The 63,333-nt window shown below is 53.7% G+C and overlaps 2 protein-coding genes across 3 annotated transcripts in view; both read right to left on the reverse strand.

The window, feature by feature from the left end:
- Positions 1-6,566: 6,566 nt before the first annotated feature.
- Positions 6,567-35,116, reverse strand: PPM1F (protein phosphatase, Mg2+/Mn2+ dependent 1F). Its single transcript, XM_004386224.2, has 7 exons — positions 34,868-35,116; positions 29,993-30,141; positions 20,785-20,987; positions 20,076-20,264; positions 17,878-18,021; positions 9,730-9,823; positions 6,567-6,960 (listed from the first exon to the last, which is right to left on the reverse strand). Exons 1-7 carry the CDS (start codon positions 35,071-35,073, stop codon positions 6,608-6,610), a joined length of 1,338 nt encoding a protein of 445 aa, XP_004386281.1. The 5' UTR covers positions 35,074-35,116; the 3' UTR covers positions 6,567-6,607.
- A 6,594-nt stretch (positions 35,117-41,710) lies between these two features.
- Positions 41,711-63,333, reverse strand: part of TOP3B (DNA topoisomerase III beta) — a 39,427-nt gene continuing 17,804 nt past the window's right edge. The window contains exons 2-18 of one of the 2 annotated variants that reach the window (XM_023740544.1): positions 62,714-62,896; positions 61,153-61,284; positions 59,289-59,395; positions 58,068-58,142; positions 56,107-56,303; positions 54,571-54,727; positions 52,776-52,889; positions 51,060-51,150; positions 49,355-49,509; positions 49,125-49,230; positions 48,437-48,583; positions 48,166-48,339; positions 45,961-46,089; positions 45,303-45,452; positions 44,676-44,776; positions 43,968-44,169; positions 41,711-42,270 (exon numbers count right to left, since the gene is read on the reverse strand). In XM_023740544.1, the coding sequence (XP_023596312.1) occupies positions 41,789-42,270; positions 43,968-44,169; positions 44,676-44,776; positions 45,303-45,452; positions 45,961-46,089; positions 48,166-48,339; positions 48,437-48,583; positions 49,125-49,230; positions 49,355-49,509; positions 51,060-51,150; positions 52,776-52,889; positions 54,571-54,727; positions 56,107-56,303; positions 58,068-58,142; positions 59,289-59,395; positions 61,153-61,284; positions 62,714-62,783 (2,589 nt within the window). In that variant the 5' untranslated portion in view covers positions 62,784-62,896 and the 3' untranslated portion in view covers positions 41,711-41,788. Of the gene's footprint in view, positions 42,271-43,967; positions 44,170-44,675; positions 44,777-45,302; positions 45,453-45,960; positions 46,090-48,165; positions 48,340-48,436; positions 48,584-49,124; positions 49,231-49,354; positions 49,510-51,059; positions 51,151-52,775; positions 52,890-54,570; positions 54,728-56,106; positions 56,304-58,067; positions 58,143-59,288; positions 59,396-61,152; positions 61,285-62,713; positions 63,183-63,333 lie in introns of those variants that run through there. The other variant, XM_004386199.2, reaches the window with a different exon arrangement.

Here is a 63,333-nt window from a genome sequence, read left to right on the forward strand (position 1 = left end):
AGAGGAGAAACAATAAGACTAAGCTCAGATTATTCGGCAGAAACCAAGCAGGCAAGAAGGCAGTGGGATGACATATATAAAATCTTGAAAGAAAACAATAGTCAGCCAAGAATAATATATCCTGCAAAACTCTCATTCAAATTTGATGGTGAAATTAGGTCATTTCCAGATAAACAGAAACTAAGTCAAACCAATCTTACAAGAATTATTAAAGGGAGTTCTTAGATCTGAGGACAAACAGCTTCAGCCCTCCGGCAGGACCTAGGACGCAGGATCGTATGAGCCAGATACCAATCTAGGAAATGAACTCTCGAGGACTATCCCAAACCAAAAGAAATACAACAGGGAATCAGAGCAGTCAATCAATGGATGACAACAACATCAAAACAATGAAAGAGGGAATAAACGGCATAGGTATAGAAACTTCTAATGGACAGGAAGGCAAGGCGATACCAAGTAAGGGTAGACTGCTTCAAACTTAGAAAGATAAGGGTAAAATTTATGGTAACCACAAAGAAAGTTAATAAACATACTCATAAAAAAAACAGGAAAAACATAAAGTCTCAGCAAAAACAAAACTACAAAAAATCGGCCACTGAAAACCCTATGCAGTATAGTTCTACTGACACACATGAGGTCGCCATGAGTTGGAGTTGACTCAGCGAAAACTGGTTAGTTTTAGTTAGTTACATTCAATTAACTTTGTCAACTAGAAAAATTCAGGTAACAATAACTGTCTATATAATGCTTTGAGGCACACTACATCAGGCTGGATTGCGCATATTTTTCACAAAAGTGTGTATATCATGGTCAGTCTGTTCTGTTTCTTTCTGAGAAGATAACAAGACTCCAGGGCTACAAGAGACCAGAACTTGTGCAGATGAGGCCTGGGGAAAGGACCCACCTGGGTGTCCTGAAGTCTGCTTGGGTGAAGGGTGAGCTGGTGGGCGATGGAGGAGATCTCCTCCCCGGGCCAGACTGACCAGACAGTGGTCTAGGGAATGCTTGCTCTCAGCTGCACTGATACTGGCCCCTACCCCTTCTACCCGGGGCTGGAGCAATCCCCAGGGTTGCTTGAGGAGGCAGCGCTCACTCCCTTTGGGAGCCCAGATGCCTATAACTTGGACCCCAAAGTCCCAGGAAGTGAACTTGATCAGTTGTATGGTTGGTCCCACTCCCGCCGAGGCCTTTCCCTTCACTGGTCCAGAACCTGGCAGTAGCTGGCCAGCCAGGAAACGGAGCTGCGGTCCTGGGGTCCCCTGCTCTCCCTCTGATGGAACTCGGAGGAGGCAGGGAGAAAGTGGGCAAGATGTAGTCACCTCCAGCTGGACTTCTGCCTCAGCCTCTCTGGCTCTGCCCAGCCTTTGGATTCTGCTTTCTGGCACCCTTGCCCAGGCTGAGGGCCACCCACTGCCATCCTGACCACCTGGTCTGACAGGTGAGTGCCCCGCTCCTCCAGTGACCCTGATAGAGGTAACAGTGGGAAGGCTGGGGAAAGCTGAGTCACCATCTGGCTGTATCAGGAAGATTCAGACACGTGGCAATTCATTAGGGATCAAGACAGCATATACTTAAAAAGGAGGTGTCCTGGGCAGACTGCTAGGAGCTTCTGGGGAGGCGAGGAAGGGGGATGCCAGGGGAGGGCAGACAGATGGACGTGGATGTAACAGGCCCAGAGTGAGCCCCACACTTTCCCGAGCCTGTGCCCCTTCAAAGAAATGGGAGGCAGCGCGATCAAGGGCAAAGGACCGGCCCGGGCAGTGCCCTCAATGGGGCAATTTCACGTGACGCCTATTTCCGGTTACCTTGCTTGGCCTAGGGGCAGGGGAGGGGGGAGGCTGAGAGGAGTTGAGCAGACGAGCCCGGGCCCACAAGTGGGAGTAGATAGCGGCATGGGGCTCACAGGCCTTTCTGATGTTTTCCGTGTCCCCTGCAGCACGGCGGTCAGCGAGGGTCTCCCACCTCTGCTCCAGACAGGAGCCCAGGGACAGAAGACCAGAAGGCAGATGCTGGGGGTTGCAGCTTGGACAGGCGCTACTTTCCAGCCTAGGCCTGTGACTAGGGACAGCAGGGGGCCTGCAGTCCCAGGGTGCTATGTCCCACGTTCTTACTCCCACCTTGTTGTGGAGTTGTCGAGCTTGTTCACCTGCTTTGGGTGCTGCTGCCTTTGTCACCTCCAGTCCCAGTGCCCGGAGTTTGCTGGAGGACTGGCAGCCTCCGCAGTCGTTGGAAGAGATGCCAAAGCGTCCACACCTTCCACGGCACCTAGAGGCTCGGGGGCGGTTCAAGAGCCCCACTCACAGCATGCACTGAGGAAGGGGCCTGGGTCTGCAGGTCATTGGTTGGGGACCACAGGCAGGTGGGTGGGCCCTGGGGGGAACTCCCTTAAAGCCCAGCTGATGTGATAGCCTGAGGCACTGTCCAGTGGCTGGCTAGCTGCTGTGAGCACCACCCGTCTGGCCAACTGGGGACACAAAGGACCTGCACCTAGGCCCTTTTAGCTGGAGTGGGAGGCCTGGCCAGGTAGAAGGCAGGCCACCCTCTCCAAGGCCCCGGACTCTCCCTCCCTCTCACCAGAGCCCCGGCCACCCTGCTGCCACTTTACCCACCACTGCTCACTGCCAGGTATCACTCTCCCCTCTGCTGCTGAGCCTAATCTCCCTTCGCCTTTTGTAAGAGCACTTTACACATGCTCACTGTATGAAATTTTGAATTTAAGAAAAGCCTAAGTGGGGAAAAATCACCCATAATCCCACCCTCAGAAATGATCATCGGTGACATCTTGTCCGATTTGCTTCTGGACTGTCTCTCCTGAGCTCCAATCTGAACCGAGTTCCCCACCTGCCCCAAGTCAGAGGAGAGCGCCCTCTCCCCAGGCCCTGCTCCAGGCTGCCGGCCCATGTGGACAGCCAGGTTGGCCCTGAACACACTGGCTAAGCAAATGGCGGTGGTGGGGGCCAGCGATGCAAGCTTGTGCTTTTGTTTGTGGGGGACTGTCTCTGCAGGTGTTGTTGTAGAGGAGGCTGGGAGGGTCCCCATCCTCGGTGGGAAGTGCCTGGAGGGGGCCCTGGGTGTTCAGGGGCCTTGCCCCTTTCCAGCTGCCCCCTCCTGCCTCAAGGGCTGGTGGGCTCTGCGCCCCAGGGTGGTGGCTGGCTCCTGCATCAAGGCCTGCAAAAGGCACCCTCCAGAGTTCAGGCTGCACCTGTGCAAGGCACCCTGTTGTGAGCCGGTCCCAGCAGCCTAGCATCTTCATACACCCCGGGAGAGCAGAGGGCCCAGCACATGCAGCTAAGAGAAGGCAGGATTCGGTGGCGGCGTTTCTGAATTTGGTTTATTAACACTCAGCACAGTGGGCCCCCTGGGAGGTGGCTGCCTATCTCCTGCAGATCAACCTGTCCCTGAGAACAGGGGAACACAGCTTGGAGGAAACCCACCAAGATGGCACAGTGCGGCCACCGTGGGCACAGACTGGCAAAGCTCGGCATGTCTGGCAAAGCTAGGAGCAGGGGGAGGGGAAGAGGAGGGTGCTGTGGAGGAGCCGTGAAAAGTCTGGGACCCCCACCCCCACAGCCCTACTTTGGCTTCAGAGACCAAATCAAACCCAAAGTAGAGCTGATTCTGCACAGGCCCATTTGCTTCCACTCGGCTCCCAGTAGCCAGGATACCCCATGCACTGCCAGGAGCAAGAACTGGGGCCACATGCTTTGAGACTGCTCTTCAAGGCGGACAAGGCCTCGGGGAGCCCCCCCTACACTATTCTGCCTCCTTTGAGACGTCCTCATTTCCTAGTCCTAGGCTGTGAGGAAGGGCTGGGTCAGGGTCTACATCTGACTCCAGCCTCCTAGAGGTTAGGAAGCTTAACCAAAACAGCTTTCCAGTGGAGCCCTGCCCCAAAGGCACCCCACAGGCCTCCCCCTCCTGGTCCTTCGACCTCATTCTTGCCTCACCTCTTAGGGGCTGCCTGCACCTCCCAGCCCTGCAGCCTCCGCTCTCTGGAATTGGCTGTACTTGTAAGAACAGGGCCCAATTTCTCTAGCTTTTGTATTCCATATAAGGCGCTGGCATCTGTAGCTTCTCCAACCCACCTAACCTTAAGAACAGACACTAATAATACTTAATCATCCCTCCCTGCTTGGGGTTGGGGAGGGGACGCCCCCAGGCTCTGCCCCAGTGGCCTCTGCACCTCCAGAACTCCAGGAAGTGGAGCTGCTGCAGACTCTGTGACCTCCACGACTTATAAACGGGAAACTGAGGTGAGGCCTAGAGAAGTGCACCCACGGATCAGCCTATACAGTAAAGATATCCATGGCCTGCAGGGCCTGAACTACAGGAAGAGGAAGTGGTCCTGAAAACACCTGAAGGCTTGCACCCACCCCCAGGTTGAAATGGGAGAGGCCAGTCCCTGCAGAGGGAGAACAAGGCCCACCCCCACCATGAGGCAAGGGCAGCAACCGCGCCTGGTCCAGCCCTATGCTGTGAAGGGACGTGGAGCCCTGGCTTCTGGCCCCCAGAAGGCAGTGGGGCCAAGTTAGGCCAAGCAGTGCCTTGCTGGTCCTGGTGGCCGGGCATTCTCTGAACTAACTGGGTCTGTGCTGACAGTGCTGTTATCATGAGCCCTTGAGCAAGGCATTCAGCGGTCAGTCCCACTCCATCAGCTTGACAGGAACGGGGAGTGAATGCCCCTCACCTGGCAGGAGGGGCTCTCAAACACCTTGTTCTCCCTCCCGGAAGCTGGGAGAAGGCCCCCACCTCGGCTGTCTCCTCTCCAGGGTTACCTCAGGAACAGCTGGGACCAGTATCCCTGCACAGCCGGCCTTGGCCCCACCGTCTGGGAATACACTCCAAATGCCTCCAAAGGTGTTCAAGCCTCTCCCCACAACACTTTCAAAGCATCAGCTAAGTTACTCTCTGCACATCCCAGCCCTACCCATGCCCAAATCCTCTCCCAGAGCCACCTGTCCCTCTGGTAGCCTCTGATGCCTCCCTGGAGCCCTCACACAGCCACTTGCTTACTGCATGTGTGTCCTATCCGCTGCGCTCTGTGCGCTCCCCGAGTCACCTGGGCCTTGTAGGATCCTAGGGTGCCCTAGGAGACGTGGAGTTTCCTCACAGCTGATGAAAAAGGTAGAAGCTACAAAAATGCCGAGGGCATGTCCTGTGCTGGTCAGCTACGGGGCAGAGCAAGGCAGGAGGGCTGCCAGCCCCCAGGGAGAAATGAGGGTCTACAGCCCAGGGGGTCCAGACAAGGACTGGGAACCAGAAGCCACTGGAGCTGCTGGGACCCCCAGCTGCATCTGTGCCACCACGACACAGAGCCAAAGGCCCACAGGCTGGACCCTGGCTCGCCAGAGGGTCCTAAGCTATGTTTCCCAATGAAACCAACTGCAGTAATACAAGAAATTCTGAAACATTACAGTCAAAACAGTCAAATAGCAGTGGGAGAAAACTAGAGCAGCTCCCCTCACAGAACTCGGTCCTTCTGCCCGGGATCCAGCCAAGGACTTGAGCAGTAAAGCCAAGAGAGTTTGGAGGGCTGCCGTCATCCGTGCTCCCTGCCTCCTGTGACAGGGCAAATGCTCCTGCCAGCCACTCAGGACTGCACTTGCAGGCATCTGGTCTCCCGGCTAACCATTGTGGTGTATCCCAAAGAGGCAGAAGGAACTCTGCTGTAAAGAATCCTGGCTAAAAAAAACACGCACTACAACAGGAATCCTGCTGCTGTAAAAACCTAACCATGCTGACTGGAACCCACCAGACCAGCAGTCCCAGCACCACTGGAAGCTGTTTAAGGCACTTGAGTGGCTTATCAACATCACCTGAAAAAGATATGTTTCGATCCTGATTTAGAGAAAAAAAAAAAATTCAGTAACACTGCAAAAAAGTTTCCCCTAAATAACCAGTGTAAAAAAAAAAAAAAAAAAAAAGGAAATACATGAGTTTTCTGAGGAATAAAATAAATGCTGTTAAATTATATGACACGACAGGTCACCTTGGCACAAAGACAAAACCTGAAATACTGCTTCTGAGTGAGCGCGCGCACACGCGTGCGCACACACACACGTCGCTGGTTCCTGGGGTGACCACAGAGGAGGCATGGGGACCAGAGGCCCCGGAGGCCCGAGGGTGCTGCGAGCCACCATGCTCTTTCCAGTGGGGGCACCCTCTCCTCTTTGGGAAGCCAGCACCAACAGCCAACCAGAGCCCACCAGGCAGATCTGCCAACAAGAGCCCTCCCTCAGCCACGGCGGGGACACATGCGAGAGATCTGTGTTGGACACACTGCCTGGAGGGCCCCACATGCCTGGCCCCCCTCGACGGGAGCTGGGAGCACATTGCAGGGCCACTTACTTCCGACCCAGCTTCTCTTTGCTGAGGTCTCTTCCTGGGTTTCCTTCTGAGATTGGTGGGCACTTCATGCCTGCTGCAAGCAGGGTGTGCCCCGCCATGTGATGCAGTTCCGCAGCCGCCGGGACAGGCATGAAGCGCCTCAAGCAGCAGGGGTCCCGGGGAAAGCACTGCATGGTGGCTCCCTGCCCACTCTTTCTTTTCCTAAGGCATCCGAGGGGAAGAGTCACAGGGTGGGGTCGGGGGGCAAGGCTCAGGCCCCCTAGCTTCTCTGGGCTGTGCTGGTCTCGGGCTCCAAGAGGTCAGAGGGCGAGTCCCTCACCTCCTGGAGCCTGTCCTCCAGCAGGTCCCGGGGGTCCCTGAGGAAGACCACCAGGACGGTGATGTTGTCACGGGAGCCCCGTTCCCGGGCGGCAGCCACCAGCTCCTCAGCGACATGAAGCCCGCAGCCCTGCTGCCGGGCCAAGTGGCTCTGGACGAGGCCAGCGACCTCCTGTGGAGGCACGAAGTCAAAGAAGCCGTCACAAGCGAGCAGCAGGTAGTCCTCCAAGCTGGTCAGCTCCCGGGAGGCTGCGTCTGCCTCCCCGGACACGTAGGGCTTCTGGAAAATGTCCCCTGGGCATGGGAGAGAAGAGAGCCTGGTGTCAGGGGCCAGACATGTTACCGCTTCCTTCCCGCCCTGTTCCCCGCCCACTTGGTGCCCTGCGGGTGCACAGACCACCGTTCTCACAGAGCGTTCAGTGAAAGACTGCAAGTGAAAAAGGTGGCTTCATGTTGTGTTAAGTGCTATGCAGAAAGCAGAATGGGGTGCTGTGACAGGCTTTCTCTGGTGTCCCTGACAGCAGTCAGAGCCAAGTGAGGACACAGGGAATCCCTGGGCAGTGCAACAGTTCATTCACTCGGCTGCTAACCCAAAGGTTGGTGGTTTGAGTCCACTAAGAGGTGCCTTGGAAGAAAGACCTGGTGATCTGCTTCTAAATACTCAGACTTGAAAACCCTACGGAGCATAGTTCTACTCTGACACACACGGGGTCACCATGAGTTGGGGTTGACTCAACAGGAACTGGTAGGGACACAAGACTTATGCAGATTTCAGCTCCACAAAATGACCTCCTCACGTCCAGTGGAGCCGGGGCCTGGGGTCAGTCAGGGTGAGCTCAGGAATAACTGCTCTCTGGACTTGAGAGAAGCTGACTGTTCAGAAATGAAAACTGCTGGTAACATATTTTGTCTGGCTCCTCCCCATGCCCTGGGCCACACCCTTTGCCGAGACATGAGTGGGAACAGCAATTCTTTTTCCTCAATTTCCAAAATAAATGTGAAATGGAAAAAAATAAAGGGGAGGAAGGAGGACACTGTGTGGAGCCCAGGACGACCCTGACAGTGGCCCTTGCCTTCGAGCTGAGTGCTCCAGTCACTGCCTGCAGTTCAGCCCCCATGCTCCCGCTGCCTAGCCGCTGCTCAGCAGACAGCTCCGCTGGAATGCCTAATGACACCTCCACCCAGCCTGTCCAGGACCTTTGCTTCTCCTCTTGAACACCTGCTGTCCATAGCCTCCCCAACTCAGACAATGGCACCCCACGAAGCATACAGGCCAAACACAGGCCTTTCCTCTGATTCTCTGTCCCTCAGGCCCCACATAGCCCTCAGCAAGGGCCTCCATTCATCGCCTCCTCTTCCTTGGGCACACCCTAACCGCCCTTGCCCTGACCCAGGCCCAGAGGGCTCCTGCTGGTCTCCCTCCCCCTGTGCACACCTCGCCTCTGACAGCCCCAGAGGGGCTGGCAGCTCTCACTAGCCACGTCACTCCCTTGTGGGAAGCTGCCCTTGCTGCCCATTCATGGAATGAACTTGGTGTGGCCTGGGAGCCAAGCTCCTCCCAACCTCCGACTCGCTTCAGCGTGTCCAGAGACGCAGGGCAGAAGCTGCAAGAAGGGTTGTGAAGAAGGCACTGCATATGGTGAGGACAGACTGTCTCTAGTGTACGGGAGGGACAGGGCCAAATCCAGGGGGTTATGGAGGAAGAAGGTGATCTCTAGGTGTGCTTGCTGGACCTCGAGCTGAGAGGCTTACAGTGACAGGATGTGGAGAAAACAGGATGGGGCTGGGGGGAGCTTGATTTATGCAATATTTAAAAATTATTTCTCAATATATATAGTAGCTAGCCAAGGGTTTCCTACTAGATTTTTTCTAGGGAACCTTTTTAAAAAAATTTTATTATAGTAAAAATATATATAACGTTTGCCAATTCAACACTTTTTACACATACCTTTCAGTGACATTGGTTATGTTAATTATGTTGTGCAACCATCACCATTATCCACTTCCAGATCATTCCACCACCATTAACAGAAACTCAGTGTCCCTTAAGCAGACTCCCCCTTTCCCCTCCTTCCCACCCCTGGTAACCACTAATAAGCTTTGGTCTCTATGCATTTGCCTGTTCTAGGTATTTCATATAAGTGAGATCACACAATATCTGTCCTTTTGCTGCTGACTTACTTCCCTCAGCAGGATGTTTTCAAGGTTCATCCATATTGGGGCATGCATCAGGACTTCATTTCTCTTTATGACTGAGTAATATTCCAGTGTATGGCCATGCCACTTTGTGTTTGTCCACTCATCTGTGGATGGACTCTTGGGTTGTTTCTACCTTTCGACTATCGTGAAAAGTGCTGCAATGAACATTGGTGTGCAGGTTTCTGTCTGTGTTTAATGAAGAGATCATTTATAATTCAAACTACAATTACTTGTGCAAGATGAAAGTTTTTAAGATGTTTGCAATCACACTCTGTAAATCCTGCCAGATTTCCCTTCATAATCTGATTTATAACATAACCCTAGTGTTGTGGGTTGAATTGTGTCCCCTAGTACAATACGCTGAAGTCCTACCCCTGGTATCTGTGAACATGACCTAATTTGGAAATAGGGTCTTTGCAGATGTAATCAAATTAAGATGAGGTCATCTGGATTAGGGTGGGCGCTAAATCTCATGACTAGTGTCTGTATAAGGAGAGAGACTTAGAAGCACAGAGAACACGCACAGAGGGAAGACAAGGCAGAGTTTGGAGTGATACAGCCAGAAGCCAAGGAGTGCCAAGGTGTACTGGTAGTCACTGGCAACTGGGAGAGAGGCACGGGACAGATCCTCCCTCAGAGCGTCCAGAGAACCAACCCTGTGACACCGTGATTTTGGACTTCCGGCCTCCAGAACTGTGAGAGAATGAATTTCTGTTATTTTTCAGCTGCCCCGTTTGCTGTGCTTTGTTATGGCAGCCCCAGGATACTAAGATAGTTAGTCTACCACAAATCTTTCCCCAGCACGCATTGCTCTCATGTCCTATGCTCTTGGGGGAGCCAAGGTCAGCTCCCATGCCCTCTTACCAATGGCTCTGGAGACAGCCAGGGTCCCGTTGACTCGCCAGCAGTCCATGTGGGATACGAAGCCACCCAGTGCTTCAATGCGCTCCCTCTCGTCCTGTGGGAAGAAAACTGGAGTCAGGGGTGTCCACCTGCTCCCACCCAGACTGAGAAACTAAGCTGGTTTCTAAGACAATGTTCAAAAACACAGCACTGGGAGACAGTTCGGAGGTCCAGAGACGCACCCAAATTATGCATTATTAAAAACAGTGAGAAATTATAAATAAGTGTTCTTCAGTTTAGGACTAGCTAAATAAATTATGGTACAAACATACACACACATTGCCTACAGCCATCAATGATTGTATCTCTGAGGAGTGTTGAAAACGAGTAACCAGGTGCTGTAGAATCGACCCTGACTGATGGCACCCCCATATGTGTCGGAGTAGAACAGTGCTCCATAGGGTTTTCATGGCTGTGACCTTTTGGAAGTAGATCACTGGGCCTTTTTGCAAAAGTGCTTCTGGGGGGACGTGAACTGCCAAGTGTTTAACCATTTGAGTCACTGAGGGACTCAGACATTATATAGATATGATATGTAATATATATTGGCACAGAGTTAGTGCTTGTTACATGTCCTGGGTGCTGTTGAGAGCCGGACACCTAACTTTTAAAAAAAATTTAATTTTATTTTGGTTTTATATACACACTCACACAGAAAACCACACCTGTTGCTATCGAGTCAATTCCGACTCATAGTGATCGTATAGGATAGGGCAGAACTGCCCCATAGGGCTTTTTTTTTTTTTTAATTTTAACTATTTATTATCTCATTTAATCAACATAGCAAATCTATGAGGTGAATATTCTTATCTTTACAGCAGAAGAAATAGGTTCTGAAAGGTTAACAAACTTCCACAAGGTCACAAAGCCAGTATGTGAGCTTTGAACCCAAGCTCCTAAGTTTGCATTCCCATCTACTGTTAACGATGACTTTGTGGGTTGGTGGTCCTGTTTATGACCAGTATTTTTTGCCTCCTCTAAAGCATTGTTTTCAGCTGTAGCAAAATGATGTACACTAGAGGAAATGATTTGGGTGGCGGGGGTCAATGATAGGAATTCTTAAAAAATATTCCAAGGCTCTTGATTATAATTAGATCTGGTTTCCCAAATTAAATAGTGAGCTCCAAAACTCTGCATTAGAAATGTTATGCCCTTGGAATACAGTCTGTTGGTCCTAGGACTCCAAAGAAGTTCCATGCTGTGAACAAAATGGTACTGACTATCCTTTTTTAGCAACTAGAGTGAGTGGAGTTTTCATGTGCAATGTCAATAGTACCAACCCCATCATGGTGACCAATGGGCATTTATCCGTTATTGGATCCTACTGGGTGTGTGCTGCAGAGCCCTACAGATCTGCATCAATGACTATATATTCATCCTCATACTTATTATAAACAACGAAACAGCCACTGTGAACTGTGACATGGTTGAGAGATCTTTCAAACCCAGCAAACAAATACAAGCCCAGCAGTTATTTGACGCTTCATGTCCCAGTATCCACTGGATGGAGGACATTTACTAGGGGTCATGGTAAATGTCAGTCATGGGGCTGTTGACTAAGGGCATCTGTTTCCTGCACAGAGAAAAGCAGCCTTAGTGCAGGATCTGGACTAGTTATTTGAAAAGCAAAGAGATCACTCCTCCTTTTCTCCACCTGCCCACCTCCCCATGCTTGTTTGCATCGAGTTTCTAATGAAAGTTTATTCAGCATCAGTATGATACTTAGGAAGTCACAAATGGACCCTTTTTTAACTCAGCTGTATTGAGGTATAATTTACATACAGTAAAATTCACCCTTTTTAGGTCTATAAATTCTGGTCTACGACCTATAAATTTAGATCTATGAATTCCGACAAATGCATATAATCATGTAACCACCACTAACAGAAGCTGAACTCGTAACTACTGAGTCACCAGGGCTCCAAAATACATATAACACTTAAAAAAAAAAAAAAAAAAGGCTGACAGCAAACCCATGTATGTCAGAGTAGAACTGTGCTCCATAGGGTTGTTTCCAATGGCTGATTTTTGAGAAGTAGATTGCCAGACCTTTCTTCTGAGGTGACTCTGGGTGGACTCAAGCTGGCAACCTTTGGGTTAACAGCCAAGTGCTAACCATTTCCCCTACCCAGGGACTTCCATGAGTGTTCAGAGGTCAGGGAAATGCTCATGAGGCCATAAAATGAGTGTGAGCCCTAGAGTCAGATAAAAGGCCTTCGGCTTCCACCTTTGACATGAGGATAACTGCCCTCTGTTGCAAGCTGCTGGACAACACGGTGAAGCATGTGATGCGCATGACCACAGGCCAAGGCTTGGCAAACCCTGAGCACGCCCTGAACAAGCAGCCAAGGGCTTGCTCATTTTTCCTCCTTCTCAACCCAAGTTCCTTCTGAGTAATGGTCTTGGCGCGCTGCCGGGGACAGCCGTGCTTCCTCAGTGAAGCCGGGACAGAGGCTGGGCATGGCTGTCACTTCCTCCAAAAACCTCTGGTCATACAAATCTCCCTGAAGGGCGGGAACAACGGCACCATCCAATGGAACGTGGCCCACAGGCTCCCGGGTGCAAGGCGTCTCCCCAGCACAAGGCGTCTCCCTGTCCACTGGAGCTGCTACAGGAGGGTGCCTCTCATCCCTCTTGCTTGTTAGTTTCTCATTAATAAAGGGGCAGAGCCGCACCTGGTGATGCCAGGTACTCATTTCTGTTGCCCTCCCCCTGACCCTGCTGGGCACCTGGCTGCCCAAGAGGTCAGAGGCCCCCCTTCCTCAACCAGGAGCCCCCAGTGCCACAGGGTACAGTGTCCTCTGGGCAGACTCTCTAGGACTATGGAGGTGGGCCCTTCACCTGAAGAGATGTCTCCTTCTACAGATGTGACGCACTTCTACACCCCTACCCCCACCCATGTGGGGCAGAGGTGCGGGCTGCTGGCCCCCGGCTAGGCCTCTGTGAGAAGGCCGAGGAGGAAAGGACAGCAATGCAGGTCGGACAGCACAGACCGGCTAAGCATCTCCTGTAGCCTGCGGTGGGCAGCTCTCACCAGACCCTCTGCAGAGCAGCACCTAGAGGGTGGGGCTGCCCAGCAGGAGAAGCAGCCACTGGTCCACCAGGGCCAGGGCATTCTTACACTGTGAAGGGGGCAGGACAGTGTGACCAGGGAGGCTCCCTACAGGTCTGGGATTCCACTGTGGTCTGAGAGCTGTGATAGAGAAAGGGAAGGAAGAAAGCTAGAAGGCTGGAAGGGTGAGGGGGCTGGGCAAACTGGGCCAGATGGAGGGACACGCACGTGTATACACCACACAACTCACGCACACACACACACACAACATAACTTACATGCACACACCCACCACACATGCAAACACACTCATGACACACAACTCACATATACACACACACCACACAGCTCACACACGCAAACACATGCACTCCATACACACACTTCACACACATGCACACTCCACATGCCCACGGAGAGGGAATGCATGATCCGTGGCTTTCCCCCAGGAAGAGGCCCTGCACTCATCCAGCCCCAGGGCACTCCAGCGGACATGTTTGGGCAGATACATTGTGAGAATCCTGAACCTTTCTTGGCTCTTTCCTCCCACATGTCCACCCCTTTTGTCTGCTCAGCCCCTTGAACCAATGACCCTACTCCGGGTGCCCCGGCAGGGGGTGGGCCGGTGGCACCCCCTTGCAGTAGATGCACACCCATTGGCCTTGGCCCTTGGTGAGGGGGTGCAGAGGCACTCAGAGCCTCTGCAGGGACTCCATGGGGGCATCTCCCTCCCCCTCCCTGGGGCGGGGTCTCCAGGCGCTCCCCACCCCTCCTCCCTGCAGCTAGAGGGCCGTGGAGGCCAGGCTCTGCTAGCTGCAGACATCTGTCTTCCAGTAAGCGCCTGGAGCCCCAGTCAAGTCCTGACCTGGCCCCAATGGAGCACAAGGTGGACACTGCCGGCAGGCCCTCCACTGGCTCTCCCAGGGCCCTGCCCCTCCCAGACACCTGTGGCTCCCATCTTGGTACACATCGTGATGGCACACTGCCACAGCTGGGACCAGGACTACATGTGGTCTACGGGCTCAGAGTGCTACCGTCCTCACTTCCCATGTCTTTGGGCCCCAACCCACCAACTAATCCTCCCCCATTGTCCTCTCCACCTCCCTGAAACAATTCCTCTAAGGTCGAACCCTGAATGCACGAGCCCAGCTTGCTCCCACTAACAGCCACCTGCACCCACCAAGTGTGGGTCTTGGCCTCTGTACAGCAGAAAGCCAGGATGTCACTTGCCTGCACAGCTGCATGTCTGATGTCGACAGGATTCCTCAGGCTCTCCTCTTGGGATGCTCAAGAGCTGGCTCACTGGCACACTGCCCAAGCAGGTGCATGCTCCTCCTGGGCTTGGCTGGCACTGTGGTCAGCCCCAAAGCTGCCTGGCCTCCTGGAAGCCTCTCCTGATTTCCTACTGGCCCACACTCCCCATACACTCTGTTAACAATGAAGCCTTGGCTCAGACCTACTGTCTCAGCCCTCCCCCCTCGCCCAATGTCAGCCTTGAGATGCTGGCTTCGAGGGCCTACACTCATAGCTGTCCCACCTCACTCTTCCAGCCTGCCTAGCAGTGCCACCTTCGGAGGCTCCTGATGCTCCTCCACGTTGTCATCTCCACATCTAGGACTCCTTTCTCCCCTTGCCTCTCTGATGCCGCCTCGCCAGACCAGTCCTCATCATGGCTCGCCCACGATGGCACAGCCCATGGGGTTCTGGCTTCACCCTCAATCCAGCCTCCAGGGATCTGGTCATTTCAGACACTTGTGGTGCTGCCTGATGCCCTAGCTGCAGGCAGCTGCTGTGCCTCCCCATTCCCCACAGGTGCAGAGTCCTGGCCTGCACCTTCCTCCTGGCCTACCTAGCCTCTGAAGTCACGCCCGTTGTCAAGCTCTGTGGCTACTAAGCAGCTTCCCACATGCCTCACTTCAGTTCACTTCTTTCTCTTCCATCTTCCCCCAGCACTTGCCTGCCCTGGTCCTGACACCTTCACCTGCCAGCCTTGCTGCCCCTACTAGACCGAGCATCACCAGGAGGAAGGTAGTCCTAGTTTATTATCTTACTGCCTCGGCAAAGCACTTTGTAAATTATGTTGTTGTTGTTAGCTACTGTGGAGTCAGCCCCGACTCACGGCAAATCCATGTACAATGGAATCCATGCACAAACACTGTCCAGTCCTGCACCATCCCCGTGATTGGTTGTGGATTGGACCATTGTGATCAGTAGGTGCTAAATGTTTGCTGGGATGAATTGAACCTAGTGGGAGGAGAGACTGCTCAGATAGCTGCAGAATGTCACAGAGGGTCCCTACAGATTCCTTGAGAACTGATTTCAGCAGCTGCTGGACACTTGCTACCCTTATTTTTGTTCACTAGGTTGTTATCATGAGGTAGCGGCGGTTCAGTAGTAGAATTCTCACCTTCCGTGAGGGAGATCTGGTTCGATTCCTGGCCAATGCACCTGATACGCAGCCACCATCTATCTGTCAGTGGAGGCCTGTGTGTTGCTATGATGCTGAACAGGTTTCAGCAAAGCTTCCAGACTAAGACAGACTAGGAGGAAAGGCCTGGCGATCTGCTTCTGAAAATCAGCGAATGAAAACCATCTGGATTACAACAGTCCAATCTACAACCGACCATGGGAATGGCGCAGGACCGGGCAGCGTTTCGTTCCATTGTGTGTGGGGTTGCTGTGAGTCAGGGGCCGACTTGATGCACTAACAACAACAGGTTGGGACCAGTTTCCCTGCTTTCGTAACCACTGTTGTGGGTAAATGTTTGGCCGGGTCTGTGCAGGTGATGATTGTGAACAGGGTCATAGTGGGAGATTCAGAAGCGGCAGCTCCCGCTCGAGCTGGGCTCTTGTCTCTGCAGTCTGGTGTGGCTGCTGGTTAAGGAGCCTTGTAGGCTCCCCCAATGCAGGCCCTGCTCTCAACATGCCACATGCATCAGCCCACTTGGTCCTCACCCCAAACCTCCCGGGAGCCTTGTTTTAAGAGGAGGAGACCAAGGCTTGGGGAGAATGGAGCCAGGATTGAACCTGGGAGGAGCTCAGGTAGTCTTTGGAAAATGCTGCCAGGGAAAAGTCCCCACTGGGTTTCAGGGGAGACGCTGGGCACTGAGCTCGCGGGGTTGGAGCAGGCAGGAGGGAGTGGGTGCAGCACAGAGCCAGTAGCTGGCATCTGATCCCAACTTGGGCCATCTTTCCCCTGACCACAGATCTTGGGGCAAGAGGGCACAGCAGGAACGAGGCGGTGAGTCCCTCAGTTCTGGTGGTGGCAGAGGAGGCCGTGTGCTCTGGGCAACTTACTTAGTCTTCCTGAGCCTCAGTTTCCTCCTCTATGTAATGGGGATAACATGTAGCACAGACTGTGAGCTGTGCCGTGAGACCAAGAGATGTTGTTATTCTAGACTGTTACCATTACCACCGCCTGATATTTCCTGCTGGACATTCCAAATCCACAAGCCACAAAATAAAAGACTGCTCGAGTCAGCCACGTCAAAACCAAAACTTCTACATGGCAAAAGCCCATAAACAAAGAAAAGTGGTGAACTGGGGGAAAATACTTGCAAATCACTGCACAGATCAGGAGCCAACCTCCCTAATCTATAGAAAACCAGGTGCTGTCGAGTCAACCCTGACGCATGGCGACCCTATGTGTGCAGAGTATAACTGCTCCATCGAGTTTTCACTGGCTGATATTTTGGAAGGCGATCTCCAGGCCTTTCTCCCGAGGCGCTGCTGGATGGACTCGAACCACCAACGTTTACATTAGCAGCCAAGTGCATTAACCGTTTACCCCACCCAGGAACTCCCGAAAATTGGTAAGAAAAAGAGCCATGGCTCAGGAAAAAAATGGGCAAAGGATAGGAACAGAGAGTTCACAGGGCAGGCAAGATAATGATCTTGAGCATTCAGAAAGATGCTCAACCTCGCTCTGAGTAACAGAAATGCAAACTAAATGACTGCCTGAGACACCATTCTCACCTTTCAGACGGGAAGACACCCTGCAGCTGACAGCACACTGGGTGGGGTTGTGGGGGAACGCGTTCTCAGCCACACGGGCAAAAATCACCCTGGCATAGCCTAAGGAGGGTGCTGTGGCAAACCCTCCAAAGCTGTGAATGTGTACACTTTCCAATCCAGCTGTCCTACTTCTAGGAATGTGTATATTCTACAGATATACTTGACCTTGACCAATGCAATGCTGTACACAGTTATTTAGTGCTGCATTGTTTTTAATACCAAAAGACCAGAAAAATTGAATGTCCATGGACAAGGGATTACTGGCATTTCTGGTGCATCTGTGCAACGGATGTCAGGAAGCTCCTGACGTGTCGACAGAGAATGACCCATAAAACACACGGCTAAGTGGGAGAAGCCAGGGCAGAGTAGTGTGAAAAAAGCAGGACAGAGGAGACACACAGGCACTTCTTGATGTCTAAACTACTGCTGTATGACCTCAAGAAACAAAGGGACTGGAGAGTTCCGTGAGATGGGGCCCAAAGTAGGAATGTCACCCTCAGGCCCAGGTGAGGACAGCAAGGCTTGGGCTGGCATGTGCCTTGTTGGGGCACAGAGCCTACTGAGGTCCTCTGGAGAGTCCTGGGGCCCCTGTGTAGCGGCTTCCTTCCTGCCTTGGTTTAGCATCACCTCCTCTCCGGCTGCCTGTGTGTGGCCGGCCGTCCCTGGCCCTGCATGCATGGTGGGGCTGTACACGGGGACTCCATTCACTGGGCTGCCCCGGGGCAGAGGGCTCATGGTCACGGTGACACACCAAGCTCTGGGAACAGCTCACCTGGGACTGCTGGCTGTTAAAACCTCAAGTATTAGGGGACCCTAGCCACTCAAGTCTGGCAGGAGAAGCAGCAGAAACCTACTGGGAAGATGGCCCAGAGCCTCTTTTACTTTCGCATCTGCCCCAGCAAACACCCAGCAGGGCTTCCTGACCTGCGCCCCATGTGCTCCCCAGGCTGGGGACCCAGCACTGGCACTCAGGGCAGGCCCGTGTGCTGCCCAGCACAGTGGGGTCTGGGGACATCCTGAGCTGCAGTGAGGGAGCACCTTACCTGTCGCTCAGGCCTGTGGGGCTCCATCAGCTTCACCACCTGTCCCTGCTGCACCAGGATGACCTGGGAGTCCCCGAGCCAGGCGACATGCAGGGTGCTTCCTGCGATGAGTGCGCATACACCTGTGGTGCCGCTCTGCAGCCGCTGCAGGGAGAGAGGGTACATGGGGCTGAGAATGGCTGAGTGCCTGTACATACCCATCCGGCCTGCATGGCACTGGAACAACGCTCAGCAATCAGGCGGAAGGGACCACCGACACCTGCAACAGCACAGGTGAGTTTCAAATCGATCCTGCTGCATGGAGGAAGAGCACACCCTGCATGATTCTATTCACATCTGTGGGGCCAAGAATTCTACTTTGTGCAAAGCAAGGTAGCCTTTGTCCTTGGTTCCTGAGAAACAACTCACGGAGTAACTGGGATGCCTTGATCTGAGACTTCCAGGCCACACCTAAGGAATTGTGCTGGCGAGTGGGGGCTGGCCAGACCAGAAAAGACTCACCTGGAAGGCTGATACCAACTAGCCTCAGTAGGCATGATTTAGCCTACTATGCAGGGCTGGCTGATAAAAGCCTGGAACCCTTAGACTCAGAGAGCTTTCTGGTTGGTGAAGGATGGGAATCCCATTGAGAACCTTCCCAGACCTCACCTATGTCTCTTCCTTATGACCATCCTGATTTGTATCTTTTTGCTATAATAAATCTATAATCATACTGTCTGTGAGTTCTGTGAGTCATTCCAGCAAATTTGCAAACCCAAAGGAGAAGGGAAAGCTAGCAGGTGAAAGTGAGGGTTTTGTATTTGGCAGTCTTAAAAACAGTGTGCTTTTCACCTGTGAGATCTGCCCTAGTTCCAGGTGACTTGGGTCAGAGAGAGAGTATGCCACATGGGGCAGCTGGTGTGGGAAATGACAGAGAAGCGGGAAGGTAGAGACTGGATCAATCTCCACATTTTGGGGGTAGGATTCGTGCTGATTTTTATCCACAAAGTTTATCCACAAAACATCAAATTCTGAAGATGCAAACTAACCCACAGTGTCAGAAAGCAGGTCAGTGGCCACATGGGCAGGGATGGCAAAGTGGCGGGAGCAAGCCTTTGGGGTTGATGAATATGTTCATAATCTTGATTGTGGTAAGGGTTTCTGGGTGTGTTGTTGTTAGGTGCCACTGAGTTGGTTCCGACTCATAATGACTCCATGTACAACAGAACGAAATACTGCCCAGTCCTGCACCATCCTCACAATCGCTGTTGGGTGTGTACACAGGCCAAAAGTTATCAAACTGTACATTTTAAATATGTATAGTTTATTACATATCAATAAGCTGTTAAAGAAAAAAACCTTAAGAAAACCAAATGCCTGCTTCAGAGAATCATTTCTCTACCCCAGAGGCACCCCAAGCTCAGAGCCTTTCTTCCCCTCCTGGGTGTGCCAGTGCCTAGGAGGGTCGAGGTATCAGCTGCTCACTGGTGTCCCCTGTATACCTCTAGATGCCACGCAGCTATCTGTGAAAGTGCAGAGGCTAGCTATGTGGATTTTGCTAGGATCTGAGCTCTGGGTGTACGACTGCCATGCTCCTGCCCCCCCACGGCTCAGGCTTGAATGTCACAATCTGGTCCAATCCAGCCACTGCTACTGACGAGCTGCGTCAACTCAGACAGGTCTTTTAAGCTCTCTGAGTCTCAGTCTCATAGTGTTTAAAATGAGGGAGATACTGGTATTTACCTCACAGAAGATATTGGTATTTACCTCACAGGGCTACTGGGAGGACCCCATGCAATTCTGTAGGTGAGGCTAAGGTTCAAGGGAGTAAGTTTACTCAGGTAGGTGAGCTCAGGTAAGTTCACACAGGAGAGGTCTAGAACACTGTTTCTTCTTTAAGTGGCTGTAACTCCCAGAGAGAGAACATTCCCAGTGGACAACAATGGCCTACAGGTACTTTGTCCAGAAAAGTAGAGTGGAGATGGGGCTGCTTTCCCCAAGCAGCCTATGCACCTTCTGCAGTGAGGCAGGTACAGGCTGCTGAGGGGCCAGTGTTCCAGATCTGGGGCAAGCTCTGTGCTGCATCCACTCAAGTTTTACTGTGAGAATAGGAGTGACATGGTCATCAGTGGCGATCCACTGAGGTTTCTTGCCCTCTGTGGAGGCTGAGCCTCTCCCAGTGCTAGGGGCCCCAAACTGCCCTCGCCTGTGGTTCTCACCTCTCGCTTGGCTTTCCGGAGAAACATCTCGTCGGTGAGCCGGAAGGCTTCCCTGAGGGTGCCTGCAGGGTCCAAGGGCAGCCCTGGCTGGCGGGCAGCATTGGTGTGCATGTGCATTGCGGCAAACTTTGCGGCGTCGACCCCTCCGTGACCGTCAAACACAGCAAAGTAGGCACGGTCCACAGGGTCCTGGTGGGGAAGGCAGTGGGATTTCCAAACCTGTTGGCCTCAAGTCCTGACCGAGAGCTGACTGAGAGCTGCCTGAGAGGTGCAGGGTTTGGGAGAATCTGCGTGACCTCTGGGATCTGACAGGTCAGCCTGGCTCTAGCACTTACGAGACAGGTGAGCTTGGAAAAGGACAACCCTTGAGCCTCAGTCTTACCTTTGGCATTGAGCTGCTGGGGACGTAGGGTGAGGTTGGATGCCCTGGGCAGCTCCCAGTGTTAGGACTGAACAGGGCCCACAATCACCCGTCAAGTGAACGTGGCACCCAGGGCCCTTTCCTAGTAACAGACTTGGGCAAACCATTCCCTGTTCTTTAGGTCCTCAGCCAGGCGGCTGCCCTGGCCCAAAGGTGCTGATCTGGAAGTTGGGGCTCCCACACCTGCCTGGAGGTGTCTTGCAAGTCACCCAGCACCCGAGTCCTGGGGTAGCAGCTTGTACTCATGCACCCCCTACCCAGCCCTGTGCCCTGGAGGGGAGTACTCACAGACAGGCCGAAGAGCTGGTTGAACGCCGGCAGTGACACATGCCGATCCTCCATCTTGCGGCGTGTGTTCCGGACGGCGTGGATGGAGACCAGCCACTGTCGCTGAAGAGTACTGGCAGGTGATGGCGCCTCCTTCTGCCACCGGTTGCACACGTCCCAGAGCTGGGTAAAGAAGCTCCGTGCCAGGCCCTCGGCATCCAGCACTGCTGGGCATGATGGAGGGATGGTTAGAGAAGCACCGACCAGAGCGAGCTCAGGCTTCTGTCACTCTCCCTGCTCCCCTCATTCTCTAGACAGCCCCAGTACAGGCCTGCACAGGCCCCGCCCAGCCGGGAAGCATTGTCACACCTCTGAGCTACCAACTGGATAAACCAAGACAACAACTGTGTTGTCAGCACTTAAAACATCAGTTTGGCAATGTGGACCAAGAGCCTTGCACCTGTGTTAGAGATTGAATTGTGTCTCCCCAAAACATGTGTTGGAGTCCTGACCCCTATACCTGTGGATGTCATCCTGTTTGGGAATAGGGGTTTCTTTGTTATGCTAATGAGGTCACATCAGTGTAAGGCGTGTTCTAAACCTAATCACTTCTGAGTGATATAAAGAGCAGCAGAGATGCAGAGACAAACAAGCACAAATGAGGGAAGACAGATGCCACATGAGGATCAACAAAGAACTGAGGAATCCCGGGACTACAGGCACTGAAAGAGACAAGGACCTTCCCCCAGAGCCGACAGAGGGTCTTCCCCTAGAGCTGACACGCTCAATTCAGACTTCTAGCCTCCTAAACTGTGAGAAAATAAATTTATCTTTAAAGCCTCCCACTTATATGATATTTCTGTTACAGCAGACAAAGAAACTAACATACTCTGAAATGGAGCAAATTCACTCACAGGAACCTACCCTAAAGAAAAAACTGGAAATGCAAAAATAATTTAAGCACTGACTATAGAATTATTAATAATTGTGCATTAATTAGAAACAATATATACCCAGTGATAGTGCAATTAAATGAATTATGATCTATTTTCTTGACAAAGAAACTGATAGTAAAAGTGATTTTTACAACTAAACATGCAACTATCAAATGACCCAGCAATTGCACCCCTGGACATTTATCTCAGAGAAATGAAGACTTGTGTTCACACAAAAGCCTGTACATGAATGTCTACAGTAGCTTTACTTGCAATAGTTAAAAATCGGAAACAACTGAGATGTCCTTCAGCAGGTGAAAGGTTAAACACACTGTGATACATCTACACCATGGGACACTGTTGTTGTTGGCTGCTGTCAAGTTGACCTCTGACTCACACAATGCCATACACAGCAGAATGATATGCCACCTAGTCCTGTGCCATCTCTATGATCGGTCACAGATCAGACTGTTGTGATTTGATTTTCAAAAGTAGATCACCAGGCCTTTCTTCCTAGCCCAACATAGCCTGGAAGCTCCACTGAAACCTGTTTAGCAGCAGAGCACCAGACAAATCTCCCAACAGATGGATGGTGGCTGCACACGAAGTGCACTGGCCGGGAATTGGTCTTGTGCATGGAAGGTGATAATTCTTAGCAATAAAAAAGAACCAACTATTGATACATACAATAACCTGGATGGATCTCCAAAGAATAATGCTCAGTGAAAAAAGCCACTCCCAAAAATTACATATTGAATGATTTTATTTATATAAATTCTTTTTTGTTAAAAACTGTACTTTAGATGAAGGTTTACAGAACAAATAGTTTCTCATTAAACAGTACTTTAGTACACATACTGTTTTATGACAATGGTTAACAACCCCACGACATGTCAACACCATCCCTTTTCGACCTTAGGTTCCCTGTTACCAGCTTTCCTGTCCCCTCCTGCCTTCTAGTGCTTGTCCCTGGACTGTTGTGCCCCATTAGTCTCATTTTGTTTTATGGGGCTGTCTAATCTTTGGCTGAAGGGTGAACTTCTGGAGAGACTTCATTACTGAACTAAAATGGTATCCGGAGGCCATACTCTTCAGGTTTCTCCAGTGTCTGTCAGGCCAGTAAGTCTGGTCTTTTTTGCGAGAATTTTGTTCTACATTTTTCTCCAGCTCTGTCTGGGACCCTCTGTTGTGATCCCTGTCAGAGCAGTCAGTGGTGGTAGCCAGGCACCATCTAATTGTACTGGACTCAGTCTGGTGGAGGCCGTGGTAGTTGTGGTCTATATAAAATTCTTGAAACAACAAAATATAGACATAAAGAACAGAATTCTCAGCAAAATAGGAATAGAAGGGAAATTCTGTAACATAATTAAGGGCACATATGTAAAACCAATAGCCAACATTATTCTAAATGGAGAAAGGCTAAGATCCTCCCCGTCAAGAACAAGACAAGGATGCCCATTATCATTCCTCTTATTCAATATCATGCTGGAAGTCCTAGCCAGAGCAATCAGGCAAGAAAGAGAAATAAAGGGTATCCAAATCAGAAAGGAAGAAGTAAAACTATCCCTATTCACAGATGACATGATCCTATACATAGAAAATCCCAAAGATTCCATAAGAAAACTTCTGGATCTAATACAAGAATTCAGCAACGCTGCAGGGTACAAGATCAACACACAAAAATCAGTTGGGTTCTTTGACTGAGAAGTCTGAGAATTCTGAAAAGGAAATCAAGAAATCAATACCATTTACAACAGCCTCCAAAATGATAAAATACCTAGGAATAAACCTAACTAGGGATGTAGGAGACTTATACAATGAAAACTACAAAACATTACTACATTATGAGAGACTAAATGGAAGGACATTCCGCGTTCAGATTGAAAGACTTAATATTGTGAAAATGTCAATACTATCCAACCAAAAAAAAAAAAAAAACCCAAACTCATTACCGTCGAGTCAGTTCCGACTCATAGTGACCCTACAGGACACAGCAGAACTGCCCAGTAGGGTTTCCAAGGAGCGGCTGGTGGATTCAAACTGCCGACCTTTTTGTTAGCAGCTGAGCTCTTAACCACTGTGCCACCAGGGCTCTAACACTACCCAAAGCGACTGATAAATACAATACAATCCCAATCCAAATCCCAACAACCTTCTTTTCTGAAATGGAAAAACTAATAACCAACTTCATATGGAAAGGAAAGAGGCCATGAATAGCAAAAGCAAATTGAAGATGAACAAAGTAGGGGGTCTCACACTCCCTGACCTCAAAACATATAATACAGCTACAGTTACCAAAACGGCCTGGTACTGGCTCAACGACAGACACACAGGCCAGTGGAACAGAATTGAGAACCGAGAAATAAGTCTATCCATCTACAGACAACTGATTTTTGACAAGGGGTCAAAGTCTATTCAATGGGGAAGAAACAGTCTCTAATAAATGGTGCTGGCAAAACTGGATTATCCACTTGCAGAAAAATGAAACAGTACCCATACCTTACACCACACACAAAAACTAATTCAAAATGGACCAAATGTTAAACTTAAAACTATAAAGTTCTTGGAAGAAAACTTAGCAACAAAACTATGGGACCTAATCTTTAAAAAAAAATTAACTAACAAACACAAGTATAAATGCATGAACAGCAGAAAACAAATTAGATAACTGGGACCTCATAAAAATACTTACGCTCATCAAAGGACTATCAAAAGAGTAAAAAAACAACTACAGACTTAGAAAAAATCTTTGGGAATGACATATCCAATAAGGATCTAATCTCTAAGATATACAGAAAACTCCGACAACTCAACAACAAAAAGACAAATAATCCAATTAAAAAATGGACAAAAGACATGAACAGACATTTCACCAAAGAGGACATTCAAGCGGCCAACAAACACATGAAAAGATGTTTGCGATCACTAGCCATTAGAGAGATGCAAATCAAAACTACACTGAGATATCATCTCACCCCTGCTAAAATGACACTGATCAAAAAAACAGAAAACAACAAATTCTGATGATGATGTGGGAAGACTGGAACCCTTATACACTGCTGGTAGGAATGCAAAATGGTACCACCTCGATGGAAAATGGTACGGCACTTTCTCAAAAAACTATAAATAGAACAACCTTATAATCCAATAATCCCATTCCAAGGTATATACCCAAGAGACCTAACAGAAGTGATACGAAAAGACATATGCACACCTGTGTTCACTGCAGCACTATTCACAATAGCAAAAAGATGGAAACAACCTAAGTGCCCATTAACGGATGAACAGACAAATAAAATGTGGTACATACATACAATGGAATACTATGCAGCTATAAGGAAAAATGATGAGTTCTCAAAACAGCTTATAACATGGATGAATCTGGAGAACATTATGCTGAGTGAAATAAGTCAATCACAAAAGGATAAATATTGTATGATCCCACTTTATAAAAAGACAAGAATAGGTATATATACAGAAATCAATGTTCATTGGTGGTTACCAGGATGGGAGGGGGAGGAAGGGAGAATCACTCTCTAGATAATTAACTTTGTTATTTTTGGTGATAGGAAAGCCAATAATGAAGGTGAGTGAAGTGTGTACAACTTGACCAAGGTAAATAGTGACACTAAGAAGCACACAAGAATAAGGCAATTTTTGGTAAATGCTATAACATACACAATTTTGCAACAACGGCAATAACAACACAAAATGTTTGTGGTTACACGGGTAAATATGCATGCATATATGTCGACAGGAAGGTATATATGTGTATACATGTATGCATGTATAAGTGTATCTGCAGGCATGTGTATGTGTGCGCTGCAAATATATTCATATACATAATAAAGCACATAAGAGGTACAGTTATAGGTACTTCCTAGACGTAAACACCTCGTGAGATTGGTTTACTGGGTTTGAAAGTTTAGGACCACAGTCTTGTGGGACAACTAGGTCAACTGGTATAACATACTTCATAAAGTTTCTGTTCTATATCCTAGTTTGGTGAGTAGTATCTGGGGTCTTAAAAGCTTGTGAGCAACCACCTAAGATACAACTATTGGTCTCTACTCATCTGAAGCAAAAGAGATAGGAAAAGATTCAAAGAAGAAATTAGTCTATAGGACTAACAGTCTACATGAACCACAACCTCATCTACCCGGAAACCAGAAGAACTAGATGGTGCCCAGCTACCACCACTGACTGTTCTGACCAGGGACACAGTAGATGGTCCCAGTCCTGGGAGAAAAATGTAGAACAAAACTCAAATTCTTAAAAAAGGCCAGACTTACTGGACCAGTAGAGACTAGAATAAGACAGGGTAAAGCCATAGAGCCATTTTTTCTTAGCCTCAAGACGGCCCCTCACCCAGACTATTTCCTGGAGTTGCTTCTTTTCCTCCTCAGAACCTCCTTGAAGAGAAACAGCCATGGGCTGGCTAAAACCAGTCGTGCCCCCAGTCTTGGCACTCCAGATGACCTTTAGCTCATTAACCACCTCATGCATTGTAAACTCTTCGCTCCTGGGTGGAGAGCTAACATGCTAATGAACAAAAATGACTAACTTCCTCCTGCGCGGGGAATTGGACCTGGGCCTTAGAAAATGCTTACTTGTTCTAAAACGCCCCGCACCTGTGCACGCACCATTTTGCATTCTGAAACTGATCCTGCCTATATAAACCGGACTCAACAAGCTGCCAGCGAGGCAGTCTTGGATGGCACGCAGCCCCGGCTGTCTCCTTGCTTGGCTAACCAATAAAGTTGCCTTTCGTTCTCCCCAACTCGGTCTTCGTCTTTTTGGCCCTGCTGGAGTTGTACGGAGCAGAACTCGCAGTTCCTGGCAACAAGAGCACCTGAGACTATTGCTCTGAGATATCCTTTAAACTTTCAACTGAAACCACTCCTGGAGGTCACCTTTCAGCTAAATAACAGATTGGCTCATAAAATAAACAAGTCACTCATGAGTACTTACTGTGCTCCTTTAAAAAAAATCATCTGTATGAGACCAAACTGTCAATATTTAACCTAAAGCAAAGATGAGAAGGTAAGGGGAGGCAGGGAAACTAGATCAATGGAAATGGAACAACCAAGACAGAAATGAGAATGCCGACACATTGTGAAAAAATGTAACCAATGTCACTGAAAAATATATATAGAAATTGTTAAATGGGAACCTAATTTGTTATGTAAACTTTCACAAAAACACAATAAAGTATTACAAAAAAAAAAAGCAAAGACAAAAAAAAAAAGCAAAGACGTTACTCTGATGACTAATGTGTGCCTGATCCAAGCCATGGTCTTTTCAATCGTCTCATATGCATGTGAAAACTGGACAATAAAAAAGGAAGACAGAAGAACTGATACATTTGAATTGTGGTGTTGGCAAAGAATACTGAAGAATGAACAAATCTGTCTTAGAAGAAATACAACCAGAATGCTCCTTAGAAGTGACGATGGCGAGATTTCGGCTTGCTCATTTTGGACGCATCATCAGGAAAGACTGACCGCTTAGGAAAGGACATCATTTTTAATAAAGTAGAGGGTCAGCAAAAATGAGGCAAACCTTCAGTGAGATGGACTGACACACTAGCCACAATAATGGACTCAAATGTAAGGTAGCCATGAGTCAGAGCTGACTTGATGGCAACTAACAACAATAATAACAATAACAAAAGCATGCAATATGCTTCTGTCATGATATTAAGTGAAGAAAGGATAGGAAACGACATATACAGTTTGATCATATGGAAAAGGCTCCAACATTTGGGCCCAGAAAAACAAGGCAGGAAAGGACTACAAGCACTCTGCCTCTGGAAAGCTGAGTTCTGTGCGCTCATCAGGCCTAAAACCCTCAGTCTACGAGGCTGCTGATTCTCTTGCCTTAGGCAGTGCTATCGCTCACTATTTCCATGACAGAGTTTAAACTCCACTCTACTCAAGCAAAGGGCAATTAAAAGTCAGACCCTGAGCAGCAGGAGGGAAAGCCCAGCCCAGCTCCTGAGGCCTTTGCCCAGAGAGAAGGCTCCACACAGAGGTTCCAGTCAGGGCTCTTTGCCCTTTGGTGGTGGTTTTCCTAATACCTGTCACAACTTTGGAAGAATAACAGGTTTTACCACATCTGGCCTCCATAAAGGCACTAATGGATCAGGAAAGCTGGCCTCTGCCTTGGTGGCAGGGGCAGGCTGCAAATTCCTTCCCGGCTTGCCCCTCCCCACCTCATAAGCCAGCAGGGGACCCCAAGTGGAGGGCTCCTCTGGTTGAAAACAAAACAACAGTTACCACAACTCATGGCAACCCCACGTACGTCAGAGTAGAATTGTGCTCCATGGGATTTTCAATGGCTGTTTTTTTGGAAGTAGATCGCCAGGCCTTTCTTCCGAGGTGCAAACTGTCAACCTTTCCGTTAGCAGCAGAGTGCTTAACCTTTTGCACCACCACGCCTCTGGTTACAGAAGCACAAAGTCAGCTGTGCAGTTTTCCTTTTGGCCAGCAGGTGACCCTGATTTCCTGCCTGAACAGGCAGAGGAATCAGCCTGTGCGTGATGAGGAGGGTTAGGGAGGGGTTGCTCCCTTTCTGGGGCTGTGGAGCTGAGGAGCAGCACTGTTAGGAGGAAGCTTGCTGGCTCTGCAGAGAATGATGGCTGCCTGTTGCCAAAGCTGGCAGCCGCCCACGGGCTCCAAGAAGCCCAAGATGCTATGCGCTGTGCTTGGATGGAGCAGGAAGAAGGGCAGTCATAGGAAGAAGATGGCCCTGGCACTTACTGAAGTCAGAGGCACCTCTGCTGGGGCTTGTGATACCCCAGAGGCCAGTGCAGCCTGGGACCAGGGTGCTCACGGTTCTCAGTGGGCCCCAGACCCCAACTCTGCTTCTCTGCCTCCAAGGCCTCCAGACCCTGCCACCATGCAGTCCCGCCTGCACCCTGAGCTGCACCTGTCCCCACAGGAACATTCAGTGACGATGTCATCACAGGCTGTCTCCACAATGAGCTTCCCTCACTCTGCACTTCCGGTATGACAGGAACCAAAACTAAAGCCCAGCTGTTGCTGAGTCGACTCTAATTCATGGCTACCCTGCGTGTGTCAGAGTAGAACTGTGCTCCATGAGGTTTCCAGTGGATGAATTTTTGGAAGCAGATCACCAGGTCTTTCTTCTGAGGTGCCTCTGGATAGACTGGAACCTCCAACCTTTTGGTTAGCAGCCAACTACTTAGCCATTCTGCACCCCCGAGGGACTCCTCACACGGACCAACACTTTTGTAAAATACAATAAAAACAAATTACTAGGAGAATGAAAGAAAAACATGTGGAATAAGAGCCTGATGTTTTTATGATGAGATCCGACAAGCATGCCTTGGCTCTGCAGAAAGTCTGCAGGCTCCCCTGATTCCTGGGTTTTTCCGGCTCTGTGTCTATGCACTAGCAGCCTCCAGGCAGTGCTGTTGGGGGCCAGTCCTCCCACCTGGAGCAGCACCCAGGGATGTCACTGACTGCCTCTGTCTCATTGCCCCAACTCAGGTTAGTGGGGGCTGCAAGGTGTGCGCCCTGGGTTCTAGCAGCAGCACCACCACACCACTCACCACTGGCCTCACTCATCCAGGTGGATGCTGGCTGGGGCAGAGGGGAAAGGGCATCTGAGTTTAGCCTTGCTGCTGTGAGTCAGCACCTCGGCTTCCTCGCATGAGAATGGTAAAAGCATTATTTACTCTCTGGACTATTCTGGAACTGCAGTTGAACAGGACATCAAGGGTGCCTGTGTCCACTGGATGCTGGTGCCATGGCTGAGTCTGACCGTGCATGGCTGTGCTACGCTGTGCTGGTGGCACATGTGGAGTCGCACTCTCTGCACCTCCACCCCGCAACCCTGCCACTCGTGGGCCATCAGCATGGGGCTTGCGCCCTCTGCACCTCGACTCTATGTCCCTGTAGCTCGTGAGCCTCAAGCCCAGGGACTTCATCCTCTGAGCCTCTACCCTGCGACCCTGCCACTCATAAGCCCTCAAAGCAGGGACTGCACTCTCTGCTCCTCTACCCTGCCACCCCTCATGAGCCCTCAGTGGAAGGACTGCTCTCTGCACCTCCCTCAACAGCAGTCCCTCTGTAGCCCTGATCAATGGGTTTCCACAACCGCACCCCCACTAGGACAACAGGACAAAGACGTGGAGACCAGGTCAGCCCTGACAGCTCCAAAACCAGCGTCTCCCCTGCAGCCTCCCCCTTGCCTGGCCTTTCCAGTCCTGTCCACTCTGCAGCAAGGCCTGGCAAGCCTGGGGCCACCTGAGAGGCAACAGGACTCACGGGTCACAGGGGCCTTGTCCTCTTCCTCGTCGCCCTCCTCCTCCTCCTCCTTGTGCCCAGGTGGCTTCCTGAACTCTGAGAGATCCATCTGCAGCAGCTGGGAAATGGCTGCATGGGCCAGGGCCGACGCCAGCACTGGTGGAGCGCTCCTAGGGACAAAAGGTGGGACAGGGACAGGACATGAGGCAGGAGCACCAGCACCCTCCCCAAGGGACCCTCGCTGCCCTCTCCCCTTGGGGAGCCCCTTCCAGAGGCAGGATATCCTGCCTGCACTGCACGGGGACCCACACGAGCAGGGCAGCCTCTGCTCCTCGGGGAGTCAGGACAGGAACACAACACACAACAGAACACATGTTCACATACACAACAACCTTGATTGGAACCCACTCTGGGCCAGCGTGGAGCTGGGCGTGGTAGGGGGGTGCCACAAAGATGTGTGAACTATGTCCACTAGCCCGGAGGACGGGCAAGCAGATTACGTGAACTCCAATCTGGTCCAAGCGCCTCTCCCACAGGCCACAGGGGGAGGAAAGGGGGAGTAACCAAGAATGGCTGGGGAGCCCCAGGGACCTGGGGGGCTGGAGTGGGTGGAGAGGGGAGCCCTGGGGGCTTGATGAGCTGGGGGGGGAGTGGGTAGCCCTGGGGGAGTTGGGGGGCCTTGGGACTTGGGGAGCTGAGTTGGGGAGAGCTCTAGATGACCTGGGGAGCTGCAAGGGGAGAGGGGAGCCCTGGGAGGCTTGGTTAACTTGAAGGAGGGGAGAGGGGCATCCTGGAGGGTTTCGGGGGGGTCTGGGGGAGCTGGAGTGGGGGACTCCACTTTAAAGGGCACTCATGAACACCAGGCCACATGGTAGGTGAGGGTCCAGCAGAGGAAGTGGTTTGTGCATGGCGCCCGGGGTCCCTGGCAAAGCAGGCCGCCAGGGTGGCTGGTGCAAGGGGGCGCTGGGCGGATGGGTGGTGGGCAGAGGGTGGCAGGCCACATTCATGGCCATCAGGCGCCACTTACTTTGCTTGTTTGAAGGGGAATGTGACATGACTGCTCCGCGTTTCTACAGCTCTCTGGCCTCAGTGTGGAAGGGGGACCGCAGGGACACTGGTGGGCGGCAGTGATACAGAACAGGGGAGAGCAGTATGGGGGACAGACTGTGATGGACAGACTGCGAGGCCCAGCTGAGTTGCACTGGGGAGGCTGCAGCACAGTCAGTCAACCAGACAGGGAGAAGGACAGTGGGGGCGGCTGAGAGCGCTGTGACGAGCTCAGGTCCTGTTGACCATGGGCAGGTCCAGGAGGTAGGCTGAGGCATGGTCTGCACAGGAGACAGGGCTGGAGAGTGACCAGCACGGGCAGGGGTGGAGTGGGGACCGGGGAGGGGAGGAAGGAAGCCCCAAGAGATGGGAGGAAGCAGAGGGGTCAGTGAGAGAAACGAGGCAACCATGAAAGTGGCCACCCAAATAAGATCCAGTCACTATTTCAGACCTGACTCGCAGGTCATGTGGGACAGAGCTCAATGGCTGCATGGCATTCTGTGTTAGGAGTCACTAGTGTCAGCAGAGGGAGCGAGGAAGGCTGCAGCAGGTAGAGAGATGAGTTGAAGGGAAGGATAGTCCTTCTGCAAAGAGGCAGTGCAGGAGAAGAGGAACGATGGCAGGTCAAAGGTGGCCAGGTCAGGGGAGGAGGTTGTGGGGATGGAGGGACTGAACCCCGCTGTGGCCAAGAAGCAACCAGTGGGCAGGACTACCTGGAATTTAAAGATGCCCAGAGCCTCTACATGTCCATGCCCCGTACCCCTAGACCCAGATGGCCCCTCACATCCCTGTGAAGTCTTCCCTGATGCTCCTCCTGGTGCCCCTAAAGCCTCCAGCACACAATTGCACCCATCCCCCGGGATGGCCTCATTCACTGTGTGCCCGTCCCCCAGTGCCCAGGGCCAATGGGGACTTTCCAACAGCCCAGAAGGGCCAGGTGATGTCCCCTGGGGGCTGGTGTTCTCTGTGGTGTGTCTATTGATGGTCTTAGGAATCCACCACTATGATTTAGTAATGTTTTAAAATAAGAGAGTGACTCAATGACAGAACCCTCTGGAACTGTCTTTGACAAACAACCAACCAGGACATGAGAAGTGAGTTCCCCCCGCAGTGACAACCAATGGCATTTCCTGTTAGAGCAGGGGGAGGTGACGCCTGCTCCTGTGAGGTCATGGGCGGCTTCCTGATGCCCTTCCCTGCTGCTGGGGTTAGCTTCCAGCTGCATGGACCCTGACAATGCTGGCTGCGGGCCACCAGCATTCTGCTTCTGGGGCACCCCACCCACCTCACCAGCTCATGAACACCTGAGTGTCCCGCCTGTCCTGGTCTCTGCACAGTGAGAACCAGCCCCACTCGGGTCCCTCCAGGGCGGGGCTCCTAAAGACCGCCAAAAGCGCTCCAGGAAATGTTGATGGGTGGGCAAGGCCACAGGACTGTGAAGGCTCATCCCGCCCATGGAGGGGGCCTCCAAGGAGGTGGAAGCACATATAAATAACCATGGTGTGAGGCCACACTGCTCAGGAACCCGAGAGTGTGATAAGAACTCCCTAACGCCAGGAGAAGCCTGGACCCAAGCCACCACAGCTGGAACTTGCGATCTGACCTTTGCACATTCTCACCGAACATCCCACCTATCATCTGAAAAGTCTGTGGACAACGACACCAGAGCACCACTGTATCCTCGGCACGAGCTGGTCAGTGGGTATGCACAAGCCAGAGACCATGAGGACGGACAGATACACGGGGCGCTCGTGAGACAACGTGCCAGGCCCACATGTTTATGCCATGACCACACCAATGAAGACCCATGTCTGTGTGTGAAAAACAACATTAGAAAGGAACAAATAAAACCTGAAAGTAAGTCTGCTAGGAAGGCTGGAAAATACGAGAATTTTGTAACTACGACATTTTAAGGTGCTTTAAGTAGATTCACGGGGTATCTCTAATCCCTCCGGCTCCAAGGAGCCCATGGGAGTTCCCAGGGTTGGGTATGGCCAGTAGCGGCACTATTCCCTTGGGCCTGACCGGGCTCTCTGCCAGCCCCATCACTCTGGGCTCAGGCCTAGAGCTCTGCCATGGCGAGACCCTGGCTCGCCACCTCCTCTCAGAACCGGCTCCACCTCGCGCAAGTCCTCTTTGTTCCAGAAATTCTGCTTGCAACAACACCCCCACCATAACCAGAACCCACTTGCACTGGGGCCCGTGCCTCTTGCAGCCCTCTGGGAGAACACATGTCTTCTCAGCCCAGACCATCCAGGTGGGGCAGGTCATCTGCTCCTACTGCTGCCACTGCCTGGGCCACCCTCCTCCTTACCCCTCTCCCATGTGCACTCTGTGAGGCAAAGCCCCAGACCCCTTCTCCCTCAGCATGTCCTCCTGCCTGCCCTCTGCTCCGCCCTGCCTGCTGGGAGTGGAGACCCTCTGGGGCTCTGGCCACCCACCCAGAGGCCCAGCCAGTCCTGAGCACTGCTACCCTCAGGGCTGCTCTACCACTGCAACTCCTGCCTCAGCCTGTGCCCTCTATCTCCAGTGGACACAATACGCTCCACGTGGACCCAGCCCAGACCCCCCTCACTGCCCGAGACCCTGGGTTGCTGGCTGGCCCTGGCTTTTTCCTCACAGCCCTCAAGCCCCATAGCAGCGATAGGGTGGTGGGTCTTCACCTTCCCTGAGGGCCCAGTCAGGGGCTGCAGTGTAACCAGGAATGGGCCCTGAAGGTGCCTTGATCCTCCCAAGCGCTGCCCACCTTGGCTGCTCCCTCTCCACCCTCCTCGCTCCTGCCACCTCCACACATCAGCACGGCAGCCCAATGGCCCGGCCCATGCTGCCCCACCAGAATGGGGAATCACCTCGCACACTGGCTGTCTGGAAAATAGTTCCTCAATGCAAAACAAAACAGGCAAACAAGACCACGGTTACCCCCGCCGCACGGCCCTGCAGAACTGAGCTCAGCGCGACGGGGGTTGTGCCATGGGGGTGGCACGGCTGATATGCCGTGCAGAGGGAGAGCACGTCTTTCCTCGCTGGACCTCATGCTCCTCACATACAGGCACCCAGGTGTGTGGGAATGGAGGTGACTGCAGCAGAGGACACACAACCTGGGACACTGAGATGCCAGTGTACAGGGGGCAGGCAGGCAGCATGCGGCAGTACCGGAGTCTGTGGACAGGCTGAAGGCTGGCCTGGTCAGTGGACAAAGCACTGGAGTAGCCACGGCCAGAGCCATGTCACTGCTTCAGGGGATTTGCAGATGACCTGAGGGTGATGCTGGGATTCAGGGCCAGAGAATACCCCCTTGGGAGGGACTAGGTCCCCAGGATGCTGTGTGGCCCGTGCCACATGGAGCAGCCCAACTCCAAGGCCCTGCAGCTGGCTGTGTGGGTGATGGTCAGAGAAGGGCTGGTCGGCCGTTGTCTTTCTTGGGGGGTAATACTTGCAGACTGAGTATAGGGGCACAGACCCAGCAGTGCCTCCCCAGACACCAGCCCAGCTGGACACAGTGTGCGGGTGGTTTGCGGACAGGCTACTCTTGATCTCTCCAAAATCTATCAGGTGGGCTGCGTCACCTCTCTGTACCTTTGCTTCCTTGTCTGCAAATCAGGGTGTACCCACTCATGGCCATGGTGCCTGGGGAGCCGTGTGGCCTGTGCTGCCCTTGGCCTGACCCTGCCCTGACTTAACCCACCAGAGCCACTGCCTCCCCAACTGTAAAACTGGTCAGAAGTCCCTGCCGCTCAGTACTGTGATGGAATGTACACAGGTGATGGAGCCAGCACAGGGCCATGGGCCCAGTGACAGCAGCAATGGCCAACATCGGCGGGATGGAGAGGCCCACCCCACCCAGCCTACCTGCTGCCCAGGAAGCTCAATGCCAGCTCAGTCAGCTCGCCCAGCACCTCTTCCTGGCTCAGCGCCACCCCCGGGGCCTTCCATGGCAGAGGGCTCTCTGGGCTTGGTGGGGCTGGGAAGTCCTGCAGGAAGGTGTCCAGGAACCCCTGGGTCTCCTCTGCACCGCTGGCCCTCTGGCTGCTCTCCTGTGGGGCACCAGAGGCCATTCCGAGAGCATCCTGGGCGCCTGTGCCGGCGCTGGGTGGGTAGGTTTACAGTCAGTCTCGCTCTAGGGAGAAATGTGAGTCAGCAAACACTGAAGATGGTGCCCGGCTCTTCCGGCCTCTCTGCAGCATAGAGGGCATGGGTCCTGTTTGCTCCCCTTCTCTCACAGGCAAAACACGGAGGTGCTGTGCTAAGGCTGGGCCTCAAGGGAGAGGGCACAGCCCACCCCCTCATAGCTCAGGCGGGGGCTCTCGAGCAGGCACGGGGGACAACTCAGGCCAGAGGGGGGATGTGAATGCCTGAGAGCTGGCCTGGGAGCAGAGGCCGTGGGATGTCCTGGAGAATGTGAGTGCTCAAGGTGGTGGCTGGCCCCTAGATAGGGTTTCTGAGCTAGTTCTGAGCTAGAAGAGGCCTGCTTTGTGGGGTGGAATGGAGGAATGGAGTCGCGCTTTTGGGCGTCGAGAGAGCAGAGTAGAGAGGCAGAGGTGGAGCAGTAGCGGGTTGCTGGGCCGGGCTATTGGCAGGTGAAGGGGTTCAGCCTGCTCCTGGGGACCCAGGGTGGGGGGCTCTAAGGCAAGGACATAGAGCCATCGGGCCACCAGAGGGAGACTAAAGAAGCACCTGTTGGGGCTCCAGGACAGGTCCAGGGAAGGAGAGGGGCCTGGGTGGAGAGCAGCAGGGCTGGCACATGGAGAGGGCTGGTGAGGCTGCCCAGGAGGCAGGCCTGGTAGGGAGCAGACGGGCCCCCCATGGCCCTTAGGACTCAGGGTGGATGGGAGAGAGGCAGAGGGCTGACCCTGAAACAGCGGGAGTGCACTGGGGACGTGACCAAGGCTGCTACATCCTCTCTGATAGGTGGAACTGCGCGTGCGTGCTTAACCCTGGCTGGAAGAGGCCCTGTAGACAGCAGGGTGGCACCCAGGCTTTGGCCCCACTGCCAGCTTGGCTCCCGCCTTGGGCTCTTCCATTCCTGTATCCTTAGGAACACGGAGGGCTTACTTGCTGCCAGGCCCCAGAACCCCGAGACATCCCTAGAGCCAGGAAAAGCACCCTGCCTTACAGATAATGCTAAGGCTTGGGAAGGGATGGGGCATCCTGAGCTCTTCACCCTCTACTCTGCTCCTTCCACACCTGAAAGCCTGGCTCCCTTCCTCCATCCCACCCCACAAAGCAGGCCTCCTCTCCTAGCTCAGAACCCCCATCCGGGTACCAGCCACCACCTCAGGCACTCGCACTGCCCTTTGCAAGCTGGCCTCCTTCTGGACTCCTGGGCTAGTGAGGGCCAAGCAGAAACCCAGGGTCCTCTTGGTTCCACCTCTCTCACCCACTGCCCTCCAGACCCAAATCAGACTCCCACTCCTGGTGACCCCATGAGTGTTAGAGTAGAACTGTGCTCCATAGAGTCTTCATGGCTATGACCTTTCAGAAGCAAATCATCAGGCCTTTCTTCCAAGGCACCTCCGGGTGGACTTGAACCTCCAACCTTTTAGTTAGCAGCCTAGCATGTTAACTGCACCACTCAGGGGTGTTGCCTTCAAAGAGGAAGCTAAAATAGTCCAGGGAACATGGTGGACAGTAGGGACAGGTCTTAAAGCCAGGGCTGGCTGTAGGCAATCTCTCAAAGGAATTCTAAAAGTGAACTTGCAAACAAGTTTACAGCTGTCAGAGTGGCATTCCTTTTCTTCACCTCACACAACCATGCTGAGAAATATACACTGTCACACTCACGCTACAGGTGAAGAAATAGGCTCAGAGAGGATAAGTAACCCAGTAAAGATCACAGGTAGGAAATGGCAAAGCCAGGACGCTGGGTGGTACAAACAGTTAATGGGTTAACGGGTTAGAGGGGCCTTGGAAGAAAGGCCTGGTGATTTACTTCTGAAAAACCAGCCATTGCAAACCCGACGGAGTACAGTTCTACTCTAACACAGGGGGTTGCCATGAGTCAGAGTGGACTTCACGGCCACTGGAATTGGTGCCTCTGTCACTTCCACCTCAGTTACAAGAGGAAAAGAGTGGAATTTGACAATAGGCGGATATGTGCCTAAGCGTCAGAAGTAGCTGGAGATGAGCTCAGAGTTAGCCTCGCATTCTGTTCTCCATGGAGGGAGCCCAGGTCAGCCCACCCCAGCTGACAGACCAGTCCCAGGGAATTCAGCAAGAGGCGGGCATGCGGGGACGCGTGGAGCCCACCATCACTGACTGCGCTCACACCCCTAGTTAGGTGCCATTTCTCCTTTCATACAGAGATTAAGGGGCTCACTTGAGGTCGCACAGCTGTAGCAGTGGGGCTGGTTCACCTCGCAGCTGGGGCCTTTACCTTACAAACTCTGCCTTGAACTAAAATATACGCCTCATACACACTTGTGAGCAAGGCAAGTCGGGCCCTTCGGGAGGAGTGTGGACCTGTGAAGGTGCAGGGGCTGCTGGGTAAGGATCAGGGCAGTGGGCTCGGCCCAGATGCTAATGGGAGAGGCTGGTCCCCGGGCAGATGGGGGCGCCCCGCCACCGGGCAGATGGGGGCGCGCCACTTTTTGCCCCCCTCTTCACCCTCCCAGCCCTCGTTCCGCGCTTGACCCTGGGCCCGGCCACGCCCCCGCCGGCTCTGGGAACCCCACGCCCTTGGCTCCCCAGTCCTCTAATTCCCCGCCTCGAGCTCCTCAGGCTCCCAGCCCGCTCTTCAGCTCCCCATCCCCGCCACTGACCCTTGGATGCCCCCATCTCGGCCTCCTTATCCAACCCCTCCCGGGATCTTCAGCCCCCCAGGGCGCCCCTGACCCTTTCTCCAGCCCTTCAGCACCACCCTGGCTTCCGCACCACGGGCCCGCAGCCTCACCTGCTCTGCGCGGGTTCCGCGCCTCGAGTCGCTCCACCGGCCCCGCCCACTTCCCGTCCTGGCCTCCGCGGACGCGCGCAGGCGCAGTCGGGCCCCGGGAGGGGCCAACTTCTGTTGCCCCCTGGCGGCTTCCACCGGGAGCGTCGCGCGGAACCGCTACCACATGATTTCCAAAAGCGGCTGCAGACTGGGGAGCTGAAGTCCCGCCACTCGCCGCTGAGTGGGCCTGGTTAAGGGGTAGCGGCGGTAATCCCTACCTCTCAGTGCTCCGAGATTAAGCAGTTTACACAGGTCAACAGCCGGTGCTGTTGCAAACCCTTTGCAAATGGGCCGCCCCGGGCTAAGAATTTAAGGTCCAGGAGGCCAAGGGCCTCGGGCCCCCATACTGTTGGGGGTTGCGTTAGTTTCCTATTGCTGCTGTGACAAATTACCACACATTTAGTGGCTTAACACAAGTTTATCATTTTACAGTTCTGTAGATCAGAAGTCTCACCCGGGTCTCATCCAGCTAAAGTCAAGGTGGGGGCTGGGGTGGGGGGGCTAGGTAAAGTCAAGATGTGTGTGTGTGTGTGGGGTGGATTCCCTTTGGGAGGCTCTAAGGGAGCACCTATTTCCTTGCCTTTTCCAGCTTCTAGAGGCTGCCGCATTCCTTGGCTCATGGCCCTTCATCTCCAAAGCCAGCAGTGTCTCTGAGTCCTCACACTGCCATCTCTCTGGTTCCCTACTCTGAATTGCTCTTCCCCATTAAGGACCCTTGTAATTACACTGTAAATCCCTGGGTGGTGCAATGGTTAACATGCTTGCTGCTAACTGAAAGACCGGAGGTTCAAGCTCACCCAGAGGTGCTTTGGAAGAAAGGCCTGGCAATCTGCTTCCAGAAAATCAACCATTGAAAACCCCATGGAGCACAGTTCTACTCTGACACACAAGGGGGTGGCCATGAACCTGGGTGTACTTGACTGCAGCTGGTACTGGTTCGGTAAAGTCAGGAACCTAGAGAATTAGCAGCTGGCAGAGCTGAAAGAAATCATCCATGTGGGGGTTGGTCTGAATGTCAGGAGATGTCTGTGCTGACAAAGCAGGGGGCCTCATCCCATTCTTCTGCTTACTTCTTCCCAGATCTTGCAACCTGCTGTCAGATCGGTGACCCTGAGCAAGGCTTGGGGCTATGTCTTATAACCTGTGACCTGGGGTGTATTGTTTAGCTTACCAGAGCCTTAGCTTCCTTACCAGAAAAGTGGGGACAAGAGCAATCTATCCCGTAGGGGTGTCGTGAGCCCCCGGGCCAGTGTTTCTCAGCATGTCCAGAGATTGCCTCCATCAGAATGCCCATGTTTGTGCATCCGTGCGTGCATGAGTATGCGGGAGTTCAAGAAAAGTTAGAACCTCATCTCTGGTGAGGTGGTACCTGTGACAGGGCCTCGCCCACTGTGAAGCAGAAGCTGATACACCTGCAGCCCCTCACAGGGGCTGTCCCACACTGCTGACTGCATTTGGGGGCTGCGGCTCAGTGATGGTGGTTCAGTGAGGCAGGGCCATTCTCTGGGGCTCACGGCCTTTGCAGAGGGCGTGCCTGGGGATAACCGTGCCCTGTGGCACCCATCACCCTCCCACCTCACACCCTCAGGGAAGGAGTCTCTTGCCGTCACAGCCCATCGGGCACCAAGCCTGCCCTGAGTCCCCAGTTCCCGTCTGGAAAGATGCTACTCTCCCCTACCCCTTCAGACCCCAAATGTCCGTTCTCGAACCCTGCTCTGCGTCCTCGTCCCCCTCATCGTGCTCTGGCTGTCACCACCACCTTCCTCCTTCATCCCCTCACACACTGCCAGATAGAGTCATGTGGAGATGGTTCATATTGCTCTAGGCTTTCCAACCACCACGATGGCTGTGACCTCAGGGGAAGGACCTGTGGATCCCTGCCCCGATTTGCAGGGCTGCTTACAGTGGGCGCCAGCCTGGTTCTGTCTGCAGCAGTGCTGCCTTCCAGAGGGCACCTGGGGTCTTCCCTGGCTGCTGCTTTCTCCAGGTCACAAAAGGCCTGACTTGGGTGGGGCTGGAGAGGGGGCTCCTATCTGCAGTTCAGAGCCGCCTCCATCTGTCCACCAGCCCCAGGAGGGGGCGCTCCACCCAACTGAGCAAACACAGGGGCACCCATAGCACCAGCGTGCCAAAACCTCAGGTGACAGGGTGGATTCTCTCAAGGAAGCCAGTCTGTGTCCAGCTGATCCAGCTACCATGAGACCAGATGCCTGGTCTAGGGGGCTCACCCTGCAGCTCTTCCAGCAGGCAGCCTGCAGCCACCACCCTCCCCAGACTCGAAGGCACCAGAAAGTGCAGCCAACACAGCTGCCAGAAGCAGTTCAGGCCTGAGACAGCCTCTTCTGTGTCCTTACTGTGCCTGTAACTGTGGTGATGCACAGGGAGGGGTCCAGGAGTGCAGAGTTCCATCTGACAGTCAAGGGCCCTGACAGGACTACTGCATGAGGGCCAGCAGCAAAGACAGATGGACACTTTACACAGAGCCCTGCTTGTGGCCGAATCCTGGTGAGTTAGAAATGTGAGGTCTGTGTTTTGAGTCCCTACAAGCCCAAATTCCACTGCCTACTTGGCTGCCTCACTGCAGGGTCCTGGGGCCTGGCCCTCCTGTGGAGAGGGGCCCAGTCTGTCCTCGATGTGTGATGGTGATGGCCATGAGAGTGCAGGAGTTATAGCCCATGCAGGGACCCTCCCCACTACTGAGCATGGCCTGGTCGGTGTGCTGGGATCTGACTGGAGGGGTGGAACAGTAGGAGGGGGCTCCACCTGGAGAAGCTTGGCCCCCAGACTTTCCAGATGCATGGTTCCTGCCAGCCTGGCTGCAGCACAGCTTCCCAGGGGGCTATCTTCCCAGGGGTGGTCTTCCCCAGAAGACAGCTTTTGGTCTCACTGTGCCTTTTCTTTTGCTTCTACAGCAGTTTCCCAAATGGTGTTCCAGGGAGCACCAGGGATGTTCACTGGCCCTGGCAGAGGTTGTAGTGGTGACAGTGTGCACACTGGTTTATTTACAGAAGCAGAGGTGGAGGGTGTGTAGCTGCTCCAGGCAGGTGTGGCTGGAGCAGGGAGCAGGGAAAGGGGCAGTGGTCACAGATGGCAGCCGACTGCCAGCTGGGCTTTTGGGTCTTTTCTAAACCTGACATGTGACAGCTTCTAGGGGCACCCTGCAGCTTGCCACAGCACTCTTGTGCTCCCTATGTACGTTACTGTCCCTGTTTAAGACACAATGGCCTTGTTGTGAGAATGGGCACCAGAAGAGGCCCCAAGAGCTGCTGCAGTCTGGCTGACAATGGTGTCCAGGGGTCCCAGACAGTGCCTACTCTGAGGTACGGAGCTGGGAGCATATAGTGTGGGGGTCTGGAGGGTCGAAAGCCACGCAGAGGGCTGGGGAGAAGGCAAGGGGCTTCCCAAGGTCAGTCCAGAGAGGGCTCCTCCTGGCTGGGCCTCTCTCCCATGACACACTCTCGGGGTATGACTGTTGTGGCCTCCTATGCATGGTCACATGTGGAATGTGCTGTGAACTGCTGACCATATCTACTCCATCTCCAGATGTGGGGCCTCCTGTGGGCACCGCCTGTGCCAGCCGGAGCAGGGTGCCCATAGGACTTGTGCTTGGGATGCAGGGAAAGGCAGGGACAGGGAGGGGGGAGTGGGGAGGGGAGGAGACTGAGCAGGGAGGAATGAGGAAGGGGCCCCATAGGCCCCAGGGAGGAGTCAAGCTTCTGAAAGCTTTGACTAGCACAAGGCCTGAGATCTTTGCTCTGAGGAAAAAAATGCATTTTAATGGTTTCAGTGACCAGAGGACAACCATGACAGCTGTACCACCCAGGGCCAGGGCACACTAGCTCTCACACAAAGTAGGCGGCCAGTGCTGACATCTTGTCCTTTGGCCGCCGGGGGCTGGGCTTCCCCAGGGGCCTCCGGCCTCGGGCCCGCCCTCGGCTCTGCCTGCGGCCTGGGCCGCCACGGTGCATGGGATGGCAGGCGGCTGCATGCTTCAGCTCCACCAGCTCCTGGAAGACGGGGTCGCAGAAGACGCAACCTGTGTGCTGCGTCTCGCCACCGGGCAGCGGGGACTTGGCTTTATTGAAGTCCACATCGAGCAGGGCAGCCTCACAGGCCCCGCAGGTGTCAGCAGCCACGCGCACGCGGTGGGCATTCTCGAAGCAGTGCGCCACAACATTGCACCTGTTGCAGGCCACTTTCCACTTGGGGCCTGAGGTGGGGTCCAGCACCAGCACGCCGCTCTCACACTCCACACACTGCCCGACGCCCAGCATGCTCAGCGAGTGCTGGCAGGTGGGGTGCGTGCACTCATTGCAGCCCATGCCTGTGGAGAGGGAGGTCACAATGCACTTCTGGCCCCATCCTGCCAGCCCTCCCCACTGCAGCCACCAGGATGGCTCTCAGTGTCTCAACATTCCAGCGTTCCTCATCCCAGCAGAAATGCTCCTCCACCTTGCTCTGGGGAGGTCCTTGCTCATGCTGGCCCTGGGGTCTGGAAGATCCCGCCACAGCCACCATCTTGCTTCTCTAGAGGCTCCTCTGCCCTCCGGCCCCTGCCCAGGCAAACACCAATCCCTTGGTCCTTCAGCTGTGCTTCCACAGCTCATACTGACCAGCAGCTCCACTGGGCCACATGCAAGGGCCAGATTCTCTGGAAGCTGCTAGAGGGTAGTATGGGAGGAACTTTTAAATTCTGAGGTTCTGGTAGGCTTAACTGGGGGGGATTTCAGAACTAAAATTAAGTACTCCATTCTGAAATTAAACTGGGGTTTTACTTCTACTCTCATGATAACATTTGACTTCTGTTAAAGTGTGTCGTTTGAAAAACAAAAGCTCAGTCAGTTCAGTCGTGGTTGTTAAGAGTGTTCCCACAACTGGCCTTAGAAAAAGCTTCACTGAATTGTTAAAGTAAATTGGAGCCTACAGATAAACATGTTCTTTTAACTACCTTAAAAGAAGTTCCTCAGCAAGCGCCTAAGCATTCTCTTTTTCTCTTAGCTAAGTAAGCAGAGTTTATTTACATTTTCCTAACTAATGGTCAGTTCTGTATCCAAAAACTCCAACTAAGTTGGCGCAGCTGCAAATATATCACTAGGACTTTCATGTTGGAATTGTTTATACTTTTCATTTTAGAAATATTGCTTTAGTTAAATTGTATCAAGTACCAGAGATGTGTGTTAGTCTAGAAACTGGTGTAAAGAAAGTTTCAGTTAATTGCCACCCTTGTAAATCTCACCTCCTTTCTTGCCATTGCTTTGATGTGAAGTTGTTACCTGTACTCATTCTACTTGTTAAATATCTCTTTGTTTTGCCTGTAAGGCAGAGCATGCCATTACAGCCAAACTGAACGCATGCTGTCCCGTGGTTCATTCCTTCAGTAAATTTTATTTGTTTTTAATATCAAATTGGAGTGTTGGTTCAGTGACTTCCCTAGGACAGTAGGGAAGGACCTTACCCAGCAGCCTGGACTTAGGCCATGCCCACCACCCCCTCTGTGAACTGGGGCAGATGCCTGGCTCTCACTGGCCCTTGGCTCCTCATCTGCAATGTGGGGTGATGACAGCCCTGAGAGGTCACGTTGACTGCAAAGGGGTAGCTTGGTTGTAAGGGGGGGTGGGCTTGGATGGCCTCAGGCCCTGGTGTGGTCTCTCCACCGCTTGGCCACGCACTCTCAGTCAGAGGAGATAGGCAGGGCCGTAGGTGCTGACTACAGCGAATCCTGTGCTGGGTGGACACCCAGTCTGTTGCACTCTCATTCGCTCCAGCAGGGGGTAGGCACCTTGTGCCCTGGCCCAAACGCCAAGCACACGCAGAGACCAGTCGCCACTCAGTTAGCACCTGGCCAGAGCAGCAGGCTGGCAGCCAATGCCTGAGCCAGTGCCGTCCTGGCTCTGCTCCAGTAAGCACTCAGAGGGTGGGCAGGGGCAGCCCTCTGCCTTGGGCCAGCACAGTACTAGGCAGGCCAGCACTGCACAGAGACCACAGATACCTGGTGGTGGCTGAGGCCCAGGATGTGCTCACCTTTCTTCATGTCTCGGAAGGGCGGGTGGTTGTAGCAGTAGGGGCACAGAGGGTAGCTCTTGCCCCGAGAGCCTGACGACCATAGGACCAGCTCAAAGTCATCCAGCGGGCACCGGAGCTCCTTGTAGAGTTTGATGGTGCCGTTCTGGGGGAGGGTATAGGTCTCGTCGCAGTGCGAGCAGTGCAGGCGGCTCGGCTTGGCCTGTGGGCAACATATGGAGTTGGCATGGGGGGCTGCGGGCTGCCCGGCATTCCCCACTCTGACTCCTTTTAATGTTGGTATGCTGCTCACAAGGCCTTCAGGCCAGGCCTCCAGCCTGTGTCTTAGGACCCCTGTCCCCCTACCTCCTGCAGAAAGGGAGCTCACAATCCCTGCATGTATATTAGTGCCCCCCACCGCGGCTGAAAGTGCATAGTGTGCACCTAGGTGGTTTAACAGCTCAGGGCCCTTAGGGGACAATGGGCATTGAGGTGTCTGAGCCCCTGAGGGACAATGTGTGTCTAGGTGGTTTAACAGCTTGGGGGCCCCTGGGGGTGCTTATTGGCAAGGCTGCATCAGGCCTCCAACCACTCTTGTGGGGCAACCAGGAAAAGAAACATTCTTCCTGGATGACCAAAGAGGAAGCAAGAGGACTCAAAGGGCCGGGACTTGCCAAGTTTGTGCACTGAGCACTGCAGGCCGTAAGGATCATCGCTGCCCCTACCCACCTGGATGTACTTCATGAACCGGTGGCACTTGCCGCAGCGGGAGAGGGGCTTTCCCGTGGCAGCCAGGGGCGAAAATGACACCTCCATCAACTCATCCATGCCTGGAAGCAAACAGGGCCAGGGAAGGGGGCCTCCAGGTTTGGAGCTGGAATTAGCGCCCAGGTATGCTGGGAACTGCTGTCAGAAGAGCTTTCCCACCTCCCTGACGATGTTCAGTGGACTGGGTAGACTGAAAGAAGTTCCTACCCCACCCTCCACCCTCTGCTGATTTGGGCAAGAGTCTGAGTATATACAGTGCTCATGGTGAGTATGCACAGCACCCTGCAGTGAGTGCACACAGTCCCATGGGTGAGTACACAATCCCGTGGGTAAGTATGCACAGTCCCTGCGGGGGAGTACACGGTCCCCCATGACAGTGCGGCTTCTGCTGGCAGTGACAGAACGGCAGAGTAGCCCACTGGAAGCATGTGCACTGGGCCAGCCTGGCCCTGTGAGTACTGTGGACACTGCCATGCATTCATGCTGACAGTGACCAGCAGTGAGGCATCCCCACCTGTCTGGTGAGGGACAGACAGGGTGGCCTGACCAAGAGTCCTCTGGGAAGGGGCAGGGAGGAGCAGACCGTACCGGCAATGGAGTCGACGAAGTAGTGGAACTTCCTCTTGAAGATGTCCAGGGTATGCCCCAGCACCTGGCGGTAGTCAGCCTTGCCCTGGGCAATTAGGTTCAGCTGCTTCTCCACGGCGCTGCGGATGGTGGGGAGCACCAGCTCCGCATCTGTGGGTGGGACCAGGGCACGGTGGGAGCACTTGGACCCGAGTGGCTGCGGCCCCATCAGGCAGGGAAAAGGCCACTGCCATGCTCCCTCCAGCTCTGGCCAGTCCCCTGGCCCCTCTGGGCCTCTTGTCCACAGAGCTGGACGGTACCAGGCTGGCTGCCATGCTGCCACCAGGGTTTTCTTGACCTCCCACTGGAATCTTGTGCAGAGGGACCTTCAAGGCAGTGTCACAGATGTGCCCAGGAAAGGCCTGCACTCCTCTATCCCTCCCGGTGACAGAGTCGAGACAAGCACTGTGGTGAGGACCCCAGGCCTGGCCCCTGCTGAGGTCCCCACACATGTGGGCTCATCCATCACATGGGTCGAGCCCTGCTCTGGGCAGGCCCCAGGGGCACCTGGCGCAGTACCTGGCACTGGGCTTTGGGGGATGCAGAGTGAGGCCGTGCCCGTCAGGAGAGGTCAGGGAGCCCAGCCAGCCCGGAGGTGGGGGAGGACAGCCCGACTCACCAATCTTATAGTAGCCGTGCACCAGGACGATGCCGAGGTTGGTGGGCTTGAGCCGGCGCCCGCTCTCCACAGTGACGTAGTTTCGCTGGCAGATGTTATTGATGTGCACGGGGATGCTGGCATCCGTCCCTGGAACACCCAGACAAGACCTGGTCCTCCTTGCCTTCCCACTCACCCTTCAGACTGTGTGCTCAGCATTACCCCCACCAAGGGCCCCTGTACCCAGCCCCCTTACCCCCACGCTGTGCGGTGTGCTTCTCATACATTGTCTTGCTGACCTCAAGGACTGCCGGCACAGCATCAGTGCTTGTTCCCATTTACAGATGGGATGTGGAGGCTCAGAGAGGTTAGGTTATGCAGCCAAGGCCACAGAGCTCGCCCCCCACAAGTCTTGTCAGTGCAACCTCCGTGGCCTCTCTACTACCTCAACCCTGTGGCCCAACCACTGTACACAGGTCTCATCCCCGTTTCTCTTCCCCGTACATGCTCCCCCACCGCAGTGTAGCTGTGGGAGGGTGGGGCTCCCAGGCACCACAAGCAGTCTTTTCACCGCCTGGGCAGCTGCCTCTGTGAGGACGTCGCCCAAGACACTGAGCATGGGGCCTCCCTGGCTGTAAGTGCAACACTGATAGTGTGACATGGCAGCAAGGTGACTGGCTGTTCCGATCTTGTGGCTCCCTGCTGCCCATCTCTGTCCTTGGGTCCAAGTGCTCACTGGCCGTGAGCCCACCTGGCCGCACTGCCACGGGGCCTGTCCCCCATCTGCGAAGATGTCAAATGTCCATCCAAAACCCAAATGCACTTGATCTACTTGGTCAGTAATTTTAAAAACACAGAAAGCTGAGGAACCATATGTTGTTGAAATGGAAGCTGAGTTCCAGGAGGGTCCCTCCTTTCTAGGGCCCACAAACCCTCTAAAATCTGCTCCTGGGTCCAGCCCAGACCCACGTCAAGACTGTGGGTAAAGACTCCCAGCACGCTGCCAAACTTTCCCCTTCCAAACCTGGTGGCCCTGACCCACTGCTGCCCTCCCTCTCCCCGTGACCATGGGCAGGGCTCCACCATTCCCTGGGTTAGGTCCCTACGATGCTGTCAACACTGCACCCCACCCTGAGGGGCCTTTTTCTTAGCACAGAAGACAAAATCGAAGACTGCGATTTGCGTTCAAGGGGACAAAAAGGAGACAAATGCTCATGGTACGTCTGCCATGGGCCAGCACGGGATGCCATCCTCTTGTCCTTCCCCAGGCAGCTCTGAGGTAGGCCTTCACATTTGAAGGACTGGGGACCAGAGGCTCACAGTGGGGCAGGCCCGACAGGCTGGTGGCTCTGCCTCAGCCCTGAGTGGCAGTTCTGGTGGGCCCTTCTCACACAACCCCACAGCCCTGTGCCCGATGCCACTGTCAGTCATGGCCACAACTGCGGCTCATGTTGGTCACTAGGCTCGGACCACAGATGTAGAAAGGTTCCCTAGCCAGAGCAGGGCTGTCCCAGTCAGAAGGAAGGCCACAGGCACTGGGCGAGCAGCACCCACACTCAGGCCCAGTCCCTGCCTCCCACCCAGGCCACGTCACCAGGACCTCATGTTAAAGAGAGGTGCTCCACCAAGTTCACCTGTACAACCAATAAACAGTGGGCAGAACCCAGATGCAACAGCCCTCATTGTCCCAGACCCACTGTCCACAGCCCTCCAGAGTTTGTCAACCAGGTTGGCCAGGAGGCTCATGTCGGGGACTGCGCAATGCCCCCCAGGGAGTGCCACTGGGCAGAGGGCCTGCTAGTCAGTTCCACGCCCACGGTCATGGCTTACAGGCAGGGGCTTGTCTTGCCCACCTCCCCTGAGATACCCGCACAGGCAACTGACTGCAGGTGGGAGTTGACAGCACCCTGATGCCACCCACTTGCATGGGGACACTCATTGTCACCTTGGGGATGCCCTGTCCCTGGGGCAGGGACTTCGCGCCTCTGACTGAAGTGGCTCCCACAAGAGGGGACAGGCCTGGCTGCTGTGTGGACTTGGGAGATCCTGACTGACTCTGGGATTTCTCCTTGTAAACGAGTCAGGTGGCCTCCGGGGCTGCCCTCAACCATGAGCGTGGGTCAGTGTGAGTAGCTCTCAGTGCAGGAGGCTGCAGCTCAAGCCTCCATTGGGAGGAGCTTGGGTGAGGGCTTCCCGCTGGGGGCAGTGCAGGACAGGGATGCACACCGATGCCGTGCTTCTCCATGAGCGTGATAAGCTCGGCCTCTGTCAGGTAGTCGGGTGGGCTCGTCTGCTTCTCCAGCATCTTCACCTCGCTGACGGCGAAGGTGTCACCCCACTGGCAGGTAGGCAGGTTGTCCTCCGGGGGCACACTCTGCCAGGGCATAATCTCTGTGAAGCCTGCAGAGAGCGCACCCCTCAGGGTCAGGGCCTGGCCTAGAAGGCCTTTGCCCCATCCCTCGGTCCCTGTCTGCCTGTGATGTGGGGTCTGTATCACCTGTTGAGAGGACGGTCTTCCCAGAGCAGGTGAAGTGTTCGGGACCGATGCGGAAGGTGATGGTGCTCTGCAGGTACTTGCAGTCATAGCTCACCGTAGCGATGAAGTGCCGTGTGATGTACTCATACAGCCGCCATGCATCACCCCCTGCAATGGTGGGAGTGGTTGCTGTGGCCACTGGTGGGGGAGTGCTGGTGCCCCCCGCACAGTCATGGGGCCCAGGTTGGAGGCCCTCATGGGTCTTCATCCTTCCCTCCCGTGGGGTACCAGGCCAGGCCTGCACCAAAGCCCCAGAAGGAAGAAGGAACACACACAGGGAAAGCCAGTTTCCTGTGCCGTGTGGGCTCCTTGCCGCCATGGCCCCACCCCTCCACACACAGCCCCCAACCCCACTCCCAGATGGACCATTGTCCAGGCACCGTCCTGCCTTCCACTGTCCAGGGGCATGCCACTGTGATCCAGACCCAGACTGTCTCTACCCAAACTGTGCCTTTCCTATCTGTGTCTTTCACGCACGTGGGCAGTAGGAGATACAATCCTTGCGCTGGTCCCTCCGCAGCCATCCTGGCCCCTCGCTTGCCTTCCCACCTCTCTGCACGACCAACAGGGCCTGCCGCCATTGATGGTGGCCATACCCCTCACCTCCCTGGAAGCCTGAGAAGTGTGTATGTGTGTGTGTGTCTCATACCTAATTCAGCCTCTGTGGCCGCCTTCATAGGGGTAATGGGGGGGTGGTCGCCAGCATCGTGGCCTTTCCGTGGGCGGTTGATCCCTTCTGCTAACAACTGCTTCACCTGCGGAGAGAGGACCAGGTAATGTGTCAGCCTAGGCTCACTGCTCTCCTGCCAAGAGCGGGGCCGCTACCAGTTCTGGGTCTGGCCAGATGGCCGAAAGTGTTCTGAGGCCCAGCCCACTCACTGTGTCAGCCCAGTACGGGTGATTGGCCTGCTGCCGCAAAGGGCCCTTCAGGTCGAAGTTCTCAGAGTAGTGGGTGGTCTCGGTACGTGGGTAGCTGATGTAGCCCTGTGTGTAGAGGCGCTCTGCGGTCTGCATGGCGTGCTGTGGCCCCATGCCTGCAAGAGATGGAGGCCTCAGCTGGCCTGGAAGCTGGGGATGGCCAGAAACCTGCACCCAGCCCCTCTGCTGACACTGCTCTCCCAGGACCCTGCCCACAGTCCCCAAGGCCTGGGTTGTGAATGCAGAGGGGCTGTAACCAGCACCATCACGAGCTATCATCTGGTCAGAGGTCCCATGTCTCTAGCCCAGCCCCTCTTAGCACTGTGGAGGCAGGACCCCAAGATAGTGCCCACCCTGCTCCCAGCCAGCCACAGGAGATGGGTCCCGCTTGCTGGCCTCCAACCCCAGCTGGGCCCTCTCCCTTACACCCACTGACACTGCTCTGGGGTTTCAAGGGAGGTGCCCGTCTTGGGGATTAAAGAACATCATCACTGCTATTGTTAAAATATACTTTTTGTCATTAGCCATAGGGTTTTCACTGGCTAATTTTCAGAAGTAGGTCACCAGGCCTTTCTTCCTAGTCTAGAAGCTGAAACCTTTCCACCATGGCTGACCCTGCTGGTATTTGAAATACCAGTGGCATAGGTTCCAGCATCAGAGTAACACACAAGCCACCACAGTATGACAAACTGATGGATGGGTGGTGGATGACACCATGTAGCTCTACCTTACTCCTTTTAAATGACTGTAGAGTTTCCATTGTATGGGTTATTTATTTTTCCATTATATTGCATTTGTCTGTATCTTAAAATAAAATCTCAAAGAAAAAAAACAAAAAGAGTACTGTTTCACATTATGTAACCCTTACAGCTGCCCAGAAGATAGAAACTGTCATAATCCCCATTTTCTCACAAGGCTCCAGGGACAAGGAAGGAAGTGGTCAAGTAGGGTTTGGAGGAGAGTTTGGCTGCAGAGCTGGGACCCCCAGGGCATAAATGCCTCTGAGGGGACTCAATGGAGCCAGGGACGCAGGAGGGCCTGCATGAGAAAAGCCCATGAAGGGGAAGGACACAAACCGCCAGATGACCTCCTGGGTCTTCAGTCCTGGCCGCAGCCACTCTGACCTCACAAGGAGCTGTTTCTACTTGTAACAATATGACACAGGCCAGGTTTCCCTGCATAAATAAATCCTAAGGAGCTACTGAGTGTTAACCAACAATACTGTGAAATGGAATCCTCTCTCCTGTTTGCATTTTCTTGTTCCTACTCCCCTGGGTGGTGCAAATAGATTGCTCTTGGCTGCTAACTGAAAGGTTGGTGGTTCGAACCCATGGAAGAAAGGCCTGGTGATCTGTTTCCATGAAGATTACAGCCAAGAAAACCCTATGGAGTATTTCTACTCAAATACACATAGGGTCATCGTGAGTTGGAGTGGACTCAATGGCAACGGGTTTGGCTTTACTCTGGAACTTACTGAGAAATGCAATCTGCACAAGATTCAGGCTCCTCCGTAGCCTCACATAGCACAGAGGAGTGGTGCTCGGCAGAGGTGGGCGTCAGCTCCACGTCCCATGCCCCGGGTGTCCACCACTATACTGGCATTGAACAAGGCCGTGTACCTGCACCATAAGTCTTTCGGGGACCTCAAAGGAGCACCCCTACGTACCCAGAGAGGAGCTGGCCACCCGCAGCATCTCCACGGTGTTCAGGGCCAGGGGCCTCTGCTTGGCCTTCTCCTTCCTGCTGGTGGCCTCCACCTACAGGGCGGGATCTAGCATGTGGGTGGAAGGTCTGGCTTCATCCACTTGGCCTCCCTGACTCTCACAGTGGTCTAAAGACGTGAGTGGGTATTTACGCAGGACTAGGAAGGGGAAAGGAGCCCTTGGTGGTGAAGTAGTTAAGAGCTCAGGCTGCCAACCAAAAGGTCAGCAGTCTGAATCCACCAGCCGCTTCCTGGAAATCCTATGAGGCAGTTCTGCTCTGTCCTACAGGGTTGCTATGAGTCGGAATCGACTCGACAGCACACAACAGGAAGGGGAAAGAATGACAATGCTGTAAGGGCACAATTTCCTGGGAAAGAGGAAATGTGGAGGAGCGAAGAGGAATCCAGAGACGGGACTGTATAGTGGTTACCAGGGGCGGGCTGGGGGGAGGGGGAAAGGAAGCCACAATGTTTAGGGGACACTGAGCTGTGAAAGGTGATGGAAAAATGCTTGAACATGGTTAACATAATTAACGTCACTTTACGTGTACATGTGAATATGACAGAAATGGCAAACATTCTGGGTGGGCAAAAGGGCACCCAGGGAAGGCTTGAGGAGGGCAGGGACAGTGACTGAAGGCAGCCAGGCTGTGCCCCAAGGACCCTGGCCACTCTCATGGCTGCAGGACATTTGCTTCAATGGCCGCAGACCTGCCCCACTCGTGCAGCCACCCCTGCTGCAGCTCCTTGAACTCAAAGAAACCCTGCCCAAGTAAGACATGTCAGTTGCTATTGAGTTGACTCCGACTCATGGGGACTCAAACTGACAGATAGTGGTGGGAATAAAAGATAGAAGGCGGTAAAAGGTTGCAAAGCTGACAGAGGCTAGAATCCCAGATCCAACCCTTACTGGCTGTGACCCTGGGCAAGTGAGGCAGCGTGAGAGGTCCCTCCACAGCTGTTACCCTCACGTCACAAAGCATAGCCATTACCCTCACATGTCATAAAGCAAGGACACCTGTGTGGAGTCCTGCCAGAAGGAGACCATGCCCCTTGGGTCACGTGGACAGGGACGGTAAGAGGGCCACCAGGGTCACAGGTTTGGGGTGGTGCCTGGTCTAGAGCAGGTATGCAATACACTGTAGCTATTGTGTTGGGTGGGGGCAGTGGTGGTCCTGTGGTAGAAGTCTCGCCTTCCATGTGGGAGACCCAGGTTCGATTCCTGGCCAATGCACTTCATGCTTAGCCACCACCTGTTTGTCAGTGGAGGCTTGCAGGTTGCTATAACGCTGAACAGGTTTCAGCAGAGCGTCTAGACTAAGGTGGAATAGGAAGAAAGGTCTGGTGATCTACTCCCAAAAATCAGCCAATGAAAACCCTATGGATCACAATGGTCCCATCTGCAACTGATCATCGGGATGGCTCAGGACTGGGCAGTGTTTTGTTCCACTGTGCATGGGGTCGCCATGAGCTGGGGACAACTTGACAGCAACTAACATTGTGCTGGGTATATATGTGAGTAGCCATTCTTTCCAAAAGATGTTTGTGTTTGAGAAAGGGGGAGAAACATGTGACCTTGGGCCACAAGCTATTCCTCCAGCCAGAGGCTCCCAAATCCCCCCACCCACTCCCATCCCCCACCAAGGTTGAAATGTGACAGGTGTGGCAGGGCAGGCATACCTGGGCTTCCTTCTCCAGCTTTGTTATGTTTAAAAACATCTGTGCAATCTCCCGGTCGAACACTCGCACTCGGTCCCAGTCCAGAAGGAGAGTTCTGTCTTTATCAGCATTCACCTGCAGGAAGAAGGGTAAAAGGGGAGCAGGTGAGAAAAAGTATCCAGGCGACCTCCCAGTGCCAGGGAAGAGACGGGGTAGATGCAGCTGGTCCATGTTTGGGGCCAACCGGTCCAGGCTCTAGTGTCTCGTGGCTATATCTATTCAGGAGCATGGATCTGCATGCTGAGGCCCAGCCTCTGTCCAAGACAGAGCTGCTCTCACTCCAGGTCTGTCCTCGAAACCAGGCAGACGGTCTTCCTAGGGGTGGCCTGAAATGGAGGCTGGTGCGTCCTTGGGAGTGTCCAAGCCCCTCGTGCCATCCCTGCTCCCCTCCCCCCGCCTAGCACTAGGTGGGGTCCCATCGGCAGGGCCCCCAACCCTTTGTCAACCAGGGCAGTGCCGGCTTATGTTTTAAATCTTACAAGGTGCTCCCATGGAGGTTTTTATTTGAAGAGAGGGTGCTAAGACTTTTCTAAAAAGTCTGAAAACCAGCATGCTATAGCACTCAGTCGAGTTCTTGGGCCTGGCCACATAAGCTGGCTGGACTCTGCTGGGTGGCCTTGCTCCCTCTCCAGAGCTGAGCACATTCCCATGTATCCAGGTTCAACTGGCCCAGGCCTAGCTCAACCCCACTGCCCCCACAAAGGCTAAGGGTTCCAGCTTGGGCCCCTGCAGGCCATGCTCTGCCTCTCTCCCATGCACGGTGTCCATGTTCATGCCCCCAGCTCTGGGGGTTGTGAGGGCACACGGAGTCGTCCCTGGGAGCTGGTGATTGACCATGTCCTGACTTGCACATGTGCTACGTTCCAAGCAGCGGTGGACGCTGCCGTGGTGGTGAAATGCACAATTGCCTTAAAGTGCTGGTGACCTCACGGTACTTTCTTCTTTAAGTATCACATCAATCACCAGATATTAAAAATATAGCTACTACCATGTGGAGACAAAAAAACACTTCTAAAGACCAAAGGGCCCTCACACTTGAGAAGGTGGCGATCCACGGGCCTCAACCCTCCATTCATTATGCAGACACTTAGCTTCACTGTGGTTATGAACTCCTGTCCACTATGTCCCACTGTGCTCCTGTAGCAGCAACCAACATGCGCTGCCATGTGGCAGGGCCTGCAGTGCATCCCCGAGCACCAGCACAGCTCTGAGCACATGCCTGCTGGCTGCTGCTCTGATGCTACTTCTTTTTGAGGGCTTGAGAACAGGTTGGGGCAATGTCAGTCTGTGATGTCTGAGTCTGCTCTGCGCTGGGCACCAGGCCCACACGTGGATCCGGGACAGCAGGCAATGGAGCACGGGGCCAGAGGAGGGAAGCCTGGGGTTCCCCATCTCCTGGGCCAGGGAGGCTGCACCAGCCATGGGGACAGTACTCACAATGCCTGTCATGTAGCTGTGGGGCAGCTCTGTGTCATGTTGACCGAATGAGCTGGACTCAAATCTTGGCTCTGCCATCTACGTGGGCAAGTTACAACCTCTCTAGCCCTCGGTTTTTCCAGCTATGAAATGAGGATATTACTTTGAGGATTAAATGAGATAATGCATGTAAAGTACTTAGTACACAAAGGAGCTTGATAAACATCAGTAGATATTTTTATGATATAATTACATTATGATACTGCTGGTGAAGAAAGACTCTCAGAACCCAAACTCCAAACCTGGAGAGCCTGGCACCAAGAGGGAACAGAAGGCAAACCTTGGCCTGCAGCACCCAGTAGGTCTCCGGCTTGAAGGACTGGATTTTATCGTGTCTCTCCACGCAGAACCCCAGGGTGGGAGTTTGACACGGCCCGAAGGAGATGAGAGAGCTGTCTAAGTCCCCATATTTCCCCTGGAAGTATTTAGTCTGGAACCTAGAAGAAGAGGTGGGGGAGACACCTGGTCATGCATTTACTGAGATGTTGCCATTCAAGCTGGTATGAGTCCAGGCTTGGTACTGTGGGCACAGGGAGGAGGCAGGCGACGGCCACTTCCTGCTTAGAAGACGGCATCAGAGGCAACCAGAAACTGAGTGGCCTCCAGAGAAGACAGGCAGAATCTGGGCAGAGAGGAGCCACTGCATGTGCACAGGTACGTGTCAGAGAAAGTGAGAGAAGGGCAGAGGTTCCTATCATTAATAAAAGGGTCCAGGGACCCCTTTTATTACTTTTCACCCCCCTACTCCCTCACCTATGCGATATTATTTCAGCTAAATATACAACCTTCTTTAGGGTTTTTAAAATGTTGAAAATTGTCCCTAGTACACAGTTGCTGATCTGAGGCTCTTAGAAGCCCAGGGACCATAGACGGCACAGCTCCGCGTGGGGGGAGGGCGGGAATGTACGGGGGACAGCTCTGGCTCCGCGGGGAGGTGGACTCACAGCTCCAGCTGGAAGGCAGGGGTGCACAGGGCATAGCTCCAGCTGCGGGGGTGGGGATGCACAGGGCACAGCTGCGGCTAGGAGGCAGGGGAGCATAGGGCACAGTTCCAGCTGTGGGGGAGGCAGAGGTCCACAAGGCACAGCTCCGGCTGGGGGGTGGGTGGGGGATGCACAGGGCACAGCTCTGGCTGTGGGGGGCCGACGCACAGGGCACAGCTCTGGCTGAAGGGAGTGGGGACACACAGGGCACATCCTTGGCTGGGGTGGGGGTGGGGACACACAGGGCACAGCTCTGGCTTGCAGGGAGGATGCACAGGGCACAGCTCTGGCTGGGGTGGAGTGTGGGTGGCGACATACAGAACACAGCCTTGGCTGTGTGGTGGGGATGCACAGGAAACAGCTGCAGCTAGGAGGCAGGGGCCCACAGGGCACAGCTCCGGCTGGGGGTGGTGTGAGGATGCACAGCTCTGGCTGGTGGGGGGGTAGGGACGCACAGGGCACAGCTCCGGCTGAGGGGGGTAGGGAAGCATAGGGCACAGCTCCAGCTGAGGTGGGTAGGGAAGCACAGGGCACAGCTCCGGCTGGGGGGTGGGGTGGGGATGCACAGGCACAGCTCTGGCTGGAGGGCAGGGGCGCACAGGGCACAGCTCCGGCTGAGGGGGGTAGGGAAGCACAGGGCACAGCTCCGGCTGGGGGGTGGGGTGGGGATGCACAGGGCACAGCTCTGGCTAGCAGGCAGGGGTACACAGGGCACAGATCCAGCTGGGGGTGGGGCACCGAAGAGCAGAGGGCTCATTCTAGCTGGGGGTGTGGCACCAAAGCACACAGGTATCCTTTAGGCTGGGGTGGGTGAGGGCAGCCGGCGTACCCACCTGGTGAAAGCGCAGCCGATGCGCAGGTCCAGCTCCTGGCGGGCGTCCACTGAGAGTGCCTCGTTGTGGTCGGGCTCACCCAGGCGGGCCATGGCATTGCAGATGTCAGTGTCTGTGATGGAGCTGAACCTGGCCCGGAACACCGTCTTCTCACCACCGTGGGCCTTATTCATGACAGGCAGCACAGCGTCGAGGACCTGTTGGGGACCACTCTTCATTGTTCTACGTCGGCAGCAACCGTCTGCCTCCCGCTCCCTCTCTCCAGCCATGAGGCGACTCCTGTACAGGGGGAGCCCTCCACCGTTTGTGGCCCTGGCCCCACCCTGCAGACCTCCTCCTCACCCGCTTTTCCAGGAGCCTCATCTCTCCACAGCACCTCCCACACATGGCTTCCTTTCCTTCCGCCCACTGACTCGTTCAAACGTCCCTTTGTCCTCCTGTCCCTCGAGCTGTGGCCCTCTCTCCTCTCCTGCATTTCTTCCCACCAAACCAGGAGATGCTGCTGCCAGGGACACCCTGGCCCATTTCCCTGCCTTCTAGAAGGGGGCGCTCTCGGAGGGGAGGGCAGCTTGTAAGGGACTGGAACAAGACAAGGAAAGAAAAGAGAATGAGGAGGAAGAGAGATGGGGGGTGGGAACTGGCAGCTCAGGGCTGAAGCAGATGGCTGTGGATGAGGACTCAGAGGAGCTGATGGATGCTGCTGCTAGCCTGCGGGGTCCCAGAGCTGAGTCACTAAGGTGGCCAGGTGGTGGGAGGGGTGTTGCCGGGGGTACCTGACCAAGCAGCTTCCTTATGGTAAGAAGTGGCCTCTTCTGGGGAGAAAGGCCTGCGAGCTGCCCTTACTGTCCATGCTGAGTGCAGAGGCTCCAAGGAGGGGTCATCCTGCAGGGCACTGGGGTGGGGGCGAGCGGGATGGGGCCAAGTGGGAACACGTTTGCCAAGGGTGCACCCCTGGAAGTGGGGCACCCTGAAGTCCCTGCCCCCTGGAGGTGTGATGGCCTCTTTCTGTTCAATGATCACTTGCTGAGTCCAAAGGTGTGCCAGCCCTGTGTGAGTGTGTGAGAGTGCCAGCCCTGTGTGAGCATGTGAGGGCATGCAAGGCCTGTGTGAGCATGTGAGGGCCTGCCAGCCCCATGTGAGCATGTGAGGGCGTGCAAGGCCTGTGTGACCGTGTGAGGACATGCCAGCCCCGTGTGAGCGTGTGCCAGCCCTGTGTGAGGGCGTGCCAGCCCCGTGAGTGTGTAAGGGTGTGCCAGCCCTGTGTGAGTGTGTGTCAGCCCTGTGTCAATGTGTAAGGGTGTGCCAGCCCTGTGTGAGCAGGTGAAGGCATGCCAGCCCTACGTGAGTGTGTGCCAGCCCTGTATGGGTGGGGGCACACAGCCATGGTTGTCACCGTAAGGAGGTGGCGTCTGAGGGGCACCAGGTGATGAGACCACAGTCAAGGCCCAGGGCATGGCACCACAGCCAGCAAGCACAGGCAGGGGCCCTCACAGTGATGCTCCTGCTTCCCTGCAGGGAGGACTCCCTAGGGAGGGATGCTAGAATAGAGGAGGGAAGGCAGGAAGTGAGAAAGGTGAGGCATGCTGAAGGAAACCGGTGCTCATCAGCATCAGGGGAACACAACGGAGAGGTGTCATGCTGGGCCTGGGGCTCTGAAAACCAACCCTTTTCTCAAGACAGCCCCATTCTGAAACCCTCCTGCGTCAGCCTAGAACATATCTGCCCCTTCTACACTCACCCATATAATGTTTTATGAGTGAAATGACACTTAATCAATGCCAGCCAAGTCCTTGCATATTAGAGTCTACAGGACTTCCAGAACAAAGGAGAGAAGAGGCATTTTCACACCAACATGGTTTATTCCCTACTGTGGCCACAGGAATGATGTGACCTCAAGAGTCAGTTGGGGGCAGGTGACAGAAAGGCTTCAACGTAAGGATGAACATGGACGCTGCACTCACCTCAAAGCAGATGTTCTCACCCTCTTTATCACAGTCCAGCCACAGCACGATGTAGTCACAGCCCCGGGCCTCCACCTGCACAAAGCACACTGTCAGTGTGTGACATGTCCCTCATGCCCACACCTGAGCAATGCCAGCTGGCAGCCTGGGCCCCACCTGGGACAGACAGCAGACCATGGCCCCAGGCCTCATTAGGAGGACTATGCCCTCTGGGAGGTGCACACAGTTAACATGCTTAGCTGCTAACAGAAAGGTTGGAGGTTCAAGTCCACCCAGAGGCACCTCAGAAGAAAGGCCTGGCAATCTACTTCTGAAATATCAGCCATTGAAAATCCTATGGAGCACAGTTCTACTCTGACACATGTGGGGTGGCTGTGAGTTGAGGTCGACTCAACGGCAACTGGTAACAACTGGTGTGCCCAGTGCAGGCTCCAGGCTGAGCAGAGTGCTGGCTGCAGCTGGGCTGGCTACTTCACTCAGAATGAATTGAGTTCAGAACTGCTGTGTTTTAGATTAAAAAAAAAACAAACACAAAAAACTGTGCAATATGATCTTAATCCTGAAATACACTACACAGAAAAGGGGCTGAAATGAACTGACCTTCAATGCTAACAGTGCTCGTCTTGGGCCGTGTGATGATGGATAGCTCTTCTTTCTACTTTACCTGTTTTTCCAATTTTACACAATAAGCACGCGTTTGTTTTAAAATTAGAAAACAAACAAATTCTATCTTAAAGTGGAATTCCTGCTCTCCAAAACGGGGTGACACTGCTACCAGGTCCCCGATGGTGATATGCAGAGGAGCAGGCCTGGAAAGGAACTCACAGGCCAGCAGAGGGCACTGACAGAAAGCGCTGAGAAGCCGCCTGGGGCTGCTGGAAGAGGGGCTCCCTGTCTAAGTTGGGGAGTCCCTGGGTGGTGCAAATGTTAACACACTCAGCTGCTAACCAAAAGAATGAAGTTCGAGTCCACCCAGAGGTGTGTTAGAAGAAAGGCCTGGCGATCTACTTCCAAATACTCAGCTATGGAAAAACTATGGAGCACAGCTCCACTCTGACACACCTGGGGTTGCTATGAGTTAGAGTTGACTCGATGGCAACTGGAACTGGTCCTAAGGTGGGAGAAGGACTCATGGACTGTTGTACCCAAGTGAAGGTGGGCAGGGACATTTCCCCTCACTGCCCCCCTGGTGTACCTGTCCCCTGGCTCTGCCCCACACACCTGCAGGAACTTCACAATGTTCAGCTTGGGGTTGGCTTCCTTCTTCTCTGTCGGCGCTTGGCTGAACAGCTCGGCGGGGTCCACTTTGTCCCACTTGTTGTACTTTCCTGCAAGCAGAGCCAAAGTGACATCTGAGTCACACGTCACACAACTTACTCAGGCTTCACTTCACATTGTCAAAAGCCCAGGAAGAGGGTGGTGGTGTTTTCGTTTCACAAACAAGGACAGGGAGGCTGGGAGAGTGATGGGCCTGAGGTTGCCCAGATGGTTGGAGGCAGAGCCAGGACCTGAGCTCAGGAAGTCCGTACCTTCCTTCTGTTCCACTGCTGGGCTGGCACTGCACGTCACAGCCATCCCAGGAGCCAAGCATGCTCCTGGCAGGGGCTGCTACTTGCAATTTGTTTCTGGAACTTTCCCTGTGGCTGGAAGCATCACCTCTCAGGCTGGCTTCCTTTGCTAGAGCACCTAATCACACCATCCATGCCTGTATCCTCTCTTCCAACCTGGATTTCCTGTAACTCTTTAGTCCATCAACACTGGGCCCAGCCCACAGCAGGCACTCAGTCGACCCCATGGAGGATCAAACTCTTCAGGCCTCACAGCCAGCTACTTCTGCATGTAACGCCAGGCTCCTGCTTTCTCAGCCCTCTAGCTTTCTTTTTAGGCCCTGTTTCTTGTTGCTCAGGACAATGGAGGAGGATGGAGCCAAGTTTAAATTCTGGCTTCCCACTTGCCAGCTGGTGCTACAATTCAGGGTCCCAACACTTGGCCACACAACTGTCACTGCTGTCATCGCTGAGCAGCAAGAACAACTACCAAGGCCTTCCTGTGCACCAGGCCCTATGCTGAGCACACTACCTTCCCCTCACACCAAACCCTCAACCAACCCTGGGAAGTCGATGGCATCCACACACAAGAAATGGAAGTTTCAACTTGCCAAGAGAAAAGATCTATAGACACTGTGTTGTAGATTGAATTGTGTCCCTCTAAAATATGTGTTGTAAATCCTAACCTCTATACCTGTGTTTATAATCCCAATGGTTTGTCTTGTTATGTTAATGAGGCAGAATTAGTATAAGGTGTGTTTTGAGTTGAATCTCTCACAAGATATAAAAGGAGCAGACTAAGCAAGCAGAGATGGGGGGAAGATAGGTGCCAGGCCACATGGAGAACTCCGAGGAACCAGAAAACAGAAGGTGAAGAGTCAAGGACCTTTCCCCAGAGCCGACGGAGAAAGAAAGCCTTCCCCAGTAGCTGGCACTCTGAATTCAAACTTCTAGTCTCCTAAACTGTGAGCAAATAAATTTTTGTTTGTTCAAGCCAAAAAAATTAAAAAAAAAAATTCTGTTTTTCTTCCTCTTTAGAAATGGAAATTTGCAGAGGTCCAGTCATTGGACCCTGACCCCAGGCAAGAGCTGGCAGAGTGGGAGCTGGAGCCCAGGGCATATGCTTGTCAACCAAGGGCTCTTCCTCTAGACTCAGGAACCACTAGCCTGGCCCTCCCAAGGAAATGAGTGATTAAGGATACGACGATGGCCACGCTCAGCAGGAGAACGGCCCTCCCCTGAATGCCTGCACAGGACGGGCCCCTCCTGAGGTGGGCGCCACCGCCTGTATCTCTACAGGAAGGCATGCATGGGTCCATGCAGTGATGGAGGGGTACAGTGGGGATGGGGACCTCGGGTGCCTAGGTTCAGGGTGTCTCACCCAGGGACCCTGAATCCCTGCTCTGTGACCTGACAGCCTTGGAACTCATGGCTCTGGATAGACCTCTCTACCCCGAACTCTCCCCTGGCTTCCCCAAGACACCCAGGGAGCAGCATGCAGGGCTCCCTCAGGGATGGAGAGGGGGGAGGGGACTCACCTAGGAAATCCAGGGTCATCACGTGACCACAGACAGACGTCATCTTGAAGTGGACTGGCTGGCCAGCGAAGGTCCCCGTATACTCGTGGACTGAGCAGGCTCCATTCAGCCCTTTGTGTGAAGACATGCTCCCTGGGGAGAAGAAGCTCACAGTGAATCGGCCCCAGCTGAGCTGTGGACACTGCAGCAGCCCAGACCAGCCTGCCTCTGGCGGGTCAGTCCTCCTGACCCAGAGCGGCCGCTGACCTCCTGCTTGGTTCACCGTGCAGCACTCCAGGTGGGCTAGGAGCAAGCAGCCCCCAGCTTTTGCAAAAGAGCAGACACTTGCTCTCTCTTCATTGCTCTTTTCACTCTTGATTCCATTCTGCTCCCTTCACTCAACCTTCACTGGGAGGTTACCAAGGACCTACTGGTTATCAAGTCCCATGGTGTCTGCTCTGGGGACTGGATCTCATGCCCCATCTCCTCTCCCCTCTTGGACCCCAACTTCTGTACTGGGGCCCTTTCTTCCACCCATTGGACCAAGGTGAGGGCAAGGCAGATGCTTGTCATTTCTGGTACCCAGCACCCAAATACCCTTCCTGTTTGCAGGGAAGTCCAAAATAGAATGGGATATAGGATGCTATCAAGTACCCCAGTGCCAAGGAGCGGGGAGAGGAGCAGCCATGCTCTCCCAGCTCCCCGGGGTCCAGGAATGCAAGAGGTCAAGGCATGGCCCGTCGCCTCCTCCTGAGTGGTATAAAAGTGCAGGGGCTGTGAGGGTTAGTGGCTGCAGCCGTAGCAGAGTCAAGAGTCCAGGGGACAGTGGCGTGTGCCCAGAGGTGACGGTAACAGTGGCACTGGCCTTGTCAGATTCAGATGGGGGTGGAGCCTGGGCCGTATCTTCTTCCTCCATAACTTCCTTTTCTGCCTCAGTCTGTCCAGGTTGGTTTCTGTGGTTTGTGGCCCAGCCCACTCACAGTGACCAGTCTGCACCTCCGCTACACTGTGAGCTGGGCCTGTTCCCTCAGGAACCTAGCCCTGGCATGTGCTTGACAGGCCACAGGCCTGAGGCAGGAAGTGCCTCCCACAGTGACTCATATCAAGGAGCCTTACTAGCATCTGCTGACCTGCACTGAATCTGCCCTAGCAGTGGAATTGCACTTTGGAAAAAGAAAGAAATACTGTGAAGTATGAATGACCTGGCTTACAGACCAAAACCCTAAGTACAGGCTGGGGTGGGTCTGAGAGCGGTGGTGGTGCAGCGGTAGAATTCCCACCTTCCATGTGGGAAACCTGGCTTCAACTTTGGCCAATGCACCGCATGTGTAGCCACCAGCCGTCTGTCAGTGGAGGCTTGTGTGTTGCTGTGATACTGAACAGGTTTCAGCAGTGCTTCTAGGCTGAGATGGACTAGGAAGAAAGGCCTGGTGATCTGCTTCTAAAAATTAGCCAACAAAAACTGTATGGATCACAACAGTCCGATCTGCAACTGATCGTGGGCACAGGACCGGGCAGCATTTAGTTCTGCTGTGCATGGGGTCACATTGAGCCAACAATATAACGGGGTTGGTCTGCCTACCTCGAGAGAGGATTTTGGCAATGGACTGGGCCAAAGATGGCTTTTCTGCAACCATGAGCACTGTCTTCATCTTATCTTAAAGCCGCCAGGGCTTTAGTCCTCACACTCCAGCTTCAGGTAAATAGCAAGAAAAGTGTTCACTAGCTGCTCTTCTAGCCACAGCACCTCTGCCAACTCTGACTCCTAGAGAGAAGAAAAGACAGTCAGCAAACAGCAATGCTGCCAACCAAGCCTACTCCACTAACAGGGAGACTGAATTACAACAAAACAAACAAACAAAACCCCCCAGACAAGAAAAATAAATTAGAAAAATGTGAAGACATCTGACATACAAACAACTGCATGAGTTCAAAGACAACCCAGAGAATTTGACTTCATTTGGGGGAAGCCGAGGCAGCCTTGGTGGCACAGTGGTTAACGAGCTTGACTGTTAACCGAAAGGCTGGTGGTTCCAACCCACCAGCTGCTCCATGGGAGAAAGATGTGGCAGTCTGCTTCTGTTGAGATTAAAAAAAAAACCAAAACCCACTGCTGTTGAGTTGATTCTGACCCATAGTGACCCTACAGAACAGAATAGAACTGCCCCAGGGTTTCCAAGTCTATAAATCTTTTTTTTTTTT

The sequence above is a fragment of the Trichechus manatus genome, unplaced genomic scaffold (assembly GCF_000243295.1).
Source record: "Trichechus manatus latirostris isolate Lorelei unplaced genomic scaffold, TriManLat1.0 scaffold00157, whole genome shotgun sequence".
NCBI classification, from domain to species: Eukaryota; Metazoa; Chordata; class Mammalia; order Sirenia; family Trichechidae; genus Trichechus; species Trichechus manatus.

Excerpts from the sequence above, each read along its gene's own strand:
- PPM1F (XM_004386224.2), bottom strand. The coding sequence starts at position 35,073 with ATGGCCTCTGGTGCCCCACAGGAGAGCAGCCAGAGGGCCAGCGGTGCA. Across the intron at positions 30,142-34,867 it reads TTGAGCTTCCTGGGCAGCAG|GAGCGCTCCACCAGTGCTGG; the intron begins GTAGGCTGGGTG and ends TTTTGTCCCTAG. Across the intron at positions 20,988-29,992 it reads GGACAAGGCCCCTGTGACCC|TGCTGGATGCCGAGGGCCTG; the intron begins GTGAGTCCTGTT and ends CATGCCCAGCAG.